General features: G+C 44.1%; 2 protein-coding genes across 2 annotated transcripts; one reads left to right on the top strand and one right to left on the bottom strand.

Moving 5' to 3' along the window:
- Nucleotides 1–16079: 16079 nt before the first annotated feature.
- SLITRK2 (SLIT and NTRK like family member 2) lies at nucleotides 16080–19281 on the top strand. The gene has a single exon (XM_054996683.1). The coding sequence runs from the start codon at nucleotides 16089–16091 to the stop codon at nucleotides 18660–18662; it is 2574 nt and encodes an 857-aa protein (XP_054852658.1). The 5' UTR covers nucleotides 16080–16088; the 3' UTR covers nucleotides 18663–19281.
- A 7043-nt stretch (nucleotides 19282–26324) lies between these two features.
- LOC129340933 (uncharacterized) lies at nucleotides 26325–55266 on the bottom strand. Its single transcript, XM_054995828.1, has 3 exons — nucleotides 54701–55266; nucleotides 50575–51099; nucleotides 26325–26428 (listed from the first exon to the last, which is right to left on the bottom strand). Exons 1-3 carry the CDS (start codon nucleotides 55113–55115, stop codon nucleotides 26325–26327), a joined length of 1044 nt encoding a protein of 347 aa, XP_054851803.1. The 5' UTR covers nucleotides 55116–55266.
- Nucleotides 55267–72089: the final 16823 nt, after the last annotated feature.

Raw genomic sequence — 72089 nt, 5'->3', positions numbered from 1 at the left:
AGGAACAGACAATGGAGCCATGAAGGATTTCTAACGTATCAGTTCTGCACTGGAAATAACGTGATTCAGAACTCCAAAATATGAGGCGAAATTTCGACTCTAATCAACATGCATCAGAGTAAGTGAAAAATGCAATTCCTTACTGTAATAGAGCAACCGAATAGAATACAGTGTGCATTCAGATGTCACGTTAAGCCAGTATGAGACAGTATGGCACAAACCTGACTTGTCCAGCTCACATGTGCACCATGCTCCTTTCTCTGCCTTCTCCCCCTCTTCCTCTCAAGGAAGAAAGGTAAACTTTGCTCACCTGCAGCATGTAAATGGAGGCACTCAGGTTACCTGGAGTAAATTCCATCACCATCACTCTTATTCAGGATTAGATTACACTTTACAAATCTTTGGAGGGGAATAACTTCCATTAACACAACCACCCATATTTACCCATCAGGGTACCACAGTTTGTTTCCAGCCAGGATTCCTTCGCTGTGGCCTATGGGAAAAGGAGGGGGAAGGAAGTAGGAGCACGGTGTAAGTATAAGCCCAGCTACAAACAGTGTCCATGTACAAAATGGGCTTCACGTCACATCTGAAGGCAGCCACAGCCAAGAATGTGAAAGCTGAGTTAACCAATTGTCCCTATTGACTTAAAAAGTGAGTCTGGTGCTAGGACTGCTGAAAAGACCAGGAAGGAAATAGATTTCTGCTCCTTCCTCTTAGGGACCCAGTCCCTTTATTCTCTGGTTTTCCATGCACTTCTGTCTCTTGCCATCCTATCCCCCCAACTAGACTATCCTTTCTTTCTCCTACAATTTTTATTGTTTTCCTTTACAACCCCAACAGTTTTGGTTTTTTTTAATGCTCAGACACCTTGTCTGTGGACAAAATATATGGCTGGGCTATTGACTCATGTACTTCTGTTCCCCCTCCCCATGACTTGAGCACAGTTTGTGAATGAGATGTGAAAATTGTAAAGCACAAAGACTCCACAGAGGCCAGCTGGTCATCATATGAATCTATTATCATAAACACGGCATGCGTTCCTGCTTTTACGTGGACTGGCAAGATTAGGCAAGTTTTGAGGACCTTCTATGATGTGTGGAAATGACTGTGCAATTGGCTTGAGTTCAAGATCCCTTGACTATTAGTTTCCATATATGGAGACAAGGAAGGCTTGTTTTCATGTACCCAGAGCGGCAAGAATCCAAGCACAGTGGGAAAGCCAGCCAGCTATTTATACGCCTGAAACAAGTGTAGGTGAATGACGAGAGCTTGGAACTTATGATTGGCTGGATCTGAAAGGCCTTCAATTGCAGTGCCTTAGGCTATTATTCCTTTTAGTTTCCTAACAAGATGCAGCATCTAAAAATCAAATTCTCATTTAGCCTCATAGTCATGCAGAATGTTGCAACAACCAAGATGTGACTTAAATAAAAATTAACCGTGCAGTGTGCATTAATGTATATTGAGACAGTGCAGAATGCACTGAAAAGCATTTTTATCTGATAACATTTGCATTTGATGTATAAGAACTAGTCTGTTGAATCAGACCAAAAGTTAATCGAGTCCAGCATTCGGTTTCCAATGGCAACCCAATAGATACTTCTAGGAAGTTTACGAGCAAAGCATATAAACTTTCCATGCTGTACATCTCCATTATCCAGTGTATACTGTATCTACCCATGAAGGTTCTGTTTTGCTTTCATGCCCAACTGATTGATTTATTCCCCGTGCTTTTGTACAGCATATGCTAATTTTACTCTCCAAAAGCTCTTCAGATCAAAATTGATAAAGATTGAAAGGTGGTGTTAAAAAACAAAGAAAACTATAAGGTATTAAGTTATAACTTTTTAAGGAAGAAAACTACCCTATTTGTTCTCTTAGAAGACTCTAATTAACTCCTCCAGGTCATTCATATGCTGTGGGGGCTCTTTTTTTTCTTTGATGCATGTGACACAAGGTGATTTTGATGTTTAACAGTCCACACTGCTAAACATCAAACTTTACAGCACTCACTCAAGGTTTTGTTGTTCTTTTCAAAAAAATGTCTTTCATGCTCAGCTTACTAATCAGTAGCTTGGGGAGTCTATTCAGGGTGCTGCATGTAGTTGTTGTTTCTGTGCTCCACAGATCATTCTTATTTGTTTGTTCTATATCCTGCTTTCCAGCCAAAACCTGATTCCCAAACTTACTCACAAGAATCGAGATCTAATGTAAATGATATCGATCGATCCAAAAAGTTCCACCAAGAGTAGATGTTCAACTAGAGTGAGCACATATTAAGGATACCTGTGGCTACTTCCTGTGCTCCTTTAGACAGCCACATCAATGGTCGCTGAAGCGGGAGGAAGGTTCCCCACTGAAGCTGGCCCAGGCCCTGGGGGGGCGAGACCGACTCGGAAGCGTCTAATCCTGTGGGCTCCATTCCAGAGGCTGGGTATCCTGAGAGTTACTGCCTCTTACCCAAGGGCCATTTCTTTCCCATTCTGCATTTTGAAAATGCATTGTGGGAAGCAATCACCAGAGATATAAGATAGATATTGCACCTACCCCAATCATTTTGCTAGTATATATTAAAAGGAAATTTTTTTGGGTCAATTGGGAAACAAAACCATATTAGAAAAAAAACCTGATTCACCACCAAGTTTTTTAAAGAAACAATCGGACAGTAAAAACAATAACTAAACTGACTTATTACAAGAGGAATAAACTTGGTAACAGCTCAAATGCATATATGAAGGAATGATCGATATTCATTATGCACTGGAATGGTAAATTCTCAGGTAATGTAAAACTAGATGCCTTTTTTCATTTCTGTTGCATTTTGTTTTTATTGTCTTTCATTTCATAAACTGTTATCTGCTCTGAGCGTCAAGAGAGGGCCAGAATAAAATGAATCTATCCAAGGAGCTCTTCCCAGGAGTTGTCCAGGGAGACTTGTTGATTTTACTCCTCCCTGCATGTGGAATTATCTACACTGAAGCTTGCATTTAACTTCCTCTCATCTTGGAACATCAGCTTGCTGGCTTCTCATCTTGGAACATCAGATGATTTCTTACACATGGGAAAATTAGAAGCAAAGATGCGGAAGTCCCAAAAACTTTCATGCATATAAACATCACCACTGCTCTTCTTTGAAGAGAGCCTGCCCTCGCCAGCACTCCATTGCTGAGAACAAAACCTGTCTGTAGCTAGGATTCTGCTTCAGCCTAGATCATATCTCAGTCTTGTATAAATTAAACACAAAATGCTTCCTTCAGGGCTATCATAAAAAACAGTGTGTGTATAGAATTCCTGCTCTCGTTGATGGGTGTTTTGGAAGTGCTTTAACAGTGGTTGATTAAATTCAGGTCAGGTTATCCAGAATGTTTGGGTTTTCTTGACTTCTAAACACCTACCTGTTACTATTTTTTGTCTGCCAGAGTTCCCTGCCAGAGGTTGTCTCGGAGTCAACACAGTGTGCCCTTACAATGCCAAGTTCAATAAATCATAACCCATCTTCTGTCCTGGGAACAGGAACTTAGCAATCTAGTTGGCAGGGCTGGGGTGGCCTTGTGCAGAGTTTGGAGCTGCACAAACAAATTAATTCTTCTGAGATGGCTTTTCCAGACCTTCCTGTCTAGGAAGCCAATATTTTCAAGGTGCCAGTTAGTATATTATTTTGCCCTCTGCCCTTGCTACAGGAATGGGAGTGTATTGAACTTGCAACATTTCAGTATCTGTTTATTTATAAATATAAAGCTTGAACCTGTAGGAAGCAAGGAGATAGAGGAGGAATTGCTAGTCCACAGACAGGATCAATTCCAAAGCAACAGCAGAAACTTTAAATCTCTACGATTCTTTCTGTCCATCTCTTAAAAAAATTATTAGGTGGCCACATGCTGCAGACTTAGATTTTACTCCAGCCATGTCCTCCAGTTTGCAGGATCTGAGCAAGTCTGTTAATAATATGATGTTTTGGAGGTCTTTCCTTCATAGGGTCACCATAGGTTGGAGGCGACGTGAAGGCACATAACACACTAGAGATTGAACTGGGTTTATATCCTACCCTGGCTAGTAAGCACTGAACTGGATTTATGGGTTTCGGAAACTCTACAAAGGCATTCTCTGTGCCAAGGCTTTTAATGGGGTACAAGATATCTTTTAGTCAGGAGGTAGTTATTTGGGGTTTTATTTTATTCCATAATTTTAAAATGTGATTTGTAAGCTACCTTGATCAATAGGGAAATACAGAATATAAATATTTTAATTAATAAATGTAGGTAACCAGAACCCCATCTCTCCAGAAGCTGAACACGACACTAAACTAAGAAGCACTCACAATTTAAAACAATACATATACAGCATTTTTTTAAAAGCAGAAAACCTTATCTTTAGCAGCAAAACCCTACAGTAGAAATATTAAAATTTGCAGTCGGTTGATGAAATCAGAAGCATGAAACGATCATAGGCATGAAACACAGGAAAAAAGCCACAACATCATATTAAAATATCAGTAGACAAGAAAATGGGCTGGGAAGGGGGGGTGGAATATAACAGCAATGGGATAAAGGTTAAGCTAAAATCTATCAATCTAATGTCTTAGGGCCAAGCTACACATGACGAATGACACTTGAACAGCAAGTGTATTTCTCCCTGTTCACTTGCCCTCCACTCAATCCACTTGCCGTTCAAGTGTCATTCGTCATGTGTAGCTTGGCCCTTAGTCTGGCACAAAAATTCTAATGACGTAGACAAGAGTGATTTTTATAGAGGAGACCATTCTGTCATCACTGAGAAAGCCCCCACCTCTAGTCACCGCCCATTTCTGTGGGCGGACATGTTCAGAAAAATATGAAATTTGTATAGAATGGCAGTATAATTCAGTGTCACCTCCTCTGACTTTTAATGCAAGATTTCCCAGTACTGGGAATCATAGCTGCTCAGTCAAATACTTTTAGAGCTTCAGTTTTATGATTGTCTGCCACTGAATGGGATGCAGGCAGATGCAGTCAGAGGCTGTAATGGTGCCACTCTGTCTGGCCTGCTGCCTTCTCTAAGCCTCTGAACAAACCTTATGTCTGGCTTTCCATCTACTACCTTGGAAGCCCATCTGACTATTCCATGCTGGGAAGGCAATATTATAAATGCAAAGTCAATGCTATTTTAATAACGTACAAGTTCCATATCTATTGTTTGCTCCTGTAACCCAGGTGAGGGCTGGAGATCTCCTGAAATTACAACTGATCTCTACACTACAGAGTAGGGTTGCCATCTCCGTGTTGGGAACTTCTTGGAGATTTGGGGGGTGAAACCTGGAGATGGCAGGTTTGGGGAGGGAAAGGACCTCAGCAAGGTATAATTCCATAGAATCCACCCTCCAAAGCAGCCATTTTCTCCAGGTGAACTGATCTCTGTGGCCTGGAGATCAGTTGTAATTCTGGGAGGTCTCCACTCTCCAGCCACCACCTGGAGGCTGGCAACCCTACTACAATGATCAGTTCCCTTGAGAAAAATGGTTACTTTGGAGGGTGTACTCCATGGCATCAGATTCCAGCTGAGGCCCCCCTACCCAACCCCATCCTGTCCAGGCTTCACCCCCAAATTGCCAGGTATTTCCCAAGCACGAGTTGGATACACTAGCTCTTGTTCAAACTGTCTCAAGTCAGATGTCCAACCCACGTTACATCACTGAAGTTCTCTCACATTTCTTTTAGTATTGGCATTTGGGTAGCCTGAGTGTTTATTTAAGTAATTATGGAAGTGATAATTAGTTAAAAAGCAAATGCTAATCAATGGAAAAGTCTCAAAAGAGCTGATAAACTATGTATTAGATTTCCATCCCCCAAGAAGCTCAGGGCAGCACCTATACTTCTGTCTTCACAACATCCCTATGAGGTAGGCTAGGTTGTTGTGATTGGTCACCCTGCAAGCTTTATGGTAGAGTGGGGATGTGAACCTAGCTTGATACTCTGCTCCCTGCACTAAACTACACTGCCCCTTTCGCTAACAATCCCTGGTCTGTCTCCATTTTTTGGATGCTTCCCAATCCCACAATGCATTCTCAAAAAGAAATGGCCCTTGGCCAAGAGGCAGCAACTCTCAGAGTAGTCAGCCTCTGGAATGGAGCCCACAGGATCAGATGCTTCCGAGTTGGTATCCTCTCCCCTGGAGCCTCATCCCGGTGAAGCATATACAACCTGCCACGTTACTGCTGAGTGCCAGATGTTGTGACAAAAGCAAGAATGCAGAGGCATCAGCAGGCGACGGGGGCAGCTTGCCAGCTCTCTGCTCCCTTTGCCCTTCACGTCGGCTCTTGCACACCCTTCCCACTTTCCCAGAGGATGTCAGTGACAACAGGGTCCACCTCTTTTTGTTTCCTTTGCGTGTTCACACCATCCCCTTTGCTTCTGTCTGGCACGGAGCTTACTCAGCTCTGTACAATTACACTGCAGGCTGTTTACAGCTAAATGCAGTAACTGTTTATTTTCTTAATAATCGTGGTGGGTGAGAAATAAAAATATCACAATGGCAACGCCAACTACCACAAGGAGAGGGGCACAGAAGCGCCTAGAGATGGTGACAGCAGCCATGTGCAGTCCACACCTTTGAAGCAGGGGAGGAAGCACATCCTCAGCTAGAGAAAGACACAAACCGTAACTATGCATACTGTTGGCATGCATGGACCATTAAAGGGCCAAGCACAACAATACACCCCCTCCACAAAGATAGATTAGGAGGGCAGCCATGTTAATCTCCAGTAGAACAGTAGGATGTGAGTCCAGAGGCACCTTAGAGACCAACAAGATTTTCAATGTGAGCTTCCAAGAGTTTGAAAAAGGGAGCTCTGACTCTCGAAAACTTACACTCTAAAAATCTTATTGATCTCTAAGGTGCCACTGGAATCGAATCCTGCTGCTCTGCCAAGATGCAGATCTTAGGTTTAAGCTCCAAAGGTAATCATGTCTGGATTCCTGGTTATTATTATTGACCATGGTGCTTTAATCAAGTATAATGAGTGACAAGATACAGGTTCCCTGCCCCCAAGGAGCCTGCAATATAAATTTCAATGTAGAGAAGCAACAGAGAGGCAGCACAGTATAGTGCTTAGACCAGAAGTTGTAAGACAAAGTTCAAATCCCTGCTCTGCCAGGGAAGCTTACTGGGTGACCTTGGACCAGTCACTTTCTCAGCTCAACCTACACCACAGGGTTGTTGTTGTGAGGATAAAACGGAAGAGGGGAGAATGATACCATAAACTGCTTTGGCTCCTCATTGGGGAGAAAAGCATGACATAAATATCTAAATAAACTGAGTAAGAGTAGCAAAGGGAGAAATATGGGTATCAGGGAAGGAATCGATACAAATGTGGTTACCACATTTGGATTTCAGGACTAAGGAGTTAAGCCTAAGACATTCTGGGAAAGGTCAATTTGAAGCAAGAAGGAAGCACTGTCCATATAGTTCTTCTGGGAGGGGCTTCCAAGTATAAGGGGCAACAAGGGAGAAAGTTTAGAGATAATAATATCTTGAATAACAAGAAAGAATTCTAGAATGCTTTGGTGAGGGGCTATTGCTCAGTGGTAGAGCATCTGCTTGGCATGCAGAAGGTCCCAGGTTCAATCCCGGGCATCTCCAGTTCAGGATCAGGTAGTAGGTGAGGTGAAAGACTCCAAGACCCTGGAGAGCTACTGCCAGCCTGAGAAGACAATACTGATTTTGATGTACTGGTCTGATTCAGTACAGGGTAGCTTAATGTGTTCTTGGGTGCTTCTGCTGCCAATTAATTGCTAGCTTTCATTGACAATCTGGTCATGGTGCTTCTCTGTGGGTCTATGAACTTGGCAAACCACACAGATAATTAAGAGTCCGGTAGCACCTTTAAGACTAACCAACTTTATTGTAGTGTAAGCTTTTGAGAACCACAGATTTCTTCATCAGATGCATCTGATGAAGAGATCTGTGGTTCTCGAAAGCTTATGCTATAATAAAGTTGGTTGCTAGAGACAGGCACAATCTGGGAAAATTCCAAACCATGTGGTTCATAATTTGTCGCATTTCCCGAACCATGAATTTTCACGAACTTGCCCCAGTTCACAAGCCAGTTCATTTGGTTCGTGAAAACATCACTTCCATGTCCACAGAAGATCTGCAGAGAGCCCATCCCCCCCGCCATTGCCTAGGAAACTGACTGATCAGCACCAGGCCCAGTTCATGATAAACTTCGGTTTGTATTTCAGTTTGTGCCTGCCTCTACTGGTTAGTCTTAAAGATGCTACTGGACTTCTTACTATTTAGTCTTAAAGATGCTACTGGACTCTTTATTATTTTGCAACTACAGACTAACACGGCTAACTCCTCTGGACAGATGATTAAGTTTCTGTCATGATAATGCATCACAGGAGAAAAGCAAAGCGAATGACAAAATAATAGCTGGCCTATTGGAGCATTACAGAACTCAGTGTGATAGCCAGCTGAGCTCCAGAAGCCACATATGGTTTCACAAGCCACATGGAGCACCATATGGGTGGGTTTTGGGTGTAGTCAAGGGACAAGCTCAAAGGGAATTTAAAAGTAGTGTGTATATTGTGAATACTGCTTTGGGCCAGGGAGGAATTTCAAGCTTGGTAACGATACCTAGGTCTCCACTCAAGCTAGAAGGGCCCACGTTCTGAAACTCTTTACTTGCAACCATTGCCCAGGAAATAGGTGAAGTTTTGACATGAAGCATCAAGGTTCCAGAATACGGTCTGAAGGTACATGATCCCCAGCAACCTTGGTAAAGCTCAGGAGGTCACTGCTTAGTCTGTGCTCAGGTAAGAGAACCTGCCAGAAACACTTATATGCCACTATGATGGAAGAGAGCTTGGTTATAAAACGAATTAAATAAATAACCGTAAAGCAATATTTCACCCTAATTCATTATTATGCAGGTGGCAACTTGTGAGCTGCTGTTGGATTAAACAATTTCTGGGTACAAAAGAAGAAAACCCTGCAGGGGGCAGAAAGAGATAGTTAGATAGGAATGTGAGGTCAGCACCTTCTTTCCCGATAAGTGTCGTTCTTTGTCTATCTCCAGATCGCTACTCTTGGGGCAACATGCTCCCTTTTCTTGAAACAGAATAGAACTCTCTCTCAGCTAGCACGGTAACTAGGTCTCTATCTCCTCTCTTTTCTATCAAGTTTGTTAGTTCCAGAATAAAGCTTTCTTTACTCTTTAATCAGTTTGAGTGGTAATTGCTGTGTAATCACTCTGCCAACAGCAGATTCTTAAACATTCAAAGTGGCATGTGGAAATCTGAAATAAAAATCATTCAGATTCTGTAAAGTCAGAGCTGATCAATGCTCACTGGATGCAGAGGTTTGTCTCAGAGCCAAACTACAAGTGACGTCTTACACAGGTTGGACACTAGTCGGCTTCCCTCAAGTTTTGATGGGAAATGTAGGCACCCTGGTTTTACAGCTTGGCTCTCCATTACAGCTGCAAGACCAGGACGCCTACATTTCCCATCAAAACTTGAGGGAAGCCGACTAGTGTCCAACCTGTGTAAGACGTCACTTGTAGTTTGGCTCTCAGTTCCTCAGACAAATGTGGAGCCATGACAGTTCCATAAAAGGGTATATCAGCAGCATCAATCCATTCAGAATAACGATAACAATTGCACATTAAAGTCATACCAGTCTTGGTTCCCTATCTTCTCTGTCTCTTACAAAAGATGGCTGGCAATGCAACAGGATGTAGGACCCTGAAAAAACCTCCAGAACCTGTCAACCACTTAAGCTCCAGAGAGAGAGAGACTGTGGGCCAAGCTACAAGTGACGAATGACACTTGAACGGCAAGTGGATTGAGTGGAGGGCAAGTGAACAGGGAGAAATACACTTGCCGTTCAAGTGTTATTCGTCACTTGTAGCTTGGCCCTGTGAAGTTCTCTATGGTCCAATGAAGCCAGGTACTCACTTCATCCCTGGGTGTTTTAATAGAGAGAACCAGTCACTTCTATTAGACAGTTCAGGCAGGCCAGTGGAGGAGGAGGGAACTCAAATAACTCGCAGTGCAGTATAGGGAGCAACCTGCCTTTCCTCCGTAGAATACATACACAACCTGACAGCTCTGGAGTCTATGTTTTAATACTGCAAGTGCCTTGAAAAGTAGCACCATCTCCAGATTACTTGGGATCCTAGCATTTCTATTTGGGCTTAAAAAAAAGAAAAAGAAATCTTAATACTGCAGTTACAGGGCCAGTGAAAAGTTACAAATATTTGCCTGGCTTGCTGCTGTGACTGAAACTTGGAACAAGCAGACATCCACATTTACACGGTGAAAGAGAATTCTTATTCTCGTGAGTTTAAGAGGACTAAGCAGAGGAGGTTTCTATGCCTTTAACAGAAGAGGGAAATTTTGACAGATGCAGTTTCAACTGCGGTGGTAAATAGAACCACTGTACTTACTGAAATTCTTTTTCTGTTAAAAGCACAGAAGACTTTTCCATTTCTGCAACTGCATATCGCAACATCAAGAGATAGGAATTACCCTTCATAATGGAAAAAGACTGATAACATATAGTTGAGGCTCGGTGAGGGCAGTGGGTAAGGCAGAGTTACATCAATTTGGCTTATCCTTAACCTGAAAACTGTAAACTAACACTAAGGAGCAACCTCCTGGAGCTCTTTACATCCAGACTCCCCAGGTTACATCTTGCCAGTTGTGTGGCATGGTCTTCGGCAAATGACGCATGCCAATTTCCACATGAGTTGTACCAAATTCCACATGACAACCAGCAAGGTGTAGTGGCAGAGTAGTTGGACCTGGGACACCCAGATTCAAATCCTCATTCTTCCATGAAACATGCTTGGTGACCCTGGGCCATTCGCATACCCTCAGCCTTACCTACTTCACAGGGTTATTGTGAGGATAAAAGGAAGGAAATGAACACTGTAAGCTGCACTGGGCCCCATTGGGGAGAAAATTGGGGTATAAATGAAGCAGAATAGAATAGAATAGAATAGAATAGAATAGAATAGAATAGAATAGAATAGAATAGAATAGAATAGAACTACACAGGTTGGATCTGGGGATCTCATCCTGTGACATGTGTAACAATCCCATGTGAGTGCCTCAATTTCTGCAGACTGTAACTGTCACAAGCATGCAGAAGGGCCTTGAGCCATTCCCCGCACCATTTTCCCAACCTGAAACGGCCCATGGAGGGTCCTATTCAGTCCATTGGGGAGATGCACAAGTTTTCGTGTATGGTACCCTCACTGGGTTAAATAGTGCACCCCTTCTCTATGTGCGTCACGATCATCATCCAAATCAGATACCACAAGATGTGAATTGAAGAGCTGTTCCAAAGGGCACCGAGCAAGAACCCCGGATCCAACCTGTGAATTTCATAACGTAGTAAAGGGCTCTTAGCTCTGTCCTAACCTATCTTCACTAAGAGATTAATATTTGCCTTCCACACAGGACCACTGTATAGAATCTTCAGGCATTTTAAGTGTTAACTGTTATAAACGCTAACTATTACCAAGCTGAAGACCCAGTTTTAATTGAAGAATCCTCTTGCTGTTGCTTACCAGAGAAGCATCACTGGATGTGTGTAATGAATTCTATTTCTGTCCTCTCCCTTCTCCGATGTGCTGTTCTTCTAATCTCACAGACATTTTTTTTTTTTTGCTGATGTGCTGCAGTGGCTGCAGAAATCTCATCAAGCTCCACAGGAACTTCCTTTCGAGTAAGCATGCACCGGATTGCATCTGTGGGTTAAACCCTCCAAGCCACTTGCTGTGCAAAGATGTCCCAATCCTCCAAAATACGTCAGGGAAAGTAAAACGGAGTAACACAACTGATGACTAGCTAGAGAACAGGACACTCACTAGGCTGTGGGGGGATTGCTACTCCCTTTAAGAGGATCATAAATCAAGAAAGAGATTGAGAAAAAGTTAACATTTATGGAAATTCCCCAGAATTCCATTGGAATGCAGGGGGTGGGATGTCCTTGCAGATGAAGCTGTCTTATACTGAGTCAGACCATTGGTCCATCCAGCTCAGGATTGTCTGGGGGTGTCAGGCAGAGAAAGACAGGGATGGACTCTCGGACTTTGGCCATTTTCACATGCTTGTAACCCACCACAAAATCATGCGAAACTCACAGCATGACGGCGTCTTCATGGTGCGATGTCCCGTCATGATCCCATTTCGTGGCATGATTTCTAATGTCATCGTGCCACAAAATGGCAGCATGACAGGAAATCGTGCCATGAAGACGGCGTCGTGCCATGAGTTTTGCGTGATTTTGCAGAGGGTTACAAGCGTGTGAAAATGGCCAGTCTGTAGCCACACTTAAGCTGGGCCACAGCCTCTCCCACACTGCCCAGCACGGAACCTGGGACCCACCGCATGCAAAGCACAGGTGTGTGGCTCCTCCCCTTGGCCTCCTTGTGCATTCCAGTATGGGCTTCTCTGGGAGATTCCATGAACATCTACCTACTTGGTGATGGAAAGTACTGTCAAGCCATAGCTGTCTTATCGCGACCCCTGGTGGGATTTTCATGGCAAGAGACTAACAGAGGTGGTTTGCCATTGCCTATCTCTGCAACCTGCTCTTCGTTGGAGGTCTTCCATCCAATACTAACCAAGGCTGAACCTCCTTAGCTTCTGAGATCTGATGAGATTGGGCTTGCCTGGGCTATTCATGTCAGAGAGAGCCTCTACAAATCAAGATGATGGGTGCCATGAGGCTTTGGTATGATTTGGAAGGGATCTGCTTGAATTATAGAGAGGGGCGGGGAAGGGAGCTCTTCATGAAACTGACAAGCCCCACCAATTCCCCCTAGAGTCTTTTAAAAACTTTTGTCCTGGGCATTATGAAAAGTAATGAGGCTGAAATTCAAACGGGACAATCTATTGTATGTTTATCAGGGGAGCCCCCATTTCATGTGTGATGAGCTTGCCATGTGTGATCCAACATCTTAAATATATTCTTTGGACAGAAGTCAACAGAACTAATGCCCAAACAGATTTGTCCAGAATTACTGATGGCAATAATAAGCCATAAGCTGCTCAACAGGAGAAGGGAGACCCACCTGCCATGACGCTCACTCTTTTTGTTAGCTTACCCTACCTCACAGGGTTGTTGTGAGGATAAAACAGAGGAGGGGAGATCCCTGAGAAAAGACAGGTTAAAAAAAGTTAAATGAGCGGGGAAATGGCTTGGCATAACTTGGATGGTCTAAGGCCGTTGTCATGCACTATCCAGTACAAAACTTTTGTGTGTCATTAAGTTAGGGACACATAACATAACCAAGCAGTTCCACCTGAGGACTGCACCTGAATGGGGTCTAAGTGTGCTGTATTAAAATTTGGCCTTTGGGGGGAGTTTTGACTCTCAAAAGCTCATACCTTGGAAATCTAGTAGGACTTTAAGGTGCTGCTGTTCCCGGATCTTACTTTCTAAAACTGAAATGTGTGCCTGGGACTTTCGGGAGACTGCCTTCCAGGACTAAGACAATAATGCCCAGGCAAGCTATGAAATAGAGCCCCGGAGGTCCGTAACGGTGAGGAACAGAGAGGAGGCATAGGTTCTGCTTGAAGGTTTAGCTGGGTCACACAGACATGCGCACGCACACCTGCCACACCACCACGGCCGGATTTTTGCACATTTGGTTTTTTTGAACGACTGGCAGCAGAACGTGCGAACGGCAGCATTTCAGGAAGCAGGCTTCCAAATGAAAGTTTGGGAGCCGGAGAACCGCAACGGCCTATTCGCCCTGGCAAGTCCCTCTCGGACGTGCATGGGGGAACCAATCGACGGAGGGGGAGAGAGCCTGCAAAGGAGAGGGCGACGAGGAGGGCGACCAGAGCCAATCGGATCCAGCGAGGGGAACAAAAGCCGGTCCGGTTCAGGCCTCGGGGAGGGGCCTGACCCCCCACCCCGCTCCCTGTCCACGCGCGAAGGGCTTCAGCCGCCCCCATTACCTTCCTCCTCCGTCGGGGCGGCGGCGGCGGCGGCGATCGGTGGCAAGGAGCCCTCGAAGCCGGCTCCGGCGGGGGGCGCGAGCCCGGAGTCTCCGCCCCGTCTCTGCCCCAGCAGCAGCGGCCCCGCGCGTGACGTCAGCCCCCGCCGGGTCCGAGGCCAGCCTGCCAAAAGGCTGCCCGTTCAAAGCGCTCGGGAAGCCGTCGCAGCCGGAGCGCCAGGCGCGCTGCCCGCCCTTGCCCGCGCCTCGCTGCCCTCGCCTCGGCAGCGGCAGCAGCGGCCGCCTGAGCCCCGCTCGCGGAGCGCCCAACTCCGCGCCCGGGTCGCCCGCCGGGAGGGGCTCCTGAGGCACCGGCGCTCTCCAGCCACGATGCTGCTGAAGTCGGGGCTGCGCGCAGAGGCCGAAGAGGGATGCCGCCGCGCCTCCCGATGAGTGAGTACCGCAGCTCCGCGCGCTCCGGCCAGGACGCCCCCTCTCTCCTGGGACACGCCGGTTTCTTCCCATCGGGAGCTGCCGCGGTCCGCACTCACCCTTCGAGTGGGGGCGAGGCTGTTTCCGACCTTGCCGCCTGGGGAGACCTGGCTGGCTGGGGGAGTCAGCGGGGGAAGGGAGTCTTCCCTGTCGTCTCCGATTGAGTCCCACCACCCATTTCTGACCCGCGGTGTCAGGGAAACGGATGGATTCGGTCGAAAGGGGGTGATGCGCGGGATCCGAGGAGCGCAAAGGAATGGGGGGGGGGGATTTGCAGGGCGAGTAGGCGTTTGGACTTCGGGCCCCACCGATTCCCCACCCCTCCCTCGAGTGGTCTGAGGTTGTTTGAACTGCAGAGCCAGTGTGGGACCGAGGAAGTTTATAACAGGCTTATTCTGCAAGGGGTAGTCTACTTTGAGGAGGGGGAGGGGGAGGATCCAGTGGCTTTAGATCTTTCTCTTCTCCCCCAAAGTATAATTTCCGAGAAACTCTGAATGGATTTAGAAAGTGTGGGGTGAAAGAGAGAGGAAACAGCAGCAGGGAGCATGGGCATTAAATACACGGCATGGGAGGGGGGATATCAGACATCTTAAACCTGCTCTTAAATCATATCGAAGATGTGGAGGTGGGCATGTTGAGAATGGGGGACCTGGATTTTCAGGGTTCCTAGGCTTAAAAAATCAGTAGGGTATTGGGGGGGGGGGTTGGTTTGGTTTGGTTTTTTTTAAAGCAAAGGGGGTTTAATTCCATTACTCTCTGATCCCTCTAACCTCTGCTTTGGTGATAAGGAAATGAGTGGATTCTACAGAAAAGAAAAGTGAAGCGAGAGAGGCCAGGGACTCGTTCCCTTACACACACACACACACACACACCCCGCTTCCCTGGCAGATGACGGTCCCCAACCGAGGCATTGGTTACAGCTCTTGATTACTTGATGGGATCAGGGAGAGAGCGATTGGGGTGAAAATTACGGAGCTGAGCCAGCCACGGTGGTGAAAGCTCTTGATTACTGTGGAAACGTGGGAGGTGGGACGGGGAGGGGGAGAGAAGGATTATTGGGGCAAAGCTCTGATGGGGGGAACGTTGCTCTCGCCTGCCTTTGAGGGGGGTGGTGGCTGGGATGGTTTCCTTAGAGAGTTCCCACAGCAAGGGATGGAGATGAGGGGGGGCATGCTGGAGAGATGCTGAGCTGGCAGGTCAGGAATGACTGTAATAATGCAAGTGGCTGGGGGAGGGATGTTAGCATTAAGTAGGACATGGGCTGTTAGCACGTTGCTCCCCCATTCCCCCTCCCCATCCCATTTGTCTCAGGAGAGCAACGGGCAGAGCTGGTAGCAGACGGGAGAATTCAGCAGAGATGACTGAAAACTGGAGAGAGCAGTTAGAGGCTGTTAAGCCAAAGTGTGATGGGAGAGTGGAGAAAGGAATGCCAGGGAATGTGAAAACAAGGTTCTAGTGGGATATAAAAGCTCTTGGATGCATTCCCGGGCAGCTGGGGGGGGGGGCTGCTGCAAGAAACTTGGACCAAACTTCCTAGCTTTCCCCTTATTTCCGCCCTTTCCCCAACTGGCCATTTTAATTGAGCTTCTGCTTTTTTCCTTCCTTGCCCCCTTCAAGGTTTGACTGTAGGTGCCGAAGCTGGGCTCGCCGGAGCATAAAGATGCTGAAGGGTGTTTGGTTGCTCAGTGTGTTCACAGTGGCTGGGATCTCACAGACGGAGAGCCGCAAACCTGCCAAAGACATTTGCAGCAAGAGCCGCTGCCCTTGTGAGGAGAAGGAGAACGTGCTGAATATTAATTGTGAAAACAAGGGATTTACAACTGTCAGCCTCCTCTTGCCTCCACCCTCCAAGATCTACCAACTCTTCCTCAATGGCAATGCCTTTACTCGCCTCTTCCCCAATGAGTTTGTCAATTATTCCAATGCTGTGACACTGCACCTGGGCAATAACGACATGCTTGAGATCCGAACTGGGGCCTTCATCGGTCTTCGGACCCTTAAGAGGCTACACCTCAACAACAACAAGTTGGAAATCTTAAGAGAGGACACTTTCTTAGGCCTGGAGAGCCTGGAGTACTTACAAGCTGACTACAATTATATCAGTGCTATTGAGGCTGGAGCTTTCAGCAAACTCAACAAGCTGAAAGTGTTGATCCTCAATGACAATCTTCTGTTGTCACTGCCTAGCAATGTGTTCCGTTTTGTCCTGTTGACTCACCTGGACCTCAGAGGGAACAGGTTGAAGATGATGCCATTTACTGGGGTCTTAGAGCACATTGGAGGCATCATGGAGATCCAGCTTGAGGAAAATCCATGGAACTGCACTTGTGACCTTCTCCCTCTCAAAGCTTGGCTGGACACCATCACAGTCTTTGTTGGAGAGATTGTTTGTGAGACTCCTTTCAGATTGCATGGCAAAGATGTCACCCAGCTCACAAGACAAGATCTCTGCCCTCGGAAAAGTGCAGGCGATTCTAACCAGAGGGAGAAGCATCCTTCCCATTCCGACACACACATCCAGAGATTCCCCCCAACAGCTAATTCTGCTGTTGGAGCCACCAGGGCCCCCAAAGCCAGCCGCCCACCCAAAACGAGGAACCGCCCAACACCAAGGGTCACAGTGTCAAAAGACAGGCAAATATTTGGGCCTATCATGGTTTACCAGACCAAGTCCCCCGTGCCACTCACTTGTCCAACGGGCTGTGTCTGCACTTCTCAAAGTTCTGACAATGGGTTGAATGTCAATTGTCAAGAGAAAAAAATAGGCAACATCTCTGATATCCATCCTAGACCCACAAGTCCAAAGAAACTCTACCTTACAAGTAATTACTTGCAAACTATTTACAAAACAGATCTCATGGAATACAGCTCATTGGACCTGTTGCATTTGGGCAACAACAGGATTGCAGTGATCCAAGAAGGTGCCTTCTCAAACCTCACCAGTTTGCGCCGACTGTATCTCAATGGCAATTACCTTGAAATCTTGTACCCTTCCATGTTTGAAGGGCTACACAGCTTGCAGTATCTCTATTTAGAGTATAATGTGATCAAGGATATCCTGCCCCACACCTTCGATGCATTGGGTAATCTTCACTTGTTATTTCTGAACAACAACCTGCTGAGATCTTTGCCTGACAATGTGTTTGGGGGAACTACTCTGACCAGACTCAACTTAAGAAACAACCATTTCTCATATTTGCCAGTGCGAGGGGTCCTTGACCAGCTGTCAGCTCTGATTCAGATTGACCTTCAAGAAAACCCTTGGGATTGTACTTGTGACATCATGGGGCTCAGGAACTGGATAGAACGAGTTACAGAGGAAAACATCCAGCAATCAGGACCCCCTGTTGTTATCAATGAAGTGATCTGCGACTCGCCAGCCAAGCATGCTGGAGAGCATCTAAAGTCCCTGAGCAAGGAGGCCATCTGCCCAGAGAACCCCAATCTCTTAGATTCTTCACACTTGTCACCGATTCTGAACACAGATGCACCACACGCCATCAGTGTCTTTCCCAGCTCCTATCCAGAAATACGCACCGAAGTCCCACTCTCTGTCTTAATTCTGGGCCTGCTGGTTGTGTTTATTTTGTCTGTCTGTTTTGGGGCTGGCCTATTTGTCTTTGTTCTCAAACGCCGGAAGGGCATGCCAAGTGTGCCCAGCAGTGCCAACAACCTAGACGTAAGTTCTTTCCAGTTGCAGTACGGGTGTTACAACAGCGAGACACACGATAAAACCGAAGGGCATGTGTATAATTACATCCCGCCTCCAGTTGGCCAGATGTGCCAGAATCCTATCTACATGCAGAAGGAAGGAGATCCGGTGGCTTACTACAGGAACCTCCACGAGTATAGCTATAGCAATCTTGAACCTAAAAAGGATGATTCAGCCAGCCTAGCATTTACAATCACTGCAGCAGAAATGCTGGAGAAACAGACCTTTTCAAGGGAACCTGAACTGTTATATCAAAACATTGTGGAAAGGGTGAAAGAACTGCCGAGTGGAAGCCTCGTCCATTATAACTTTTGCACCCTGCCCAAACGGCAGTTTGCCCCTTCCTATGAATCAAGGCGACAAAACCAGGACAGGATAAATAAAACGGTTTTGTACGGGACTCCTAGGAAATATTTTGCAGAACAGTCAAAACCCGAGCTTCCTTTACTGCAAGGAAAACTACAGACTGAACCAGACTACCTCGAAGTTCTGGAAAAACAAACAGCTATTAGTCAGCTGTGAAAGAGAAAAGGCCCTGGGCTGGGAGGAGGGAAAATGTTTACTGGGGGTATGGAACATTTACTGGGAGAGAAAAAACCATTTTAAAAAATAACTAACCAGATTCTGAACTTGACACAGAAATATGAAATGTCACATCTTAAGAATTCCCACATCTTAAAATTCTGGAATAATTCTGGGCAGAGGTGTGATGGGTGCTTTTTTCTATGTTACCTTTAAATTATTTCTTACGTTTTCTCCTGTAAGCCCTTTAGGACTTGCTTCTACAGATGAATGTTTCTGCAAGAGAGCTTCTCTAAATATCTTCTTTTCCAGGGGAGAAATGTGGTGGAAGGATATCAGGAAAAGTCTCTCTCTCTCTTTCTCTCTCTCTAGCTCTCTTTCTCCATTCCCGCCCCCCCCCCCATTTAAAAGATGAAAATAATGTATTAAATAGTTGATATCCAAATATTCTCTCTTCCTACCAAGCTAGAACATTTTCCTCTCCCTTTTTGTAAATAATATTGTCAGTGCAGCTCTTTCAATTTCCATGTATAGCCACTGGGCGTCACCTTTTTTGTGTGTGTTAAAGTGCCTTCGCACTTGGAGTACGTTATTACTTAATTGTCGCGCTTAGCTTTGATAAATTTGAATCTATTTTAATGTGTTGTATTTTTTTGAAATTAAAAAAATGTAAACTAGATCAATATGTCAGCTGCATTCAATCAAAAAAAGCCTGTTGCAAAGCTAACAGCAAAATCGGCCCACCTTTAAGTGAATTTAGTTTTTCTAAGACTTTTAATAAACTCAATTGTAATCTTTATAATTTTCTCCTTCCCTTGCCCCAATCCCTCCCCCCTTCAGTTTTCTGACCTTGTTTTACATGAAACATCGGAATCAACTAAGAATTTAGTAATGGACTGGGGTACCTGGCAGCCTCACTTAAGAGTAATAGTTGGTTAAAAAAAGACATTGAATATGAAATCTAAGCAGGCCTTTCCACCAGTCTTCATTGTGCTGCAGCATTTAATGTCATCAGTAATGTTCAATGGTTATCTGGTTACTTACCTAATTAAAAGAACATTACCTGTAATATATATTTTCTGCATTAAAATTTAGATATTTTTATATGCTTAATCACAATAGTTTACATTTCTCATTCTGGGAGTTAAAAGTTTGGCTGTTTTCTATTCAGGTGTAATATGTTGTCTTCTATAAACCTGATGACCAGTAGGGGTTGCCAAATATCTCCTTGAATAAGGAGAACATTTTTTTTAAAAGTCTTTCAGATGCCAGATTAGAGCTTGTACCCCTTTCAGAAAACCAGGCTCTGGCCTTGCATGTAATTCTTTTGTATTATATTTGCTTGCATCAAATTGAGACTCAAACCTCCCTTCTTCCCCCACCCCATAATCCTTTCCAAAATGATAAAGATTTCTTGAGTATCTAAAGATGGTATAAAAAGTGATCGAACTGATTAACCTTTGGATCTATCTTGCATTAGCGTATTGCTAAAGTGAAGCATTTCAAAATCCCATTGATTTGCAGAGGAGAGAGGTAAGGGCAAAGTTAACCCAATGCAGTCGAAGGGATTTAGAAGCAAAAAGATCCAGGTCACCAGCAAGAGTTGGCCCTGGCGCTTAGGTGGCAGAAGAGGGCAGGAAGATGCTTTTCCTGCTGCAGATGCTGTGTTACCATCCTCTCCTCTTACTTCCTTAGTCCTTTCTGCTTACAGCCAGCACCCACTCATTGGCACTCTCCCTAATCTGAAGCTCAGATTTCCAGTTTGGCAAATCCTAGTCAAACATGCTGAGGAGGAAAAAGGAAGGAAGGCGGTAGGACACACAAGCGAGATCCAATTTCCAGATACCTCTCCTCATTTTGGTTCCTAGAAAACCTGACCAATTTTGTCAGATTTTTCCCCACTAACTATAAATGCCTTTATTTCAGTAGAATCATGCTGTACATCAGCAAACAAAACGGGATCATTTTATTTTCCCTATTGGGCCTTGCTTTTCAGTGACTTCAGTTTTCATCATGGCTATCTTAAATGTGTTTCTCGTGGATATGGAAACTGTTTTAAATTAACACAAACTTTATAGATTCTTATTAGCCTGTAAATCACTCCCCTCCCCACCTTAGGTGCAAACATGAGTGTGCAGGGTCCCCTCCCCTTTTACAAATTGTGCTTATTTACAACAAAACCAGTTTTGTTTTGGTCCATTGTAAATCCTTATGCAACTGGAATGGTGCTCAGCATATAAAGTAGGGCAAGCTTTTCAATTCCTGATTAAAGCAATTGATGGCTTCTGAAAGGAGCACACTGTTTCCTTTTCATAAATAGGTTACCGGACATAATAATCCTTTTATCATCATGCAAGGACAGAAGTGGACCCTGTCAAATGGAATTTTCAAGCTTTTTGCAATTCCTGATAATATCTTATCTACAAACGGGAAAAGATCTTAAGCCAGAGAATTTTTTTTTAATTATGAATGTGAGCAGTCAAAGCTGTTTTAATTGGAGGGAGGCCAACAGGAAGTAGCCTTATGTTTTAGAACAAAACGGGAGCCAAATTGGAGGGTGTTATTGAGCCCATGGTCTTCTCATGACTTATGTGACATCTGCATCAATGCTTTCTAACATGTCGATTCTCTGCATTTAGAGCCCATAAAATTCCCCCTTGCTGTTCGTTAGACCAGGGCTAATGCTGAGGATCCAGATGGGAGAATCTACCTTCAAAACCAGTCTTTGCTTCAAGGAGAGAAATTGTATCCTGTTAGTGGAACTGTGGAACACTAGCATCCATCCTTGAGTGAGTTGTCATTTGAGAAATTCAGAAAGCATCTTTTTAGTGATTCTGTCCTTGGATTTAATAGAATTTATTTCTTGCTTAGATTGCATGGGGGAGGGGTGGGAATGGGTAGAGGGTTTTTTTTTAAAGAAAAGAAAAAAAAACAGTTTTATGAGTCAGCTTGTTACAGTCCAAATTTATTCCTATTGTTATCTTATAAGAGAGAGATCCACTCTGGAGTACCTTGGTAAACACCTTATTAGCTCTGTGCGAGAGTGTGTGTGTGTGTGTGTGTGTGTACACACACACACTTATACTGAAAATCCACATCACTCCTTTGAATCTTCATGTTGTATGCCGCAATGTAAACCTGTTGAAGCCAACAGTGAGCAAAAAGAATTAGAGCTGGATGAATTTCTGAAGGATAACTTCTATTATCGTTCTTGAATTTTGGCCCACTGGGAACCAAATGTCCTCCCCCCCCCCAACTACATAAGAGCTGTTATTCTCTTTCCAAACACCCCCCCCCCCCCCGATATCAGGGAAAGCCAACGATGTAGGCAGATAGTAAGAGGTAAGAAATTGCTTCCTGATAGCACGGACAGGAAAGACTTTCACATTGAAGTCTAGTTCACACTACAGCAGATAAAGTGGCAACCTTCTTCCTGTGGTATACTTTTTCAGTCTGTGCTTCAGACTGAAATTAACTACACATTGAAAGCTAGCATATCAGGGAAAAGACTGTGCTAGAACTCCTTGGCACCCAGTTTTCTGGGTTCAGGGAATCATTTATGTGGCGGAACACCCAATTCCCCTTTGCATTCTGGAATGGTACCATAGACAGTTTGGCCCAGTGAGGCAGCCAACAGCTTTGTTTCACATGTGGCATCCCCCTCCCCCCCTTGAGTCTACATTGGTGAGCATTTGTATTGTGGAAGTGTATCTGGAGAGGGGCGGCAATACACTGTTGTACAGTCTCATGTGGAAGAGTGTGAAATTGTTTCTTTTTCCAATGAGGGAAAAATAAGTATTCCTGCCAAGTTCACATGTGAGGCAGTACCAAAGTGTCCATGTATTTTCTACATTCAGGATGGGAAAAGGTCATGTGTGAAGTGTCCTTATTTTGAGTAGTGTCAAGATGTCATTTGGTACAATACTAAATCCCTGGATAGTAATGCCTCACCAAAGTCTTTCTGACATCTTTAAAAGTTAGATGGAAAAAAATTAATGGAGATAAGGAGATTCTTAATGGTTTATATACCATTTCTTATTGTAGAGGAGGGATCATGTGTTTAAATGCTTACCTGTATAAGGTGCTCCCAGCAAATGCAAAATGAGTGTGTAGTGGAGCAGTTTCTAGTCTAGCTTTCTCCCTGGCATGCTAATTCTGTATAGATGATGAGGTAGTCACACAACCAGCATTCAGATTTTGACCACCATGTGCCATCTGAATGTTAAAGACCAGGAAGAAAACCTGCAATCTTTAGATTGTGCATTTCAGCTCTGAAGCTGGGAGGCAAGAGACTAACAGCACCATTCTAAAAAGAGTTACACCTTTTTAAGCCAATTGACCACAGTGGTTTGGATCCAGCCAGCTTTTTCATTGAATCTCACCTAATTACCCTCTTTATTACATCCCCTGTCTTACCTGTCTTTTGTAAATGTAGGTCTCGTGATCTCCGGCATAACATTTGTGAGGATTTAAAGGACAACTTCTATTTGTACTAGCTGAAAAGCTGGTTAGAGCCCACTCTACGTACTTGGAAAGGTGTAACTCTGAGATTGAATTGTAAGAATGGAACAGTTACGGTCTTAGGCCCACTCCCCACAATCTCCAGATTCTTCGGTCGCAGGACTAGGAAGGAGTAGATATTTGCTGCTGTTCAGAAATAGGCAAAAGAAGGCATGATGTGAGCTGTATAAGTTTTTTATGCAGATGTATCCCACGTGTTTAAATCACTGGGTATTTTTTGTACCGTAGTCTCTGCTGCTGAGCTCATTATTGGATCCTGTCCCTGAATTCAGACTGTTTCAGCAGGGTGCAAGTTTCAGGCCAAATATTGAGGGAAATGTTCCAAATTGATAACATTTGATGACAGAACTAAGGTTAGACCTCTACAGGCACAGCTGAGGGTAAAGTTGAGTTAGAGTAGAGTGGAGAGGAATTGCAAGGAAAGATGGTGGGCCAGGAAAGTAGCTTTGTCCCTCCTACTCTTCAAACTGCACAGTCCTTCCTGACATCACCTTGGAGAAAAGAAGCAGTTCTCTCGGTGTCTTATCCAGGGTGGCTGCCAAACACATAAAGGTGAAATGGGGGGCAGGGGGAAACAGGACACAACCAAGCCAAAATTGGCAGCCCTGTTTAGTCCCATTGATTTCTGTGAGAGGGTGAAGCTTGTCTTTAGCTATCTTCCACTGAAATCATCAGAAGGGATTAACTTTGCCTGGAATGTCCTTTCATTTTATTTTACTGTAGGAATCCAGAAACCTAAATGTTGTCTTTCCCTTTCCCATTCCTTACATATACTATACATGTTCTATGTTTTAATCCACTGGTTGATATTAATATCTGTTTCCAAGAAAAAAAGCTGGTGATGTTTAGACTAGGGTTTTTTTGGTATATTACATAGAAAAGCCTACCTACACAGATACTTGGGGAGACAGAGAGAAGGCAACCATCTGGTACTTATTAAACTTTAATTTTACTTCCAGCTTGCAAAGCAATGAGGATTTTTTTTCCTTGTGAATTACCTTATGCTGCTTGTCCTCTGATAGAACCCTAGATGGCTACCAAGAAGTATTGTCTGGAGATTATTTTCCTAAGGGACTTAAATTCTCTATGGAGCTGCAGCATAATAAGCCAATTATTTTTTCTCCTCCTGATTTATTAGCTGTTCTCCAAAATGCAACAGGAGAGACAAGAATCTGCTGAAATATTAGTGATTTTTAAAAAAAGATTATTGCAATGTGCTTCAAATTTTAAAATTGTCATTTTCCTTGAAGATTAGAGGGCATCATCCCTTCCATCACCTACATGCAATAATGTTTGCACACACATTTTTGCAGGTACAGCTTTGCCCAGGTGGCAGAGCTCAGAAAGACTTTTGCTTCAGACCCTAAATAACCAATGTCCATCAAAGTTGATGATAATGGACAATAGGGACGGATGGTCTGTGCTGTATTGTTTGGGAAGGATCACAAGTCACTGATTAAGCACTTATTTAGGGCAAAAAGTCCCAAGTTCAATTCCTGGCCTCTCTAGTGAAAAGACGTCAGGTAGCAGGTGATGGGATTGCTGGTGCCAGACTAGCCATACTGAGTAAACTGGAAAAATGGTGAGGGAACACCTCTATTTCATGGTTCCTTATTTTAAGACAGAAAAGAGATCCCTTTCCCCCTGCATTACCACTTTGATCATATAAACAACATTGGGAATAAAGAAAGACATTTAAAACTATTCCATCACAGGATAGCTATGTGACAGTACAATCCTAAAAAGAGTTAATCTAATCTAAGACCAATACTTTCAATGGGCTCAGACTAGGTTAACTCTGCATAGGATTACATTGTTAATCTATTCATGAATCTCAAAACAAGCCAAGATTTGGTCAACCTTCCCCTTTTCCCATGTATTCATAGTAAGATTTGTGCCCCTTTGAAAGCAAAATTCTGCATGATCTCTACCAGATAGTAGATAAGTAGCAACAAGAGATTTTTTTTTAAGGAAGAAACAAAGAAAAAGAAAATATCCTTTTTCACTAAAAAAGAAAAAAAGATTTCCTTAGGAAGAACTACAGTACATTCTTAGAGCTTCCTTCTTGGCTCATTCTTAAAGGTCAAACTTGTTTTTCGCTTGTCACAGAAGGAATCGTAGGAAAAAAAATCACACACACACACACACACACACACCAGTTCTTTCTCCCTTATTATTCAAGTTTCATATAAAACATGCTCATGTTCTGGGGAGATTCGAAGTCTAATACTTGATAGCAGTTTAAAAAGTACTTTTAAAAATTTTATAGATTCATTCTGTATCCAGAGTTTGAGCAGAGTGGGGCATTCGGAACCACTGACTAGCTCCACAAAGACTTTTTAAAATGAAACAAGATTTTTCATTCATAGCATTCCCCTATAAAGAACAGGAGCTTCCTTACAGAATAGAAAAAAGTTCTACTATGTGGGCAATGGGTGCCTCCTCCCACAAATTAATAGTATACCAACTCAGAATCATAATCCCCTTTATTCCTTCCTTCCTTCTGTCCATCTGTCTGTCCTTCCACATAAGCAGCCTTTTACTCAATCAGATCATTGGTCCATCAAAGTCAGTACTCTCTAATCAGACCGGCAGTGGCTCTCCAGGGTTTCTGGTCGAGGACCTTCACATCATCTATTACTTGAAATTTTTTCAGGAGATGCTGTCGATTGAACCTGTGACCTTCTGTAGGCAAAGCAGATGCTTTCCCACTGAGCCACAGCCCTTCATTCTAGGAACTCATGGTATAGTCCTTCCATGTGATCTCCAATCAGGCACTGACCAGAGTCATTTTTCTTAGTTTCATCAAGCTTGCTGCATGATGTCCCCTCTGCCCATACTTTGAGCATGGTGGGATGCTTAAAAGGAAAGTGTTTACTGCCAATGAACAAAAGCTTCTAAACTAACCTCCTCCCATCTTACTCAGATTTTGTGTTCCAATGTTGGCACTAAAAGATATATAGGCATTTGGTCTGGGTGAAAGGGTAATAGAAGTTTCTCTTGCTTCTGAGGAAATCTCAGTTTTCTCCCCTCAACAATTTCATTGAAGCCCCATGGAGAAATATGGCCCTCTCTCATGAAAAAAGCTAACTACAGAAGATTGGGGAGACCTGGGTTCAAATCCACTCTTAGACATGAAGCTCAGGAGATGACCTTGGAACAGTCGCACTCTTTCAGCGTGACTTGCCTCTCGGGATTGTTGTGAGGATAAAACAAGGGAGAATCATATATGCCATCCAGAGATTCTTGGAGAACAGCAGTGTAAAAAAAAATGCAGTGAATAATTGATCCACTGTTTCTGGAGTTAATTTTTGCAACCTGAGAGAGGGCAATTACTCCAGGTTACGCATGTGACATCACAAGGGCCCTCAGTTATTCATGCAATTCTGTAGTGGGTCAAAATTAATAGAAGTTGAAGGTGTTTATGCCCTTCATAAATATTAGACTCTGTCTTGATTCACCTTTGTCATATTAACTCCAGATTATGCAATCCTGTAAATATAGTAACATGGTTAGTTTTAGGTGGTGGAATTTCAGTTCCAGAAGAATAATTCTACAATAGTTGAATGAACAGGTGAAAGAAAGCTCCTTGGTATATTTGGAACTCATTGGAATTCCTTGCTTTTGGACGCAGCAAGAGATTACTACAAATGCTTCATGCTTTATTTTCATGATAATTACTATGTCTTTGCACCCAAAGTTTCCCTGAAAAAGGTATGCATTGAGGAATGAAGTTAGCCTTCTGCCTCACACTTATAAATGATATGCACTGTACATAGTGTGTGTACAGTGCATCTATGTACTGTATACAAACTCTACAGCTTGCATATATTTTAAACCCCCGTTTATGAAACCAACTGCAAAAAGCAGAGAAATGGACAAAAATATAAACAAATATAAAAAAAGAAAGGAAATAGTTAACATCCGTTCATCACAAACACAAGCTTTCTTACCGTAAAATACAACCTTGGGAAAACATTCAAAGGATTTTTGTTTCTAGTTCTGCAATTTCTCTTTTTCTCCTGTTCCTGATGCAGCATTCCTGCAAGAAAATTGATTTTATTTCTTAGCCCACTTATGCATGTATGCAAGCATCGCTTGATTTCTCTACCCATGATTATTATAACCTGAATGTATGAACTGGCTCCTCTGAAAAGCTCATCATGTTCCTGCTGATATAAAGTTAATTCGAGTTAGGCGTTCACACATGCAAGTCAGCACTTGATGAGCAGGCTCTGTGAATCTGGCCTCCCAAGGTATAAGCTCGCATTTCCCCCAGCGTGATGGGGGGAAGGGGGGAGAAAAGCTTTCCATTATGTGAGATCCACGTGAAGTAGAAGAGCCCAGACACAAGTTGCCTGTTTCTGTGAGAACTCATCCAGTATGAGAACTGAATCAATAGCAAAACAAATTCTTGTTGCAAATAACCCAAATTTCACAAATAAAAGTCTTTAAAGAGAATTGACCTACCATTGGAATACGAACTCTTCATGAGTGAAATGAGATAGTAAAAATGTTAATGAAACGGTTCTTCAGGATAATCATCGATACAGCTTGTGGTTTTTTAAATTACCACTGTGACACATTGCAAATGTCATTTAAAGTTGGGAATGAGGTGGGGGGTGAGAGAAAAATTCTCTTTTGAGTTACCCAGTACACAGAGAAAGAAACACTTCTCAGCATCTTAACATCGTGTATGCACTGGCTCTTTTCCCAAAAATGTCTGGAGGAGACATAGCAAAAGAAATGAATCCTTAGAAACAGGATTTATTCAGTCTGGTTGAATTATTGATCTGCATGTTGTTGTTGTTGTTTTGTGATTGGGCAGCTGGCCAGATTTTTAAAAAAATTAATCCTAGCTAATGAGAAAGGTGGATTAATGATTGTGTGCTCTTTTTTTAAACAACAGGTGATTAATACACTTGGAATGCAAAGAATAAATTACCCTGTCTAGTGAGAATTATAGAGACGCAATCTGAGTTTTAAATGAAAAGGTTGAGACTGCAGGACATTACTGATACCATTTCTATTATGGAAATTATTAACCAATTGTTTGTTTCAAAGACAGTGGCAGCATTTATGGTTAAGATCTGGAACAGTGTTTAGAACTACTTGTGGAGGTCCATACACAGTGCATGCATTGTGTTCCTACCATCCTGGTTTTAATCTCTACCATCTTAAGAAAAAAAGGATATGAACTATGAGAGGTGAAAAAGTCTTTTACTTGAAGTGACACAGAGAGAAAACATTGGACAAAGCAGTCTCATAAAGTATAATGTTTCTCCAGGTTCAGTCCCCAGCATCTTAATTAAAAGTATCACGAGTGTCCTGAGTCTGGCCATGAGAAGTGTCTGTTTAAGACTTTGGAGAGCTCACCAACAACTAGAATGAATAGTTTAACTCACAACAATGGAGGCTGCGTAGTAGTCACACCACTAGACATGGGCACGAACAGAAAAAAACTGAACATGGTGTTCATTGTTCGTTGCCATCCACGAACAACGAACAACAAACATTGACGAACATGTTCATTATTCATTGTTCGTGGGGGCCAGCAGGCTCTCCTCCAGCCATCAAGATCCCTACCACACCACTCCCAGAAACCTTACCTGAGCAGGCAGCAGGAAATGTACAAATAATAAATAATAGCTTGGCCCGGAGCCTGGAAGCAGTCCTGGAACTTGAAGAGGTAGATCCCTATCCCACCACACACAAAGAAAATTCAAGCTCCAATGCACTCTGCCTGTCTCTCTTTCAAAATGCCAACAGCAACTGTCTCTCCTTCACTGTCTGCAAAACCAGAGCTGCGAACCCCCCTCCCCCCTGCTCTTTGCTTCCTTGTAACAAATTTGGAGCTCCACACTTGAAAGGAAGACCTGCCTATCAAGCTAAATTGGACTTAGATTGGGGTTTCCAGGGCAACAGCAGGAGTTCAAACAGAGCTCAGGCAGTCCCTGCCTCCGGTTGCCAAGGGAATTGATTGCAGGTGCCCGCTTGCCTGGCTTGACGAACAGCAATGAACAGCAACAAATGAGGCTTGCAACGACCACCTGTTCATTTAGAATGGGGCCTCATGAACAGCTTATTTGCGAACAGCTGATTGGGCTGTTCGTGTCTTTTTTTAGTTCGTATTGCTGTTCATGCCCATCTCTAGTCACCACTTGATGAGTTCAGCATCACATCTTGACTTACATGTGTAAATGATCCGACTCCAACAAAGTAGTAAAGGAAGGTCTTTGACTGCTTCATTAGCAGTACTAAAACATCCCCCGGACAGTTCCATTTTCTTCTTCCCCCCCATCCTCAGCTCTGTCCCACAGCTTTCTATGGAAAACACAAAAACAAAAAAATGGTGAACTGATCCTTGGTAAAGGTATGATTTGCTTGTAGTGATTCCTGTTTCTATAGATGAATATTTTTTCTCACTCTTTGATCCTGCTAATGCCCCTTGAGAGACTATACGAATCCATAACACTCTAGTTGACCTTGAAAGCAGAAGTCTTCAGCATAAACCGGTGTTGCCATTTTAGACGACTAAGATTAATTGCTGTTGTCTTTACTAGAAATTGCCTTTAAAAAGCAATTATGAAATGTTTTTACTGCCCGGGGCACATTGCACTTTTACTGCTGAGAAAAAGGCATGTCTTTGCCGCTTTGCAGCAACCTTGTCCACTCTCTCTGGGTTTTGCCTTCATCTTCATTCCTCTGGGTTGAGAAGTGCTGGATCCTAATTATAGTCTATAGTCTTTTTTAGAGAAGCTCCTTTTCCCTTTCCTTTCTTTATAGGAAAAAGGGATTTTTATAGACTTCCAGTGGGTATTATTTGCAGAATGTCTTTGTTTCTAAAGAAAGGAGCTAATAATCCACCCCCTTGTTTTGTTATACTGATGCTACATCATTGTTTCCAAAAGATCTGACAGCCAAGACATATTTTTTTTCTTTTTCCTAAACTAAAATTTGAGCTAAACTTTATTCTTATCCACCCACCCCTACAAAACCCTTGTTTATTTAAAAAATTCCCACCCTTGGATCTTAGTTGCCTCCTGGCAAGTCTAGAGCAGTGACACACAGAGATCAAAAGCCAGCCTCCTCTGGAAGTAAGAAACTGAGCCACATCCCTGCAGTAAAGTAACTGAAGTTACAGAATGATTCCAGCTGTGCATATAGCTGCAGAGTACAAGAAGGCAAAAATTGACCATAGAATCATCCAGAGATGCAGTGGACAGCCTCTATTTAGCATTTTAGGTTAGAGTCCCTTTTATTATGTAATTAATCTCTTCCTACATATTTGCAGTTGCCTCAAGGTACACTAGTGTAATCCCCAACTAATTCTAGAATTACTGTAGTCACTATTTTTTAGGGAGATTGTTCTAAGCATGTTTCCAGAGCAGCTGTTGTGGCCTGAGAAAAAATGGACTTACACTAGTCATGTTGTTGCTGTTTTCTTTCTGCTCAAGTTAGTGAGTTTAAGAGACCATGATGACTGTGCTCTCTCCAAGTGTTGGCTAAATTAAAACAACAACAACGTTGCAATCCTCTTCACACAGTCCATTTTACTCCCCGCCCCCCATCCCATATATATATTTCTTCATTTAAAACATTCCTGTACTGCAGCATAGCAATGAGGCTCATGAGCTGATGTGTAGACTAAAAATAAAATCTTTAAAACTTGGATAAAGCCAACATTTAAAAAAACAAAAAACCTAAAATACTAAAAGAAACAATAAATGTTATACATGTGTATCATGCAGCAGAGCGGGCCACAAGATAACAAATGACACCCGTTTGAGCAGCAGATAAAAGCCGTCAAATGAAAAAGCCAGTGTGGTAAACAGGGCCAGCTCCAGCGTCGCCGGCTTAACGGCTGCTTCTGTGCACACGCCGGACTGCGTGATGGATGTCACTGCATGTGACGTCATCACGCAGGGCTGGTGCACACATGGGGGGGGCCTTCCAGCCCTCCCATTCAGTTCCTCTGTGGGCTCACCACTGGCTGTGCCTGGCCCGCAGAGCAACTGAACAGGAGGCTGCCCACTCAGCTGCCCCACACTGCCGCCGCCAGCACGTGTTCCTGGTCAGTGGTGGCGGCAGCTCCGTGGTGCGTGTCCCTGCCCCCAGGCCAGAGCCCCTCCGGCGCCTTGGCGCCCTGAGGCAGCTGCCAGGCTGGCCTCAATGGGTGGGCTGGGCCTGGTGGTAAAGGGGTTAGAGTGGTGGCCTATAACAAACAGAATCCAGGGTTCAAATCCTTGCTTGGTGTGGAATTCACTGCATGGAGTTGAGTCTGTCTCAGTATAATCTACCTCACAGGATAAAATGGGATAAGGGGGGTTCTACACATTGCCCTAAGCTCTTTGGAGGAAGTGGTGTGCTAGAAATGTCCATCAGTTTGACCAAGAAATAGAAGTCAGCCAGGGAAGAAATTAAATGCTCGGGTAAATAAAAATGTTTTGTTCTGACACCTAAAAGCTTAGCAGAGAATACTCCAGGTTGGTATGGGTTGGGAAAAAGTTCCCAACCCCAACTGCCCCACTATGGAAAAGACCATACGATCCTTTACAGCCTGTCTTACCTCTCTGAAAGAGGACACGTGTAACAAGAACTCTGAAGTAGATCTTAAAAACTCATTTAGGAGTTGTTACTCAACCTGGAGGACTGATTTGATTTACGCAATCCATCCTAGACAAAGATGTTTGGGGCATGAATAGGATATTAGGAGAAATTCTCTTAATTCCTCTTAATGCAGTTTCTTCCGGAAATCCAAAAATCCTTTCTGATCCACTTTTTTAGGAATTTGGAGTCAGATGTACAACAACAAGAACAATAATAATATCCAATTTATATACTGTTGTTCAGGACAACTTAATGCCCACTCAGAGCTGTTTATAAAGTATGTTATTATTATCCCCACAACAATCACCCTGTGAGGTGGGTGAGACTGAGAGAGCTCTGGAAGAGCTGTAACTGACCCAAGGTCACCCAGCTGACTTCAAGCGGAGGAGTGGGGCATCAAACCCATTTTTTCCAGATTAGAGTCCTGCCACTCTTAACCACTACAACAAACTGCAATCAATTCCTTTTTGATCAAAGAGAAATTTAAAAAAAAGAGAAGCAGGAAGGGAAGTTCTGCAAAATTTCAGAATGTAGATTCTCAGAAGCAGGCCTTCTCTGTTCCCTGGGGCTTTGTCATTGGAAGTACTAAAGTATCCCACCAGGAGAAAAATGGTTTTTCCATTTCAGATAGTAAAGCAAGCCAAGAGGAGCAGTCATCTCTCCTTTCCCCCCAACCCCTCTCATATCCCCCCACCTCACCACTTCTTTTCTGGAATCAGAAAAACCTAAATCAGATCTTGGTGTTGCCAGTTCTAATAGTGCCAGACACAGTGACTGAACAAGACCCTTAAATTTATTCATTTTTTAAAAAAATGTTACTGTTAAGTCAAGTGCCATCTTGTGAAATTCTTCATTCTTATTAGCATTGGAAATTTCATTTTGCTACCTTTGGGTAAATCTTCAGATGGAGCAGTGGTTTCATGTTGACAGATTCATTGAGAAGCGATCCTCAAGGGTTTGTAGTTAGCTGGTGATGGGTTCTGTTTGTTTCACCTTTTAAATTTCCAAGTGTTCCTCTGCTTCTTGGAAGCCCAACAGGGTTTTTCTTGGAGCTCTGTTTTTGCTTCTTGGGAGGTTTGGTTCATTAATCTTTCCTCGATTATTTTTGAGCTGTGCAAATCAGATCCCACATTGGGGGTTTTATTCCCCTGTTGTTTCATTTGGTGGTTTAATTTGAGTGCAAATGGAGTGTATCCAGAGGAAATCCCTCTGAGCCCTTTCTTGAGATTCTGTGAAACTGGACTTCAGTTTCCTTCATTATGCAAAACGCAGAACTCATGCTTCACAAAAATATCAGAGAACCTTACTTTGCCGAGCTGAGTTTTAATTCTAGCCATACACAATCATTGTGTGCTTGTATATATAATAAAAACATTCATAATTTCACTCCAGTTGTCTCTGTTTGCTATTTTATTTATTTTATATTTATTAATGTCAGTTATAGCCCAGCTTTCTCACTGAGACTTAAGGCAGGTCACACAGCATGAGACAATTTAAGTCAACAGGGATTTGACATCCAAGGAACAACGCACTCGGGTCTGGATTGCAGACATTTGAAAACAGGCAGAAATCTTAAACAGAGCTGTCTAGGGACATCCATAAACTCGAGTGCTGATGGACTCTAACAACTAATCTGTTACTGTCTACATCCTCCTTATAATCACTTATCCAGAACAGAAGTGGAGTTCTATAATACATTTGACCTGATTCATCTAGAGATTTTTTTAAAAGATTTTTTACTGCTAGTTTGTTAACACACACTGTTCCAAAAACCAGTGCTGGGCAGGTGAGTCATTAAATACTGTACAAAATATGAGGAAAAACCTTTTGCAGCAAACAGTGGAGGATGTGGGAGTCGAGCTCAAGCACTGATCTGTGGAGCGAGAACAGGGTTGTTCCAAGAATGCAAGGAATTCCTTTTTTCATCTACAAAAAGCAAAAGAACCGCAGTTTCAGCTAGAGATGAGGAAGTATACCCTATTCTGTTCATTTTTATATCTGTATATCATTTTGATAAGGTGTGTGTGTTGTCTGCTTTTCGTTCGTAGTTTTGTATACTCAGTTACATTGTGTACACATGATTCTTCTGCACAATTTATACCGTATTTTTATGTCTAATACTGATTTATTGGTGAATAAATAACACTGGGAAAAGTGTATATTTTATGTCAAAAATTAAGTACAAGGTAACAAAAACTGGTGAGAAAAACTAAGAATCGTAAATTGACTAGGACTAGGGAGGCACAGGTTTAAATCCCCACTCAACCATGGAACTCAGGTGAGTCACATTTTCTGAGGACACAGACCAGTAGCCCCCAAAGATCCGCCTCTACCTGGAAGAAGAAGCAGAGGCAGCGGGGACATACTGAGGTAGCTAAGAGGAGATGCAGTGCTAAGTTAGCAGACCAGGCACCAGGTCTGGAACCAGATTTAGTTCACTACAGGATTCTGGCTCAATTAAGACCTCAGGAGGTGAGTTCCAGAAACTGCCTCTAGAGTAGCTGGGACTAGAGACAGGCACAAATCGAAAAACAACCCAAAGTTTGTGACAAACCAGGCTGTTTCGTGGTTCATGAACTGGCAGTTCGTCAGAGCCCATTTCTGATGAACTGCCACGAACTTTAGGCTGGTTTGTTTGGTTCATTTTTGGGTTCATCACTGCAGACAGCCTGGCGCCAATCAATCAGTTTCCTAGGCAACAGGGGATGGACTTCATGCAGACCTTCTGCTGAGCCGGAAGTGGCCTTCTGCTGGCCCAGAAGTGACGATTTGCTGACCTGGGTGTGACATTTTCACCAACCGAACGAACCAGTTTGTGAACTGGGGCAGGTTTATGAAAGTTCGTGACTGGTGAAATGCGATGAACTGTGAACTGCACGGTTCATTTTTTTTTGGTCTGTGCCCATCTCTAGTGGGGACTACTTTTCCTCAGTCTATTTAAGATGAGGGAAAGGAAGGGCACTTTGCTGCAATCCCTGGGGGTCCGATCCCATTTCAGAACTTGCAGGATAAATCCTGAGTCTCGGGGAAACCAGTAGGCAAAAAAGCCTGAGGCCAGAACAGCTTCTTGGAGGAAGGGTGAGATAAAGACACAACAGTTTCACTCAAGGAAGAATTGAAATCCGAATGGCCATTCTCTGACTGAAACTGTGGGGATGGAAATTTTGGAATTACCCCTACTTTTACCTCCTTTTCACATTGCCTCCATGAACAAGCGTCGCTTGGCAGACCCATTCATGAATTTATAGGGAAGTTTCCTGAGCTGGAATGCTGGCAATTGAAATCTGTTTCTTTCATTCATTCTCCTTCTTTTCAAAAGGAGGAATGCAGCAGGGGGAGAAAATGTCCTTTTTTCCCCCCGTTCTGGGATTATGCAAGTGCAAGTCAGGAGTAATTGCAAATAGTTTTGATCATCCTTTGAAATCCTAGATTGAGCAGTTTTGCCACAGTCAAAGACTTCCTTTGGAACCTTTTGATTTTATTTGGCATTTGCTTAGAAAGCTTCTTTTCTTCTTTGCCTTATAGGCTTTTAACTGTGCCAGTGGATGTTTGTTCTCTGAGATGCATTTCCATGAATGAAAGACTGAATCTTTCCACATCTCTCTTCCCGTGACCAACATCTACTCAGTAAACACGGCGGATGGGCTGTGGCTAGGGCTGTGATCATTGCAATGAATATATTAATTTAGCATTTGTGAGGCATCTCTGCATGCTGTGAGAGTTTTGAAATGTGAAAGTGGAAACATTGGATTGGATCCAAAAAGTTGCATTCTCACTCATAGAAGGAATGTTCCCTGAATAGGAGGGCACCTTTGGATCCAATGCTATGGATTGGATCCAACCTATTTTAAGTAGGATACAAAAGATCACTGATGGGCTATGAATATATACATTTAGTATTTGTGGTGAAATCTCTAGATTCTGGGAATGTTTAGAAATGAGCAAAGACAAGCCCATTACAGTCAGAATGCAAACAACAGCAGGCTAACATTGGAGATGTTTCTTTCTTAGGGGGGTCATAAAAACAAACTTCATGTTGCTAAAAAAATTAAAATCCTATGCCAAGGCAATCCAAAGCATGCCTGAATCTCAATCTGACAGTCTCTATAAATGAGTAAAACCAGGACATTTTAAAACAAATTTTGAATAATGGAAAAACAACAATATATGGAAGTGGCATTGCCTGGATTTCAGGGATTTTGTTGGTACATCACTACAGTCCACCTTACAATGGCTTGGCTAATGCTAACTGTTGAATGGATCTTCTTAAGAAGTCTTTCCCTTTTGCAGATTTCCAGCGCAAACTATTACTGGCATTGAACTGCTTTTTCTGTTGGGGGATAAAGTGGGAATTCTGCTAGTTTGCTGGCCACCCATTTCACTACAGGAAACTCTTTCTGAGCTAGCAGAAGCAATCTTGGACTTAGTGCAGGAGATACCTTGATTAATTGTTTTGGGGAACTTTGACATCCATGCTGAGGGTTCCTTGCTGAGGCCAGCTTAGCAGTTTGTAGCTTCTTTTGCTGCCATGGGCCTCTCTCAAGTCATAACAGGCCCAACAAAAGACAAAAGTCTCTCCTTGCACTTCAGCATTTACACTGAGCTTTTGAGGAAAGGTCGGATTTCAGAATTGGAGGTTTAGCCTGACCACTGTCTCATCAAGGCAAGGGTGAATGTGGTCTTGGGTTAGTCACAGCTCTTCCAGAGCTCTCTTAGCTCCACCCACTTCACAGGGTGATTGTTGTGGGGATGATAATAATATACTTTGTAAACTGCTCTGAGTGTTGTTGTTGTTGTTATCAGTTACCAGGTTCAATTCAGCAGGAGGAGGAGCTGCAGGAGTTTCTGTATCCTGGGTAAGGTAATTGAGAGGGTGGTAGTGGAACAGCTGCAGGTATACCTGGATGATGCCTCTATCCTGGATCCATTCCAGTCTGGCTTCAGGCCTGGCCATGGTACAGAGATAGCTCTGGTCACCCTCACAGATGATCTGCGGTGACACCTGGACTAGGGCGGGTTGGCACTGCTGATACTTTTAGATCTTACAGCAGCGTTCGACACAGTCGATCATAATCTTCTGACCCACCGCCTTGCCGATGTGGGGATTCATGGAACAACCCTGCAGTGGCTGAACTCCTTCCTTTCCAACTGGGGACAGAGGGTGGCACTCGAGGAACAGATGTCCGGCTCTCACCATTCTTTGATATGTGGCGTCCCTTGGGGGCGATTCTTTCCCTGATGCTATTTAACACCTATATGCGCCCCCTCGCCCGGTTAGCCCGCAGCTTTGGGCTGGGTTGTCACCAGTATGCGGATGACTCTCAGCTCTTCTGCTGATGGACGGCCAGTCTGATCTCGGTCTGGATTCCTTGGCCAGGGGTCTTGAGGCTGTGATGGCATGGTTACATCAGAGTCGCCTGAAATTGAATCCCCTGAAGACGGAGTTTCTGTGTCTGGGTCGTGGGGCAATCGAGCTGGGGACCCACTCCCAGACCTTGACTAGGTACAATTAAAACCTTTGCTGATGGTGAGGAGCCTGGGTGTGACCTTGGATGCCACACTTTCAATGGAGGCCCAGGTCATGACCGTTGCCAGGTCTGCCTTTTTTCATCTTCGACAGGCCAGGCAACTGGCACCCTATCTTTTGCTCCGGGACCTGGCCACAGTAATCCATGCAATGGTCACCTCCAGGCTGCAACTCACTCTACGCTGGGCTGCCCTTGGGCCTGACCCGGAAGTTACAGCTGGTCCAGAATGCAGCGGCACACGTTCATACCGGAACACCAATCCAAGCGCACATTCATCCTGTGCTGTGCCAGCTGCACTGGCTCCCAGTGGAGTTCTGGATCCGGTTCAAGGTGTTAACCTTGGTGTTTAAAGCCCTTCACAGACTGGGACCTGCATACCTGCGGGACCACCTCTTCCATTACGTTACCTGCAGGGTGTTGCGCTCTGCAGACAAGCAACTCCTGGTGGTCCCCAGCCCAAAGGACATCCATCTGGCCTCAACCAGGGCCAGGGTTTTTTCTGCCCTGGCCCCAGCCTGGTGGAACGCTCTCCCGCTGGAGATCCGGGCCCTGTAGGACCTGTTACAGTTTCACAGGGCCTGTAAAATGGAGATGTTCCGCCGGGCCTTTGGCTGAGTGCCAGCAGGTGTCCTTCTTCTTCCATCTAAGACCACCACTTCTTCTGAGGCTGTCCTCGGCCATCTGCTATGCCCGTATACGGACTCCCAATATTTGTTTAAATAGCCTGCTCCTGGACTATTTTAATGGCTTTTAAAAACTTATTATTGATTTTATGGTTTTGTGATTTTAATGTATTTTTTTAATGTTGTTAGCCACCCTGAGCCCATCTGTGGGGAGGGTGGGGTATAAATCAAATCAAATAAGTAAATAATAATAAATAATAAGGTGCTTCTGGAATGGCCTGCCTGAGGTGGTCAGGAAGTCTCTCATGCTTCTGTCATTCCACAAACTATGTAAAACAGAACTGTTCAGGAAGGCATTTTTTTAATTTGATTGTATAGTCAGCTGTGTCTTTTTGTATGTTTTACCAATGCATGTATGTGCATCAGGAAAGCATCTCACAAAATGGTCTTGATCAGGGATGCCCAATTACCCACTGGATCACATCATACTCACTAGTGGTATTCACAGGATCTGAATGTCTTATGGAGTGTTTGATTGCACCCAAAGTGTGTCTAATAGCAGGAAAATGACACATACCCATGTGTGATTGCATGCTGATTTCTCACAGCTACCAACCCCCCTCCCCATTTTGTCTCATGCCACTGCCAACTCCAATTTAAATGGCACTCTGATAAAAAGAAAAACTTGTTTTGTATTTAAACTTACTCCTTTGGTGGCTCTGTGTGCCTTATTATAACACAGTAATTCACTGAATGTTAATGACTGCTGAGTTGTCTAGATCCAGATCTAGACAACTCAGCAGTCCAGATCCAGTTCTAGACAATTCAGATGCATACTCTCACATACCTTCATGGGAGTTGTAATGTATGCCCTCTCCCTTTAAAACTACTGAAAGCAATGCATCTTGGGGATTGTTGCAATGTAGTGCACCTGGTGCCTGGTAATCATGTGGACAACAAAAGCAGGTGCAAGCTGTGAAACAGAAGTAGATGAAATAAGACTTATCTAACATGGTGTGACCAAACCATGAGCCCGTACCCGTACTGTGCTTAGTACAAAGTTGCTTGGTATAGCGCTCAAAGCAGGTATCTGGTTGCAATATTGAGATGTTTTGGTGAGGGAGCTCAACTCACATGTAAGCAAGATGTTCTATATGGCAATTATAACATGTGATCACACTTGCATTAAAACTCTCAGCATCTTTGGTCTCAATGCAATCATATGTATGATCCCAGCTTACTTTTAATTGTTTTTCCATGGTTTACAGAGCTTGTGATGTGTGGGAAGGGATGCTAATGAATGGAAATGCTAATGCTCCTACATAACCACACGCATGATCCATATTTGGATTTTAGGAGGAGTGGGATGCAGAAAGAGATTCTAAAAAACAAAAAGCAACAGGTCAGGAAAAAAATGACTCATCATCCCTACTTGCTTTGGGCCTCATAATTGGGGTGGGGGGGGGTAAAGGTAAAGGTAAAGCAGCGATTCATTGCTGACTCATGGGGGGTACGTCACATCACAATGTCTTCTTGGCAGACTTTTTGTTATGGGGTGGTTTACCATTGCCTTCCCCAGTCATTTATACTTTACCCCAAGGAAACTGGGTACTCATTTTACCGACCTCAGAAGGATGGAAGGATGGAGGAGGCAAAAGTATTTAAGTACATACATTAGTGCTCATTAATGGCCAGATTTTCAGTTGAATTCTGGTTCTTAGGCTGCACATATAGATAGTTGGATGAATGGTCTGCAGGGAAAGAGCTAATAAACTCTAAAGGAGATGGGTAATAAGAATCTATGATTAGTTTTTCACTCAATTTTATTTATTGCTTTTGTTTGTTTTTGTTTTTAAAAAGTCTAGTGTGACTATTTTGCATTTCTTGGGGGAGGGGAATCCATTAGCAGCAAACACAGAAAAGAGTTATTGATACAATAAAGCAGAGTTTCTTTTGAAACAAATGATAAGGAAAATAATATTAGCATATACATGCACCTAAGATAATTATACTAATTTATGAGATAAGGGAAGTTCTATCAAAGAATAAACGGGAGGCAGTAGGAGACAAGAAGCGATAAGAGACAACATACTCATGAGAAGATCAGAAAGACTGTTGGGCTAACTTGGAATTCTTCTAGGAAAAGACATTTGAGAGAACTGCATAGCAACTCCCCCCTCCCCCATTTAAGGATTCTTACACAAGGATAGGGGCACATGGATGGATATAGCCCTTTCTCCCCAGCTTCCCAACTAGCGCACATGGCTGTTTAAATGCACATGAACACACATGAAGTTGCTTTATACTTAATCAAATCATTGGTCCATCAAGGTCAGTATTATCTACTCATACTGACAGCGGCTTTTCAGGGTACGGGTCTTTCACATCACCTACTGCCTGGTCTTTTTAACTGGAGATCCTGGGTATTGAACTGGGGACTTTTTGCATCCAATGCAGAAGCCCTTCCACTGAGCCACAGCCTCTCCTTTAATGCCCACTGGTTCTACTAATATTCTGCTCACTGGGTACAAGAAGTGAGCCAATTGTTCATCGAGCAGTTCAGTTGTTTGTGACCTGCTCAAGCCTGTTCTTTCCTTTGAGTATTCAGACAGTACAATATAGGAAATAGCAACATTTCAAGCACATGTTCCCTCTCCCATAGACCTATTGTTGTTCCCATTAAAATAAAGAGTGAGTAACCAGTCAGCCGGTGATTATACTTAAATGACTTAAAAAAAAAATGATGTTCAACTAAAACCATCTAATCAATGTTATTTCATGCACATGTGTTTTTGCACAGCCTTATGTGAGGCATAGTTCCCTCCATCATCTTTTTAATAACTAGACTGACCATCTGTGACTTGGGGGAGACTTTATTTTATTTACTGCATAGATTTATAAGGAACCACAAGGAAAAAGGAATGAAATTTCATCTCCACATCTATTGCACGGAAGCTGATTTCAGCAGCTGTTTGGCAGCTGCTGAAATCAGATGGTGGTGAGGCAAAGAGGTCTAAGGCTCAACTCACAAGTGCCCATGGTTGTCAAAAACAGTAAGTTAATTTGCTGTATGTGTTCACTGTGAAGTCTACAGAACCTCTGCATATAAGAGAAAATCTTATGTGAGCAACTCTCCAGAAAAGTAGCATTAGACTGGGACAACTGTTTTGATGCAATTTAGGGCTCTTTTGTGCAAGCAAACATTGAAATACTTTTATCTAAATCTGAATGATATCACAAGCTAGCTATTTCTGCATCCAGGGTAGGCCCCCTTTTCAACACCACACTGAAATTGACACAGGAAAGTGTTACGAATGGTTATAGAACTGAAAGGGTACCATGGCTGAAATGCAAATCTCTGTTCTGCAGGAACAATATGCTGGCTGCTGAGGTTCAATATCACGCATCTTAAACTTTGTCCCCTATCATGTCTTCAGAATCAGAATGTGATTTACTGAGTTAGGCTGTAGAAGCAGCCACAGAGCCACTCTGTCTAATTGGCTGCCCTCACTAAGCCTGATGTTTTACTTTAACTTCTAATCTTAATTTTTGTGCTTAATTCTTCTACATTGAACAGCTTAAACCCTCTTCAAATGCAAAATGGGCACCTGAGATCCTAAGTTACATTTATTAACATAATATATCACACAATCTTTGGTAACATACTATAGTTACATAATATATCACATGATAACTATTTTGTGTTCCTGTACAATTTGCATGCTGCACAGATGTCTGTACCAACCTACCCTTGTTACACTACTATTAGAAAGTGTTGCTTGAGTTGACATAAAGGGATATGAACGTTCTATCATTAATAACTGATCCTGGAATCACAGAAGCAAACTGTCATTTGTTGTTAGGGGCAACAAGCAATGAACGTGCATGTAGGAAACAACTATCACCCATCCATTATGGTAAGCAATTTCACTTAGTTTCTTTCCTCTTTCCCTGTTCATTGTCATCTCCTTTGTTTGCCAAAATATATAAACAGATCCTCTGTCAACTATCAATTGTGTGCAAGTGTGGAGCTCCATTTTAAAGCTCTCCCTGTACATTTTTAAAAATCTCATCCAGAGACAAAATCACTTCCAAGAAAGTACTATTGACTTTTGCACAAAGGGTCCGTAAACAAAGTAGCTGAGAAAGCGCAAAAAAAAAAAAGCCCCCCCCCACCCCCTCAGTCTTAAATATCCCACTGGTTATGCCTCTCATTTAAAGAGCCTTTCATTTGCCAGAGAATCCTCCTCCCCCTCAAGGTCAAGAGCATTCTACTTCGTGATGAATAATGGGAGCATCATGGAGGAATGTTGATTTGCATCCCTTTTGTTTTATCAACCTGCTAACAGTTTTTATGTTGCTTATCTATGGTAAATTATACCAAATCACTAGAAGCGGTAGCAGTGATGCATGTGAGAGATTTGATAGCAAATAAGCCCAAGAAACAGAGAAGCCAGTTACAACAATTCAGTTCTTGCTAAGTTTGAAAGAATGAATAGAGATGCCGCAAACTTCACAGCAAATATGTTCAGTAGGTGAACATTACCTGTTTGATAGACACAATCTGTAGGATGAATCTCCAGTCTGTTCACTTACCCACCTTCTGAACTGAAAGGATGTTAGACAACTATGCAATAGCTGTGATGGTTGAGTTTCATCCCTTTGTCTTTTGGGGGCTTTTGCATTGGCACGGCTGGTGAGATGATGGTACCCCTGGTCATGGATGTTCAGGTCAGGTAGTTAAATTATGCAAAAGGGAGCTATGCCTGTGAAAAAATGTGCATGCATGAAATAATGTCAACAGCACAGACTTAAATGAACTCAGAATGGTAAGACTTTAAAAACTACAGTGTTTCTTTATAAACACTGTCTGATTGAGTTGCTCACTTTTATTTATATGATTGGCTGCTAAGCAGTATATAGTGACAACAGGTCTGTGAGGAAGGGGGAAAGTGGGATTTCCCATTGGGCTGTCTGAGAAAGTGCATGCACAAAACACTGCTGATTGCATTATACTGTACTGTTTAAACACATCAAAAGTAAACCAACAGGTTCAAAATGTTTGTGAACAGCTGAACTGATGGATGAAAAATTGGCTCATATTTCATAATGGGAGAATAGACCAAACCAATGGGTATTAAAGCTTCCCTAAGAACAAAAGCAATTGGTGTGCTCTCATTCTTCCATCATGGATTATTTTGGACACAGAAATGATTTTGTCATTGACAGTCATTAAAATATCTACATATCAACAGTGCCTTGCTCAAAGCCATCTCACCAGGGTGATCCTCTCTTAATCAACATTTCTTAAAAATGGGTTTTTTGAACCACTCCATGTGACTCAAAGAACAGCTGATATGACGTTTGCTGGGTGACATTAAGGTAATCATTGAAACACCTTTACCTCAGCATTGTTGTGAACAGGGAAGAGTCATTGATGCTTTCCTGAATGCTGTGGAGGAAGTTTGGCCACCGTGTTTGTTCACAGGAGAAGTGAGATTTGCACGAGGCATATCTGAGTTCACCACATGGTCTCTTAGCTACTATGCCACTACTGATGCCCTTCATACTGGTGTGATAGCACCTGCTTAAGCATTTTTTTAAAAAATCCTCAGATATGTGGCACTATTTTTTTAATAAAGTATTTATAGTCCACCTTTCTCACTGAGACTCATGTCGAGTTACACAGTGTAATTCAATGTGATCAAAAAGCATGAGACATCTAATAAGCAATGCAATAGTTCTAGGAATACAAAAATCAGAAACAATGCAACCCCCCCCCCCCATTAGACATGGTATGTCAAACAATGCAGACAATGTTATTATAAAAGTAGAAAACAATGCAGTAAGAGCAGGATAATGCATTCAAGGGATGGACATTGGAAAACTATGGTTGGATCAGTAATCTCTTTAAATTTCCATTGGCTGCGGTGTGGGAGTGGGCAAAGTGAACCTGTGGTTCAGAATCAGAACTGAAGAAAGGGATTTACTCTTTTTACCCATCCCCCATTTTCCTTCTATAAGGACAGAGAAAACATAGAGGGGTAATAACCAAAGACCAACGGAATGAACATGTGCAAAAAGGGCTCAGTGCATGTTTTTAATTATGTGAGATAGTCCGTGCAGGCCTCCCTTGAAGGGTATTAGGAAGAAAGTCATTCCAGAGTGCAGTTAGTTACACTGAAGCACCCATAAAGTGTTGCTGAACACATCTCTTGTCCAGTTTATTGTTTTATGCTAGGTAGATAATTCCTGTAGTTAGCCATGTGTAAATATATTGCTCCAGGACTGGTGTGGTTTGGCTGTCAAATGAGTGTTTCAGTTCTTGGATGATCCCTTTAAACTATTTTATCAACAGCAAATAGACTGAGTCACAGGCTCATAAATATTTTGGCAGCATCAAAAATACCCTTCCTTTTGTGCGTGGGGTTGGACTTTTTTGGTAGAGGGATTACTTCAAAAAAGTTCACCTTCTAAACTAATTTTGGCTTTTATGAAATCAGTACATAGTCAGATCTGATTAGCTACATAGTGTCATGAAGTCATTGTGAGGCTTCTCCTTCACTAGCGCCCCCATCCGTCCATCTGCCAAGACGGTTTCCTCAGGTCTCAGATGGGCAGGGAAGGGAGTTGGACAACATTGTTCCTTCTCTTGCCAAGGAAGTGTTAGCAATCCCCAGCTGCCATTCCATGTGCTTCCTCGATGGTCCTCACAGGAACCTGCTTTTAAAGGATTCTGCTTTTCCCATTTCCCTGATTTTCCTACCAAATTGCCACCCAGCCTCCCTAAGTGGCACTTCTCCCAGCCTATTCAATGGACCTGGGAATGTTGCCTGATGCTGCAAGGCTGGAGTGGAGGCAGAAAGGAGGATGGTTTTGCCCAACAGTCATCATATTTATTATGAGACCCCTGATTGGCAAGGTTCATCTATAGACCAATGCAAGATGGCACACCCGGCTGCACGTGAAACATGCTTAGGCTGGGTGCCACTTTTTGCCTCACTGCACGGAGAGAGAGACAGCCTTACATTCCTGTCCATCCAGGCTTTGGGAGGTGGGGCCTGGCCCTATAAAGGGCGGCTCCACCTCTGTAGGGCTCAGTCAGCTTTGAAAGCTCGGCCCACCCACCGCACTCTATGGCAGTACAGGATTAGCTGGTTGCTGGTTACCAGGGCCAGGTAGGAATTTTTTCTCCTTTTCCCAAATTGGCACAGGGAAGAGGTGTTTTTTGCCTACCTTGTACTGTCTTCTAGGAGTGGTATTTGGAGTGGTGGAACTGTAACCTAGGTCCCTGGCAGGTTAGATTTGGGTAGACAGAGTAGGCCAGTGAGCACCAGGTGGCACCTCCCCATTGGTGGGGAATAGGGGTCTGTCAGGGATTGGCTGGTGGGCTGTATGGCTGCCAGCTGAGAGGGCAGACTGCCTGTGGGACCCCCTGTAGAAGTCCTTCTCTCGGGCTTCACGGCTGGGGTGTATGGAGCTTTAAGGGGGGAACCATTCACCTGGCTGGCTGGGTTACAGCCATTCACATGGATGCCTCGCACCTGGGGCAGGGGGTGCTCGCCCAAGCAGGTTGAAGAGTAGGTCCAATTGACCCCTTCTCTCAACCGGTACTGCTAGTTATACCCTTGCCATTATTAAGTTTAATGTTGGTCAATACATGGCCCAAATTTATACCCAAGCCTTGTATCTGGCTCTTCATTTTGAATTGGGGGGGGGGGGAAACTCTCCATTGGCTTTCCTCTTTGATTGATTATATAGTATTGTAACATTGTCAGGTTTGCCGGTATTGGTTATAAGTGGTTTGGGAAAGAGAACTAAGGCCTAAGGAGGGGCAGTAGAGGAACATACTGAATTGCCAGAGATAAGAAATAATAATACTAAATGAAAAAAGGGAAATGTTCTCACTGCTGGAATGTCTTTTCAGAATGATTCCTCTCCCTTCCCAGTAGCTAATTTCTGAACAAAAATCAAAAGAATGTTCAGCACAGTTTCACCCTGACTAATGCACAGTTGAATCCCTGACTGTTGGTACAGCCCAGTAGGCTTGCATCGCCAATGCTCTTTTATGCTGTGTTCAGTAAAGTTGTGGCTAGTTTTCATTCCAGCTAAGGTGTGGGTCTGAATTTGTCTCCTTGCCTCCTCCCTACCTTGCCCTTAGCCCTAGGCTGCAAAATCTCTTTATCTATAACATTCATTAACAAACTCTGTCTTCTTGAGGATTGAATGTTTTCCTTTAAAGCAAATGGTGCAGTCATACAAACTGAACTAATTATCCCCCACACACACACACACACCCCAATACTATGATAAAATCCCATATAGTGAATACAAAAATATGACCATTTTTCAATGAAAACTTATCTAAGAGTCCTGATCCGGATGAACTAGGATAGTCTAGTTTTGTCAGTTCTCAGAAGCTAACCATGTCTAGACTGGGTTAGCACTTGGATGAGAGACCACCAAAGAAGTCCACGGTCAATATACAGAGGCAGGCAATGGTAAGCTACCTCTTTTTGTCTCTTACCTTGAAAACATTTTGTGGTCGCCGTAAGTCAGCTGTGACTTGACAAAACTTTACACATACACACAACTTATGCATGTAATACATTTCAACCTCACTCTGATGAATGAACAAAAAAAATGGCATGAGACGCACAGGAGTAGTAAAATTTCTCTCTGTACTTAAGCTGTTATATACAAAGACTGCAGGCCAGCATTTTCAAGTTATAAATAACTTCACATGGAGTGCATGCAACCACTTAGTAAATCTGTCTGGTGACACCTGAAAATGTATGGCTATTAAATATCATGACCCTAAGAACAACAACTTTTTTTCTCCTTCCTCGAGAAGTTCTAAACTGTCAAGGGTTTGCTTGAGTAGACAGATCTGAGAGGTAAATTGACTTCTGCTGAGAAGAAGATTATTTGAATTGGCACAGAGGCCAGGATACAGTCATGTTGTTGGCAGGTAAGAGGCTAGACAGATGGCATGTGTTTCAAAAAGCATAACAGAAAGATGGGAAAAGAGCATTTCCCTGAATGTACAGGGACCACTGCAAGGAAATATAAACATGACAAACTATCCTTTATCTTCTCCTTTGAATTAATAACTCTTCTACATTGGATGGGTAATATGAAGTCATTGATTTTTGTTTGGAAGGCCAGGAAGGAAACTTGGCACCCCGTTAAACTTTTACAAGCAAGGTTTGTGTCAGCTTTTACTAATGAGAGAAAATACTGAGGAGTGTCTCTTTTAAAAATAAATACAGGTTATTTTAGAGAGAAGACATTAGGAATTTTCTGATCAGCTTTCATAGTAATAAAGAGACTTCTCTGAGAGGAGTCATGGTTCAGAGATAGTTTGGATTTTAAAAAAAGAAGAGGAAATAAGACTCACTGTGCAGACTTAAAATTACCTCAAACATTTGCAAAGAGATCTGCTTTAAGACTTCAAAGGTAGGGAACTAATCAGAAGCAGAACCAACCAAAATTGAAGTGTGTGCCCATTTTATTCAGTTTGTTAAATCACTTTTGTCATAAATTCCCATGACCTTTTTTTTAAAAAACCATGGAAACTGATATCTCTCCAAAACTAAACTTAAATTAAAGCAACCCAAATGCAATACATTTATAAAACAAGGGATTCCTAGAATGACCATTTTTCTTTGCCCTGCACAAGAAGATGTACCTCCAGAATTTTTTCTTTCCTTAACCACTATTAAAAGAACCTGGTCTTTCCAACGCTTCATTTTATTTATCCTGATTAGTGCAAATATATGTAGTGTGACATATTTATGTTATGTGTCCCAAGAGTTAAGGTGGTCTACGCACGCGTGCGCGCGCACACACACACACCACCTCACATACTCTTTGTGGACCATGAGTGACAATGCATTGTTCCCTACAGATAGTGTGCAATTTTGAGTATGTTTAGTATATTTACAGTGCAATCCTATGCAGAATTACTCCAGTCTAAGCTAATTGAAATCAATTGATTTCAATCGGCTCAGGTTAGGATTGCACTGTTAGTGTAATCACATTCACAGGTTTAGTGAATAGTGGAGAACAAACAGTGAACAAAAATGTAAGCAATAGGCAAAGGAAACAAAATAATGAATGCTCACTTAATTTTGGATAAATATCGGTATGCATAAATATCTGACAACTAAATATGTGAATTATTACAGTTTGGTGGTTTTGAAAAAAGAGAGAAATACTTCCATAAATGAAAGGGTGTTGCTTTCAAAAAAAAGGAAACTGTCTTTTTTAATGAAGTATAGCTAAACATTGTGACTACCCCATGAGGTGGTAACCTGAATCAGTCAGCGAGATCTCCCTTTTATTGGTTGATTGAAAGATCCTCAGTTGAGGTCCTGTAAAATGTGCCAGTTTTGTCCATCTTATTTTTTACAAAGATGACAAAAAATCTGGTGAGAGGAAAAGTTTTTGCTGCAAACATTTCAGATCTAGACTGACATGCAAGGATATTTCAATAAGTTTTTCTGTTAGTACCATGCACAGATTGCCTCTGGGTAGAAAGAGACAAAACCAGGAATATGAAATACAAAAAAAAAAGGATTAATATACATGGAAAGTTGGTATTATTATTTGAATTTGATCTGATCTGTCCCTGAACATATTTGAATGTTCCAACTGTCCCTATGTACTAGGGACTTCCCCTATTTGTGTGCATGTGAGAGCATATACATGCATTCCTGTGCATGCACATTGCTACTGCTGTGTAAATTTTGTCTCTATTTTTGCTTTGGGAGATGTTTTGTTAAAATTGGGTTATTGCAGTACCACCATCCAGAAAAGGAGATTAGATTGTGTGTGCTACTGCTGAACAGTTATGGGGACATCCCACAATACAACGGCAACTCTCCAGTGTTTTCTACTCTGCATGCTGGCCTTGGTACAGGAGAAAACTTGTTTGGACTAGTTCCCATAGACGCATGCAACCAGTTCTACTTGCCTTGGCTTTTGTACAGCAGCCCAATCTCCTCTTCATTCAACCTGCAAATGGACTGGTTGCTAGCTCTAGGCTGGAAAATACCTGGAGATTTTAGGAGTGGATCCTGGAGATGGGGAGGGGGGGTTGGGAGGCTCAACAGGATATAGTGCTATAGAGTTCATCCTCCAAAACAGCCATTTTCTTCAAGGGAATTGATGTCTGTAACTTAGAGATCAGTTGTAATTCCTGTAGGTCCCCAGCCATCTCCAGATCTGGGAGACAGCCATTTATGGTTGGTGTACATTATAGGTTGGCAGATCATACAAGTTGTGCTGGCTTGACTTAGGTTATCCTTTGCCCACATATTCGGAAAGAAGAGACGGACACAAGGCTTGGGTGAAACAGGGCCTTTTATTGACCAATTCAACCTGAACACTTGAACTAGGACTTAACTAACGGCAAGGGTGAAACTAGCGGTACAGTTCGAGCAAGGGGGTCACTGTGACCAGCTCCTCGTACTGCATGGGCGAGCACCCCCTGCCCTAGGCGCAAGCCATCCACTGCATGGCTATAACCCAGCCGACCAGGCTAATGGTTCCCCCCTTTAAAGCGCCATACACCCCAGCCGTAAGGCCCGAGGTAATGCCTTTTCCGGGGGGTCCCAAGGGCAGTCTGCCCTCTCAGCTGGCAACCGTAAGGCCCGCCAGCCGATCCGAGACAGACCCCCATTCCCCACCAATGGGGATGTGCCACCGGGTGCTCACCAGCCCGCTCTGCCTACCCCAGCTAACCTGCCAACAACAAAACCTACACCCAAACCCAGGCAGTACAAGGTAGGCGAAAAACACCCCCCACAAACTGCCAATCCAGTGAGGGGTGAAAAAATTCCTACCTGGCCCCAAAACGGCGACCGGCTGTACCTGTACTGCCAATCCAAGGGTGAGGAGGGTGGGACGAGCCAGCCAGCAACTGCACGGAGGGGGAAGGCGGGCAGAGCCAATAACGGCTCTGAAACCACGCCCACGTCAGGCTCCCGGATGCCCGGGAAAGCCAGCCGCTCTCCCTCCGTGCATGAGGGCAAAGCCAGGCACCCGGGTAAGCGCGCGCGCGCACGCGCACCGGGAGTGCCTATTTGCCCACATATTCGGAAAGAAGAGACGGACACAAGGCTTGGGTGAAACAGGGCCTTTTATTGACCAATTCAACCTGAACACTTGAACTAGGACTTAACTAACGGCAAGGGTGAAACTAGCGGTACAGTTCGAGCAAGGGGGTCACTGTGACCAGCTCCTCGTACTGCATGGGCGAGCACCCCCTGCCCTAGGCGCAAGCCATCCACTGCATGGCTATAACCCAGCCGACCAGGCTAATGGTTCCCCCCTTTAAAGCGCCATACACCCCAGCCGTAAGGCCCGAGGTAATGCCTTTTCCGGGGGGTCCCAAGGGCAGTCTGCCCTCTCAGCTGGCAACCGTAAGGCCCGCCAGCCGATCCGAGACAGACCCCCATTCCCCACCAATGGGGATGTGCCACCGGGTGCTCACCAGCCCGCTCTGCCTACCCCAGCTAACCTGCCACCGTTAGGGCCAAGCCTCTGCTTAGGCCCTAACGCCCCACATCTCCTGCAGGGCCAACCTCAACCCTTGCCGCAAATCCGTAAGAAAGATCTCATTACCTTTAAAGGACAGGTGAACACCATCCCCCCTAAAGAGGTCGGCATACGTGTCCCTAATTTGAGGATGGGGTAAATAAACCCCCAGGCCCTCACCCAAAGCCTTAAACATGGCCTTATTGGCCTTACGCCTAGTCCGTTCGACAGCATCATGATCCAAAGCCTCCTTCCATACACGCCGGGGGAGGATGGCCGAATAGATAATAAGAACGCCCGGCCACCGGCTCAAAATAAACCGAAGGTCAGCTTGCGCTTGCAGCGTAAGAGCCTTCCCCTTGACCCAACCTAAGTCATTACCCCCTAAATGTATAACTAAAAAATGAGGCGGAGGGGCAGACCTTCCCTCAAACAGGAGAGGCAACAGGCCCGGCCAACGCAGGCCCCGACGGCCCTGCCACTCGATCTGGGCCCAACGGCTGAGGCCAAGCTGGGATCCGAGGTGGGTCCTCTTGGCCTGATGGGCGGCCCAGAAGACCATGCTGTGCCCGCAGATGAGGATCCGACACCTCCCACGGCGAACCACAGCACCTAAAAGAAAGAACAGTCAACACAGCTCACTTCGGGGCAGGCAGAGGGCGGACATACCCCCGGTAAGCCGCCGAACGCCACCGCCCAACCCTGCGAATAGCCGCATCAGTGTATCCCATGGCAGCGGCGGTAGAAGCCGCCCCAATTCTGAAAGAATGGGTACCAAACTTGAAGCCCTCCAGGCCCAACTTAGCCAAGGCCCGCCCAGTGACAGACCAGAACTGATACCTGGTGAGAGGGGACTCATCGCAATGGCGAAAGAGAAGACCCTCGCCATCTCCCCTCTTCTCGAGATACGCCCGCAAGCCCCTAACCGGGCACAACTCGGCGTCAGCGCAAGAGCCCAACCAAACAGTCGACCCTTTACGATGCTGGTCAGTCTTGGACGACCGGATCCTTAAAGAGACTTTCTCTCCCACAAACCGAACATCCTGAAGTAGCAACGCCCGCTGAGAGAGGTCCAAGCGAGACTGAGCCACCAACTCACCAACCCTGAGAGCCCCAAAGAAGGCCGTAAGCGCCGCCGCGTGGAAGAGCGCCGCTTCATAGCCCGATAGGCAAACCGACTGCCAGGCGCCCACCAATCCTTTCAGTATGGCTGGCGAAATAGGTTGCCTAGCATCCTGCCACGCGCCAGCCTCCCGGGACCAACCCTCAAGCATCTTACGAATCCTGAAGTCGCCGGTCATCTCCGGAACTCCCCTAGCCTTGCTAATAAAGGCCAGGGCAGCCAAGAGCCCCCGAATGGACTTAACGGATAGGCCGCCAGCCCTTCTCGCAACACAGAATTGCATAAGGTGCTCAGCCGGAATGGGCCAGCACTGCTCCAAACCAGCCTCAATACGGAAGCTCATGAACTGCCGCACAGCGCGATCATACGCTCTCCTCGTGCTGGGTGCGATGGCTAGACGGATGGCTCTGTGCACTTCGTCCCTCCAAGACTCCACAACTCCACAGGCATCAGAGATGGCGAGGGGTCTGCGCCGGGTGCAAGCAGGCGAAAGCGCTCCATCTGCTGGCGAGACAGAGCGTCCGCCACCCCATTGTCAATACCAGGGACGTGCCTAGCCCTGAACAAAATGTTCAGGCGAAGGCAGCGGAGCGTAAATGGCCTGACCAACCCCATGACCCTGGGAGATCTGGCAGAGAGGGAATTGATCACGTGCACCACTGCCATGTTGTCGCACCAAAAGTGGACAACATGGTTAGCGAGCTCATCCCCCCACAACCAAAGCGCAACCAGGATTGGAAAAAATTCCAAAAACGTGAGATCCCTAGTGACGCCTGTAGTGCGCCAACCAGCTGGCCAAGGCTCCGCGCACCAGTGTCCCCGAAAAAAGACACCGAAGCCCCAAGCCCCGGAAGCGTCTGAAGCCACCCGCAATTCAGCCTCCAGGAGCAATTCCTCCCGCCATAAAGTCACTCCATTGAATGAGGCAAGAAAGTCCTCCCACACCTGAAGGTCCTCCCTAACACCTACAGACAACCTAACCTTATGATGGGGCAAACGCAAGCCTGCCATAACCTCACACAGGCGTCGCAAAAAGGCGCGCCCAGGTGCCACAGCCTTGCAAGCGAAATTCAGGTGACCCACGAGCTGTTGCAGCTCACGTAGCGTAACCTTGTGTTTACCACGCATGGCAATCAACCGCTCACGCAAATCGGCCACTTTGGCTGCTGGGAGACGAAATGTCTGCGCCACCGTATCAATCTCGATCCCTAGGTACGTCAACACCTGCGTGGGCCCCTCGGTCTTCTCATGCGCCAGCGGAACACCGAGTTCCTCCGCCAACGCCATAAAACCCACCAACAGGCGGGCACATTGTCCAGACCCCCGGGGACCACAAAAAATAAAATCATCAAGGTAGTGGGCGGAGTCACGGCTTCGCAGCCTCTGACGCAAGGCCCACTCCAAAAAGGAACTAAACTTCTCAAAGGCCGCACAGGACACAGAGCAACCCATTGGGAGCGCCCTGTCCATGTAAATCCGGCCCTCAAAGGAGAACCCCAACAACTCAAAGTCCCCCGGGTGCACAGGGAGAAGGCGAAATGCTGACTTTATGTCGCATTTCGCCATTTCCGCACCCCAACCATTCCTCTTAACCATACTAACCGCCTCGTCAAATGACGTATACCTGACGGAACACAAATGCTCCGGAATGGCGTCATTAACGGAATCCCCCTTGGGGAAAGACAAGTGATGTATCAGCCGATACTCACCCGCTGCCTTCTTAGGCACAACTCCCAGGGGGGAAACCCTCAAATTGGGCACCGGAGGGGCTGCAAATGGGCCCAAGACACGCCCTTCAGCACATTCCTTGTCTATCTTACGCCTAACTACGTCCTCCAAACCCTTAACTGAACGCAAATTTTGGGACATGAAAGGGGCCCGAGGGCCCTGAAACGGAATTTTAAAACCATAAGTGAAGCCGTCTAACAAAAACCGTGCAGAAACTCTGTCAGGATAAGTCCGCAAGGCCTCAGCCAGAACCCTCAGCTTTATGGGAGAAGGACCCTTTGTCAGGAGCAACTTGTCCGGAGCCGCCTCCTGGGCGCCTATACCCGCCACCCCGAGGCTTGGGGCGGGGGCAGGCCGGAAATGAATGGGGGCCCTTACATCGTGGGCACTCATGCTTAAACCCGCACCCTTTTCTGGAACACACGCCCTGATAGGCAAAGTCCCAACAAAGCAGCCGGGGCTGAACCGGCTGCCCCGCTGAGGCGCGGGTACCAGAGGTGGAGGCAGGCCTATGCAACAAATGCCCACTGTCAGCCCTATCGCCCAAATTGGGTTTGGCGGGGGCCATCAACTGCAGCCAAAGCTGCTGATGTATACGGTCCCACGGCAAGGTAGGATCAGAAGCTGCACGCATACGGAACTCTTCGTCGTACTGCATCCAAGCAGCACCAACGAAATCCGTATATCCCCTGTATATAATATCAATATATTGAAACAGGGGGGCAGCCCTGTGAGGCTGCGCGCGGGCAAGAACCCCGGCATAGATCAACATACCCGGCAGCCAATTGGACCAGGAACGATCCACCTTACGCCTCTTCATCCTCTCCTTATCGCGTTCATCCATGTCCTCTTTATCCTTCTTTTCCAGTTCCCGGAAAAGAAGAGCAAAGACGTCGACGAACTCACCACGCAATATCTTGTCCCTGGTGGCAGGGGTCAGGTGGTCTCCCAAAGGGAGGGCCGCGTCACCAAACGGCATGGCCCGGTAGGGCAACGACCCCAAGGCGGTGGGCTGATAATAAAGACCCCCTAGATAGGGAGGCCAGAAAGCTGCCGGTTGCCCAAACGGTTGTGGGCTACCCCCCGCAGTGGCTGAAGAAGCAGGTGCAGCGGGTATGGAACCAGGCGTAACAGGGACCGGACCCAGTCCCCCCAGCCCTTGCTGAGCCGGGACAGGCGCCTGACCCCAAGGCTGCCATGGCCCAACACCTACAGGTTGCAGCTGCCCTGGAATACCTGGCCAAGCCGGATGACTAGAATAGGAAGAATGTGGCAACTGAGATCCCCAGCTAGTGGGACCACATGATGACCCTATAGGCCCCCATGGCCATGTCTGAGATGTCTGTGTCAAAGCGGACTTACCCTCGGGCTCCACTTGATCCACTGCCACCGCTACTGGAGGAACCTCCGACACCTCGGCTGTGTCATCCTCTGCCCGTGCCGAAGGCCCAGCTCGGTCCAGATCTTCCTGAAGCACGCCCGCACCGCTCATCTCACCACCTGTATAACTTTCCAGAACAGAAAGACGCGTGAGGACATCGCGCTGAAAAGTGGCCCGGGAAACCTTCTTAGAAGCCCTACCAGCCCTGCCGGGAACTACCTGACCAGAAGAAACCCCCTTTGCCCGTTCCAATAAGGCCAACTTGGCCAAAATTTCCTGCCGGAGCGACCCTGAATCCTCCTCATCAGAGGACGAATCAGGGGGAGGCCCACTGACTTTGGGGCGCTTAGCAGGCTGCTTGCCTTTGCTGTTGCCTACCCCTTTTTTTGGAGGCATGATGACAAGGGGAGGGGGGCAGATGCCAACCGACACACCAGGCACTAGGCCCTCACCAGCAACACAAATAATACCAGGGCCAGTAATGCAAATCGTGCCCTAAGGTCACGGCCGGATAAAATTCCCAGCGTATGCTACTAGATACAGCCGATTAAAACCTCCTCCCAACCTAGCCTCTCCCCCACACTCTCCCCCACACTCTCAGTCTCCCTCCCTCTCTCTCTCTCTCTCTCTCTCTCTCTCTCTTTTTTTTTTTAAATACTATATTGGAGAGAAGAAAAGGCAAAGGCCACCCTAGGGCCACCAGAGGGAAAGGGGTGGGGGTGGGGCAAGAGGTAGGGTGCCAACAAGACCACCCCAGAGGGCGGCCACCCTGTAGGGCGAGGAGCCGCTGTTCTCAACTGCAGCGGCGCGGAAACGGCGCCGCAAAAACAGAACCAGGTAAGGGGGGGGGAACAACCACCCCCACCGCCCCCAACCCGCCCAGAACCCGGAGCCCTGGGAGAAAAAACGGGGGGGGGGAGGGGGCTAGAGCAACGAACGCTCAGTCCCCGCGACCGGATTCACAGCCGACAGCCCTCTCCCTCAAAGGAAAGCCGCGGCAAAGCCTCCTCGGCCGAAGTCCGTCCCGGCGTGCGGCCTCAGCGCAGCGCAGCAGACGCGGCCGCACGTCCTCTCCCCCACGAGCCAGCCAGCAACTGCACGGAGGGGGAAGGCGGGCAGAGCCAATAACGGCTCTGAAACCACGCCCACGTCAGGCTCCCGGATGCCCGGGAAAGCCAGCCGCTCTCCCTCCGTGCATGAGGGCAAAGCCAGGCACCCGGGTAAGCGCGCGCGCGCACGCGCACCGGGAGTGCCTATTTCAATCCATCTAGTATCAAGGTTAATTAAATTAATATCTCAGCTGATGGAGGCAGTATCATATTGTATTTGAATTATCATGCCTTGAAACCCTTCCTTGCCATGAAGTTGGGACTGAAAACCGATGTGTTAGTCACCATCTTTCTGCAGGGAAAGAATGGGAAAAGGTTCAGAGGGAGAAGAGGAGAGATTGAACATTCATGTATCTGTGAAATATCACCAACCTTTGCTAATTACCATGAATTCCCAGGGAGGATATTTTACCACAGTATCACATTTAAAAAATCCTCTCTTCCTCAGAGTCAGGTATTCAGGCAGGTAAGGCTGCCTCAAATCCGCCACCCATCTTGTATACTAATAGCCAAATAGCAAAGATTTGAGGATACTTAAAACTGAAGATTGGAGCCATGGACAGATAAGACATATCTTCCTACGCATCTAAAAATGTCCCAGGTTTGCAGAAAAATCTGAAAATTAAAAGAAAGAAAGAAAGAAAGAAAGAAAGAAAGAAAGAAAGAAAGAAAGAAAGAAAGAAAGAAAGAAAGAAAAAGAAAGGGGGCTTAAAAACCCCAAAATGATCAAAGGAGCACCAATAGTTTTAACCATATACCCTCAGTAGTTGTTGCTAGATAACCATAGCAGTTCAGTCAGTATTCCAGGCTTGGTTTTGGTCAGTAAAGGCAGGAAGAAGGGACCTTTCCAGGGCTCTTTTGGCCTTTGATGGAGGACTCATTGAGGCAGGCCCAAAAGTAACCACCAAGTGACTTTGTACCACATAACTTGCATGACTCAGGCCTGGATGCTTACTACTGTTCAACAGCAGCACCCCGCCCCAAACAAAAGCCTGTGTAGTGTTGTGTTTAGAGTTTCAGAGTAGGATCTGGGAGACAAAGGTTTGACTCACCACTCTGCTGTGGAAGCTCACTGGATGACATTGATTCCAGTCACTCGCTCTCAGCCTAACCTATCTCTCAGGATTATTCAGAAGATAATATGCAGGCAAGGAGAATGATGGGTCCCCACTGTGGAGAATTGCAGCATATAAATGAAGTAAATTAAGAAATATAGATGAAGATGCAGGAGGGGAGGGGATAAAAGGTAAGCTGTTTGTTGGATTTGAAGGAGAGAAGGACATAGGGAAAGGTGAGCATGTGGAGGCTACCAGAAGGAGGAAAAGATGAATTAATGTGAGGAAAGGGGATACAGGGAAAGTGAAGTACCCCCTGCAAGTTATTGCAGGTTCCTCACCATACAATTGAGCCCAGCTCAGCTGACACCATGCAGTTTGGCCATAGGAGAAAGATGCCTGCATAGAAAGAAGGTGGAAAGGTGAAGACAGGTGAGCAGACAAAGGTGAGTGGGAAGGAAAGAAGGAAGCAAGAAAAAGGAGAGATGCTATGGGGGACAGGGAATGGAAAGAAGACATGGTGGAAGAGGGAAAAATAAAATGCCCCCTTAAGTCCTTGTGAGTCCCCACTTTTCTAGTCTCTATTTATCAGTTAGAGAGCCCTGATTCTACTACGCACAGTGTCCCCTCTCTCTTCTTTCCAACAGGGAAGTCACTTTCCTAAATTTGGCATCCCTCACCCAGCTACTCTCCAGGGCTACTGGAGCAAGGGAACTCAATATTTATTTCTCTTAAACACTGCCACAATTTAGTTAATTAGATAGATCAGTTATGACCAGAAATAATTGTGTGTGGGCGGTATTGTTTTCCTTGAGCCAACATGAATCCATCTAGGTTTAAACAGAGGAAAAGATTTTTTTTTAATTTACAACTTTAAAAACAAAGGAGTAAAGCACAGGGATATATTACTCCTATCGTGAACTCATATTGCCGCCCTAGTCGGAATGAAGAGGCAGACACCAAGTTGGATCTAAGGGCCACTTTATTAACTAATATACATATAACAACAACAGCGGCAAGGGCCTAAAGTGGTACAGGTCAAGCCACGGGGTCCCTGCGAACCACCGCCTTGACCTGTCTGGGCGAGCCCCGAAGCCCCGGGTGCGACCCATCCATCGTATGGCGCGGACCCGGCCAGCCAGGCAACGTGGTCACCCCCCTCTTAAGCTCCTAGCACCTCAGCCGTATAGCAGTGAGGGAAGGACTCGCAAGCTGGGGTTCCCAAAGGCGGCCTGCTCTGCCACTGGCAGCCGTCAAAGTAGTACCAGTCCCTCAGGCAGGCCCCTCTTCCCACTAAGGGGAAGCACCAAGGGTGCTCACCGGCCTGCACCCTATCTAACCCCAAACTTGCCATGACACACTAACCAGCACCACTCTACGCCAATACCTCAATCCCAAGCATTGGTGCAAGGTAGGCGAAAAACACCCCTTTCCAGTTCCCAAATAGGAAAAGGAGGAAAAAATTCCTACCTGGCTCTTAAACAGCAGCCGGCTAATCCTGCACCAATACAGGGAGAGGAGGGTGGGCCGAGCAACTGCGACTGGGCCAGGGCAGCGCAGCCGTTAAGGCTCCTGCTCTGCCCCGCCCAGCCAGGCCAAACTTGGAAGGAGGGCGGAGTTGGTGCTGCCTCCCTCCTTCCAGTGCGGCAATAATGGCACCCGGCCTAGCAGCGCTACTGCCTGCCGGGTAAGTGCCGCAATCCCAAACTCTTGTAACAATAGATGGTTACAATCTAGCAGTTCACCGAAGCCAGCTATCACACAGGCAGCTTCTGTCATCCACCCTAAATCCTTCCCTTCTCCTTAGCTGTTCTAATCTATCTCAGCTGACAGCCTGGCCCCAACATTCCATCAGCTTCCATTGACTGCATTGGATCTGCCCTTCATAGTAGGCTATACATTAAGGGGAATAAATACAGTTGCTGCATCATACCAGACAGTGGCATTTTTTTTAATATTAAGGATTATCATAAAAACACACGTGTACACCATAACATGCGCAAATGAAACCAAGCTCCCTCTACCATGTCAATGGTCATCAAATGATACAATTATTTCCTTTAAAATAACTATAAGTGTTCAGTGCTGGAAGCCATCTGACTCGGCAGCTCTGCTTTTGATGCAGATTTTAAAGATTGGTTGTTTGAGAGCAAGGGGAAAGTACTTTGCTCAGAGCCACTTCATGTATTTATTGTTGGTTGCTACTGGGAGTATCTCCTCCTTCTCCAACATGAAGAATGATAAAGTGAATGAATGGGGGTCACGGAGTTCCAGAGTTACATTCCTGACCTGTTTTTTCAATCTGAGGCTGTTTTAAGGATATGAAAGAGGAATTCCTAAATCTATCCTATTTTTGGCTTGCTTGTACATTGTGGCTGCTATTTTGAAATAAACTGTGTCATGAGCTTGAAGGTAGAAAGGTGACCAAAATGCAGTTTGTCAAATCATCTTGCAGTCAAAGTGTGAAACACATGTGCATCAAAATTCAGGCTGCTGTGCCTTGTAGAAATCTATTACCAGTTTTGCTATCCCTGACTTGTAATCAAAGTATGTTGGGCCATGTGTACAGCATCCATCAGTTTCTAATGTGATGTGGAAATATATACAGTGTGTGTGTGTGTGTGTGTGTGTGGAGGGGAGTCCATTGCATATTTTATCCTACCCAATCTATTTGGGTCAGGCTTAGTCCATGTGAAAAGAAAGGAAAAAAATCATAGCAAAAGGGGAAAGGAAAAGAAAGCACTTGCGGTGTTGCTTTGCCACCTGATCCTGCTAAAGAGACAGGCATTATAAACTGACAGTGAATGTCCCTGTAGATTGTCACTTACTCTGGGAAACCTTGTAATGAGACTGTAAGTGCCTGTTCTCTTTTCTACTGATTCAATTAGATGGAAACAGCAAGCAAGGTGAGGAAAATGGCTGCCTCCTTCCCAAGTAACTGGTTGTTTATCCATGGCACGATACAGAACATCTTTAGTAGGAGCTGTGAGAGGAAAGTTATTGTTCAGAGGTCACGCAAAGCTTTCTGGCATGAAAAAAAACTATGTTTAAATTTTTTTCGTAATTAGATTTTCTCCTTTCCCCATTCCTGGTAATATATTCTGTTGGTTCAAAGTTTTAAGCATAAGTAGGGTTACACATACTGAATGGCAGGAGGGAAGATGGCATGGTATATATCATGATCTCTCAGATCTCAGAAGCTAAGCATGGTCAATACTTGGATGGGAGACCACCATGGAAGACTCTGCAGAGGAAAGCAATGGCAAACTACCTCTGCTTCTGACTTACCTTGAAAGCCCCAGCAGGGGTCACCATAAGTCAGTTGTGACTTGACAGCACTTTACACACTCACACACAAATACATAAACACAACCCGTAACGGGCTTTATTATAGCTATATGATAGAATGACCCTGGACCAGCACAGGAGTTGAAGTTGAAGTTGTGCTGTACATGTTTTTTCAACAACAATATTCCATTTATATACCACCCTTCAGGATGACTTAACTCAGAGCGGTTTACAAAGTATGTCATTATTATCCCTAGAGGATCATTATTATCCCCAAGAGAGGAAATTCTGTTTAACTAAAACTAAGAAGAAACTTGATTCTTGTCCAGCAGGTTATTGTTCAGTAAAAGAAATACGCTTTACATTAAGAATTTATTTGTGGCTTTTGATGAAGCTATGAGCCTTGCGAAACAGGACAATTTAGCCAGGCAAACCCGTTGCCAATCTCCCGCTGGGAGCAGCCGGAGAGTGTGGGTGCTCCCCTGTCTTTTTTATTTGACCCTCGGCATTTGTGAATAAAGCTTTGGATTGCAGCAGCGGTCTTTTGGTGTGTCCTTAGTGTGCCTTTGCCTTGGATTATTATCCCCACAACAAAACACCCTGTGAGGTGGGTGGGGCTGAGAGAGCTCTGGAAGAGCTGTGATTGACCCAAGGTCACCCAGCTGGCTTCAAGTCCTTTGTCTAAATTACATTTTTTTTCATTTCTTTGTGTGCTGCTTTGAGTCACCAGTGGGGAGAAAACTCAGGTAGAAACACCTAAACAAACAAGTGTTATATGTATAAATATTGTCTCAACTGCAGGTGTACACTGTAGATCTTAATTTACAAAAACAACTATGAAGAGCAAACAACTGAAATGGTGGACAAAAATTAACATCATATAAAAAGAAACAACATAGGACTATATTTTAATCCTTAGTGGCCAGCCAGATGCCTCAGGAAGGTTTACACATGTGGCATAGAAGGAGCAGCCCTCCACTGTTCTCTGTTGTCCAGTATTCCAGTCAACTCTTATAACGAATAGCTAATTGAATTGTCCTTCATAAAATCATCTTATCTTTTTAAAAGCCAGCCACCAATGCAAGTAGCTATCTTGCGGCCCTGATGATTTCCATGAGTTGTATGCAGAAGTCCATACTCTCTGCCTGCCCTGACCTTATGTAGGCTTGACTTCTTATTTCTCGCATTATTCAGCAGCAGTCCTGAAAACTAGATGTAAACACTTGGAAAAGTTGGGTTTTAGTACTCAATAGGAATGTTTTCTATTTGGCTCTGACAACAGAAGCCCAGAGAGTTTTCTAAAATGTGCAAAAAAAGTTTCTCAGCAATAGGATGAAGTCAATGTCAGAGCTAGGATTTGGCTTTAGGTGTTTACTTGCAAATAGACAATCCATCATAGAGCCAGGAGGGGAATTGCTGCCGGTTTGTGTGTCATACTTCTGCAATGTGAAATGCCACACTGTGACATGACTTTCCTGTAGACCTCATTGTAAGAAGAGTGAAGCCAAAGGAAGAAAGCAGCACAACCAGGAGATTTGTTGTTTCCAAGTTTTCTTCTGATGCTTGAGGGGGAAAGTATTCAAATACTCAAGCGGCTGGTGTTTGTCAGAATAGATCAGCAGCACAGCATTGCCAACCAAAGAGGATGAAAAGTTCCTTTCAGTAATTCACAGAGATTGTTATGTACACCAGAAGGGGTGAAAGGGATTAAAATGGGGGACGATTACCATGCCACAGAAAACAGAAATGACAAACCCAAAATGTAAAAAAAATCTTCCATAATATGTAGCCACAAGTGCACAAACCTGTCCATTGTATTTACAAACAACAACAAAAACAACAAAAGCAATAATTATGAAAATATTTCCTGGCTAGATACTTCCTGAGTTCTTTACAAGATTTTTTTCAAAGGGTGGTAGTTTCCAGAAAAAAAGTCCCTGTGAGCAAAACTGCTTGGAATGACTGGAGAGTTGATTACTGGTGTAGTGTAGGCAGAGTGTAATAGTGGTTAGAGTGGTGAGCTAGGATCTGGAAGACGCAACTTCAGATTCCTATTCTGCCATGGAAACTTGCTGGGTGAACTTGGGACAGTCACACACTCTCAGCCTAACCTATCTGACAGGGTTAACATAATAATAATAACAGCGTTCAGTTTATATACTGTGCTTCAGGACAACTTAATGCCCACTCAGAATGGCTTACAGTGTTTTATTATTATCCTCACAATAATCACCCTGTGAGGTGGGTGGGGCTCAAAGGGCTCTGAGAAAGCTGTGAATGATCCAAGGTCACCCAGCTGGCTTCAAGTGGAGGAGTGGGGAATCAAACCCGGTTCACCAGATTAGAGCCCTGCTGCTGTTAAACATTACATCAAACTGGCTCTCAATAAAATGGAGGGATACAATGGAGGAGAGGAGAATTATATAAACCACCTTGGTTTCCCACTAGATAGAAAGGTGGGGTATAAATAAAGTAAATAAAAAGTACAACTCCTTTTGTTTTCTGTGCCTTAGAATAGTGCGGCCATTTTTTTCTGATAGGATGAATAATAAGAAAATAAGGTTTATTATTTTACATATAAAATACAATAATCTACAGGCTCTTCATCTTCTATTTCCTTATGCCATGATGCTGGGCCAGTCATACTAATGTGCCTCACAGGGTAGTTTTGAAGAAAAAATAGAGTCATCTTTTGGAATTTGTCTTTTAAAAAGTAAATCTTAGTCAATGAATCATAATAATGGTTCCTTGATTAATGAATTTGCTTGTTCAATTGGCATATAGAAAGAAAAAAATAATAATTCTGAAGCAGGTTTTCAAACGATGCACGCAAGAGCACTGAAGGCAATATCTTACAAGGGACATTTCTCTCTTCTCTCAAACATATGCCTCATGTAAAATGATGGTACAACTTATGGTTTGTTTTGAATACCTAAATCCCTTTCTTAAATAATCAGAGCTGCATGTGTCATTTGAAAAGGTGTTTGCATAATCAAAATGATTAATCAATTACATAATGTACCTATTTAAAATCAAAAGAAATGGTGGATCTGTCTGTTAGTAACAATACAGTTCTACATAGAAAGACTAAATACTTTGAAGTCAATGAGCACAGAAGGGGTGTAACTCTATTTAGGATTGCACTACAAAAATTGCAATGATCGCCTAATGACCTATATTTATGTAGCTGAAGCCAGCAATTTAACTCTGCTAAATATGACAAAATGGGAAAATCTTTCCTCTGAAATTCCCAGAGGAGTGGGGTCTAGACAAAGTCATGTCGAAGAGTAGCAGGTTCCTGTAGAGGTCTGGTGTTGCTAATTTCTCTTTTGGCTCCTATGATGAGTTGTTCATTTGCAAACAAAGCCCTTGAGTCAAAGCACTAGCCCTGAGTTTGCTGTAACTTATTGCTCAGAAGAGTAACTGTAACGGCCACCTCAATGGATGTGGCACGAGAATCTGATGCAATTTGTCACTAGATAATTTAATTTGTGAGTGCTTAATATTCACACAGACTAGAGCCCAGCAAATTAAATCACATTTCAAGATGCTCCAATTCTATTAGCCTTTCTCTTTATTAATAGAGGTTGTTATCCAGAAAGCCAAGCCATGTGACATGGTCATAGAGACTTGCCACCTGATGTGAAAAAGATATGACTGTCCAGATATTACAGCCATCCTGCTAATAACAAGCCTTCTAAGACAAGGGTATTTGTTTGAAGTATTAACTGTAAAAAAGACTGCACTGATTAATTTTTCCCAGCCAACCAGTAACTAAAATAAAGAATAACCCAGTCTAGTTCTGATTGTCACACTTAGTGTCACACATAAGCGATCTTTAGCTGGAGAGGTGTCAACTTGCATAAGTGTGAACTCTATCTTTCTTTTTCTTCGGATCCCCTTTCCCCCCCTGGTCAATCTTCCATTTTTTTGTATGTTGTCTCCCCCTCTCCCCTTTTGTTCTTTCTCGTACTTTCTCTGACATGTCTGAGAAAAATGTAACAGTGGTGTAAAGCCCAGCAATAAGAGCTCCCTTGCCTGGACAAGAGAAAGGATGTGGTCTTGCAAGCTTTTGGAGGGAGCAGCTGCCTTAGGTCCTTTCTGAGTTACCACAAGGTAATAGTAGTGATGCCATTCCCCCATCTTATTGGATTCTATGACCCACACCAACTGATATACAATCAACACTATAAGAACTACATGGATGTTTGCACAGGACTTAATTGTATTTCATTTTGTGTGGTTGTAAATTGCCAGTGTTTTATATCATACAGGCTAAACTTTCCTTAACAAGTATCATGGCACAATTCAGGAGGAGGTGAATTAAACAACCACCTTCCGCAAATGCCCTCCCAGTCAATTGTCTCTTCTCTTATGAGCAGCCAACATTGGGATTTGCATAGCTAAGTAAGAGGCTGTGATGGCATCCTGGTCAAAGAAACATTCAGTAGGGGAAATCACCATTGGGGTGACCCTCTAGGATTCCACTGAAACTCTATGATAAATAATAGAGTTTCAGTGGAAATCTAGAATGCCAGCCCGATGCAATGTTATGACTTTGGCTCAGCATCAGTAATGACATTGTGCCATTGAAACTATGGTGATTTTCATTTCTCTGCCCTCGCAAGCCTCTCTCCGGTTGCTGGCACTCAGCTGGAACCTTAAATAACCCTGAGGCAGCTAACAATGAAAAAAGGTATCCTTGGCCAGTCTTTCGTGGGTTTATGAAGCCACAGGGCTGAGTTGAGGAGGGGACACTCTTGGTGTTGAGCAGCATTCGTTGACCCATTAGCTGCTTAAACAGCAAGGTGGGAGGAGAAGAGGCTTAAAAGCTCTTAGCACAGTTTTATGTTCAAAACAGGATAAGGAAACCTGATGTCAGTGCTGGATGAGTTTGAAGCCAGGGTGGGAGACAAGTCTGTCAAAGGCTATTGGTTAAAGAGACATTCTTATGCTTCTTATAATAGATGGCTTTAATGGAATATTAGAAGAATTCATAGAGGATATATCCATTAATGGTTCCACATCCAGAAGCAAAAGCTCCATATCCAGAAGTACATCAGGAAGAAGTTTTGGTCTCTACTGGTTTGAATCTCACTACTGCGTGGCCTTGGGTAAGCCACTCCTCTCAGCCCCATCTCCCCAGCGGTACTGTGGGGACACTAACTTGTTCACTAACACTAACTTGTTCATCGCTCCGGGTGAAGCACTAATCTGTCTAGAAGAGCGGTATATAAGCAAAGTTACTACTACTACTACTACTACTAGATGATCTGATCCAGTGAACCAGTAAGCAGGGGAGGGCAACTACTGACTTTGTGACTTCATGGTAGGTTTCTTGGAGTCTTCTAGCCAATCACTGTGGGAAACTAGGTACTATGGCCTGATTCAGCAATATTTACATTCTTTCTTTTTAAAAAATAAATTATATATTGTATTTCTTCTATAAAATAACTGTGATTATGAGAGTAGATTCCCATGAGCCTTGGGAGATAAAGCAAAAATATTCCAATTAAAGCACTTGTTTATTTTGGACAGCATAATTCATATTTGTTCATTTCCCTGTGTGGTGCTTATTAGCAGATCACTCTGGCTTGTTTTATTATATGCTACCAAGTTGGCACACAGTTTCCCTTGATTAAAATATATTAAGATCTATTGAAGCACACAGGAGCCAGAAGGAAGACTGAAAAAGTCCCTCTTCTCCTTTCTAATAACCTAATCTACCTTGCAAAGCTTTTAAGGACCAAGAGCACCGTGAAATGTTTCAGTAAATCGCTTTTTTGTTCCATTTATTCAAGTCTTTCATCTGTCATTTATTGCTGAATGTTGAAAGATCATATATGTTTCATTGTCCTTTTGCTTTAATATTTCCCCCTTTCAATCCATAATGCACTCTTGGGGAATTATTAATGGTATGCTATATCTCCTATACACCAGAAATACAGGCTGATTTCTTTCCTCATCTGATAAAAGTAGATAGCTTAAGGCAGACTTCCGCATCCAAATTCTGCAAGAGGAAATTTGTTGTGATGTTGTGATCTTTGCAAATAATGAGATTGAAAGTCCCCTTTGACATGTTCACAATGCCTTTTCTCTTTTGCTTTGAGAAACAGATATGCTTGTATTGATATGTTTGTAATTTAAAATCAGTATTTGAAAGGGTTCTGCATTTATGCAATTGGTAGGTAGTAGAGGTGGGCACAGTCCACAAAATGGACCTAAATTTGACACGGTCCAGCCTGGTTTATGGTTCACGAACATGCGGTTCGCGGGACGCACATTTTTCATGAACTTTGGGCTGGTCAGTCGGTTTGCAGTCCATGAGTTCAGACATCCTGGCGCTGATCTATCAATTCCCTAGGCAATGGAATGGATGTTTGCAGACCTTTTGCAGCCCTTGGAACACAACAATCCTAGCCCTAAAAACCCTGATAGACAGTTCTGGCTGCCAACCAGAGAGCTCCCATTCTTCTCTATGAAAGCAAGGAGCAAGAATTAATTCCCTAGGCAATGGCTGGAAAGGTGTTTGTATGGTGAGTGAGGGGCTCTTCCCCCACCCTTTTCTGTTTGATTTTGCTTCACTGCAAGTTTTTGGTGCTGCAAGCCAATGCAAGCCATTTGGCATTTGCGACTCATGGTATCTACTGGTAGTTTCCTGGCGGTGGCTGCTTTGGGGGTGGTCTGTAACTTGGACGTCCAAAATGCAATCTTGGCCAAACTTGGAGGGTGGCTGGAGGAGAGCCTGCTGAAGCTTTGCTGCGAGATTGGCATCTCTTAGTTCAAAGGGGGTGGCCCTAGGGCCCCTGGAAATGACAAACCCAGAAATGAATGGGGCAGATCCATGAAAAGTTTTGTGGTCCGTGGTCCATGAAATGTGACGGACCATGAGCTGATGGTCCATGGGGTTTTCCCGGTACATGCTCACTTCTATTAGGAAGCATTCAGCATGGCAGCTGGCTGGGGAGTCACTGTTGGTACATGTCAAAATGTTTTCGGATTGCTGGGACAGTGTATGCTCAAGAGTCATCACATGTAGGTGACTTTAAATTTAAAATGAATGACATTTAGACTGTACGTGTTGCTTTTGTGGGGTCAGAGGCATTTATCATGTTGGTGAATGCTCAGAATTTACTGGATTGAACTATAAGATTTGTTACCTGAAGTAGTCTCCTTGCATAAATATGATTTATGTGGGGAATTAGCTAGCAAGGAAGATGGCTATACGAGAGGCGGTAACTGGAATTGAATCACCTTTGTCTATGGGGTCCCAATCCCAATAAGCCAAGCGAGTCTGGTGCTTCAAATCAATCAATAACTTTTATTAAAGAACAGAACTTTATGCACATACACACCAATTACTGGGGGGAAATAATCACGCGCACACACACACACACACACACACACACACACACAGAGTCCTAGGAAATACAGCTAGAGGCGTGGGAATAGAGCACGATGGAGTAATTATATCTACCTATCCTGGAGAAGGGGTCCAGTCCATGGGAGAGAAGCTTCAAACGTCCCACATCGTCAGCCCAGAGAGAGAGAGATGTTGAACAGCGGTTGTGGATCCAGGAAAGCAAGCAAGCGTGAACAGAGAAAGACTCGGGGAAGTGACCCTAAGGGGGAAGCCAGGAAGCTTGCATGATTTGAATGGGGCCTTTATAGGTAAAATGTGCCCTGAGGTGGAGGAGAGTCCTCCTGGTAGTTAGGACAAAGAGTCCAATGGTCAGTTCCTGGGTGTAACAAAGGAATCGAGTACTTTGATTAATGGCTGCCAGGGTGTGTGAAAGCAGATGCAAAACTAGTTCCAGTGCTGCGCAAAAGGGACAGTTTTCCTGATGAAGTGCACCAGAGCTAGGTTAAGTGTTTTTAGGGAGGGGATACAATGGTCCAGGAACGACTGTACATGCTTATGAATGCTACTTGATTAACTCCTTGATCATGGACAGGGATCTCACGGGAGGAGGGACAGGAATGTGCTAAGTGGGGGTGACTCAGTAAGACCTTTATTGCTCTGGGCCTTCTGGAGCTTGGGTGGATAGCGAGGCCAGTCGCATCACAATACCTCTGCATTCCAATGTGGCATTCCTTACATGCTTGGTTCTCCAGGGCAGGATCTGGCAATGACAGGGGCTCTCTGGTGGCTGTGCTGCAACCTTTTTAAACTCCAAAGGCTTGCACACTTTTAATATCATGAGCAGTCATATAAAAACTGCTATTAAAATGGCAGAGGCCAGGCTGACTGCTCACAGATTGAGTCCAGTGGCACTGTAGAGATCAACAAGCATTTTAGAATATAAGCTTTCGAGAGTCTAAGCTTCAGATCCAAAGCTCTCTCTCTTGAAAACGTATACCTTAAAAATCTTGTGGTCTCTAAGGTGCCACTGGACTCAAATCTGAAAAAGGAAGCTTTGACTCTTGAAATCTAATACTTGAAAATCTTGGTCACTCAGGTTCCACTGGACTCAAATCCCGCTGTTCTATTGCAGACCAATATGGCTACCTACCTGAAATTATCTGGACTGAACATTAAAAATACTTGAGATCCAGTTCAGAACACTTGGTTTTCAGGCAGGCATAAGACAATCCTGAGAAAACAAAACTTTGCATATGCAAAATATTTGCAATACAATTTAGACCAACTCCAAGTGCTTAAGAAAAGGCATTTTTAATTGCTCAAGGGTGCTGATAATTGAAACTGTGATGCAAGCAGTGGAGAGATCAGATATCAATAAAAATGTTCAGGTGCCAGAATGTTGCTCTACAGATATCTCCTTGCTGAATTGGGCTTAATATGTCCAAGAGTATGTGGCAGTAGAGTGTCAGCTGAGCCCTGTTTCCAGCTACTGGGGTTGTTCATGTGGTTCCCACTACTGGATCAGGAACTGGGCATGGTACCTAACAGATTCAGTACAGATCTTGAATCAGGAACAATTAGGGAAGAATGCTTCCCCCTCCTTGATACTTGCCTAGTGTCTACTTTACTGTCTTTTAGGCATGAAGTTGAAACATTTCTTTTTACCAAGACATTTAACTAAGGAGTTTTATATTTTTTAAAAGCTGTCTTATGGTTTGTTTCTAGTCTGGATTTTTATGGATTTTTTTTTAGGCTGCTCAAGATTTATTTTATGTTGGCTTTTCCCCTGTCTTGTTTTTAACAGTTTGTTTTTAATATTGATAATGTATGTTGTTTTTATGATTTGGTATGATATAGTATATGATTTTATGGTATAGCAAATATCTGGAAAGGTAAAATATAAATTTTATGAATAAAAATAAGTATGAGAAACCAGATTTTATAATTCTCCATAGCTGTAGAAAATTTTAGGTCTCGCTCCATTCCGCATTTCTTTTAGATAAGCTTATTCATCACAGTTTTGTTTTGCCTAACAGACTGGAAATAGCACCATAAATATGACAGAGCCAAGTGATTGATCATGTGATTCATGTGGTCAGCTGACCTACAAGAATGTCATGTAAATCAGCCCTATACAGAATTGCCAAAATTCCTGGAGAAAAATCTCCTTTGCTACAATAGACTAAGGGCCCACATACACATGACAAAGTCTCTGTGTTCGTTGAGGATCAAAACAAGGACTTTGAATCACATGTGTTATGTGTAGAGGTGGGTATGAACTGGAAAGATGGAAATTTGTTGCAGTTTGTGGTTCGTCATGTTTCACGAATCACGAACCACGAACTGGCATGAAATTGCCCGGTTCACAAACCGATTCATTTGGTTTGTGGTTCATCACTTAAGGGGCAGCAGAAGGTCTGCAGAAAGCTCCATGTGCATGTGCCCCAGAGCTAGCATGGTGATGTCACTTCCACAAGTGACATCACCACACTGGCACATGAGCTGGTGTGATGACATCATTCTGGAAATGATATTGCCACACTGGCCCGTGAGCCAGCAAGATGACATCACTTCCAGAAGAGACATCACCATGTCGGCACATGAGCTGGCATGATGATATCACTTCCAGAAGTGACATCACCATGCCAGCATGCAAGTCAGCATGGCAACGTCACTTCCGGAAGTGACATTGCCACATCCATTGGGAACACGCATAGGGCAACTGGTGGGCAAGGGGGCAAATCCCACTGATGAAACAAAAAACGAACCTCCCTAAAAGTTGTTGCAGTTCATAAAAAATGCATCCCAATGAACCGCCAGTTCATGAACCCCAAACCAGCCCAGTTCACGATGAACTTTGATTCGTATTTCAGTTTGTGCCCATCTTTAGTTATAAGAGTGTTGTGCCTCCCAAATGCACACCATTTCTTTTCTGCTTGTTACCACAGTAGTCAGGATGAAGCCAGTTGTAGCTTCCCGTCCTGCTGGTTTTTTTTTCTCAAACTGCTGTTGGCTCAGTTGCAAAACCTACATATACAGTGTGTGAGAGAGGTTATAGCTGCTTCTCCCTGAGTGCTATGAGTTCAAACAGAAAGGAGCCAGTGTAAGCATGGAAAGCACAAGACTCCCATTGTACATATGATACAAAGTCCTCATGCTCCTCAACAAACACAAGGACTTTGCAATGTGTAGATGGAGCCCAATGTGGTTTATTCCCAGGCTTCACCCCTTCTTCAGACAAATTGGCAATCTTCATCAGACCTCCCCTCCCCCCCAAAAGTCACTGAAGAGTGTTGAGACATCCTAAGTATTTTACTATCATTAGTCCTTTGCTGGGGGTGGGAGTGGGCGAACTATTTCGCTTAGACATTTGCTTATTATAGAAGTCCATCAATAGATTTTGTCTTTAAATGTTCCCTTATATTGCAAAGCAAATACTACTGAATAAATTATTTTGCTCTCTCTTCTAATCAACGGCTTCCCAGAAGGGCAACAGAATTCTTCTTTAAAGTTTAAGAATTATCTGGTGTTTTGTGTACTGCGCAGGTCTGTGTGCAATGCTTCATTTTGAAGTCCCTCTACAGTTTCTAAGCCAAGGCTGTGTATAGTTTAATTGCTTGAAACTGCTGATATAGTTGTTAATTAGCTCCCCCGCCCCTCCTTTCAGGTTAACTTGAGGATTTTTTTTTTTGGCACATTAAGCCTGGGGAAGTGTGTTAAGCATAAAATTAGTGATGTTCATTGAAAGTTGCTATCTCACTGCATGAGACAATAGCAGATAGGCCTAGCATTTGATGCAAAAAAAAAAAAAGCCGAATACTCCCAGCAATTATTAGCACCATAGTTGGAGGCTGAATTTACTAACATAAGTTTCATTGTTTGGAGAAAAGAATGGAAATTGGAAAACCTGATTGTGCTTATATACCATATCTATTTATAGCGTTTTTGAGATGATTATGATGTGGGAAGACTGGTTTTTTAGATGATAGACACCTAACACAAGGAATGATTTGTATTGAGATGTAGCATTGGAGAAACTTAATTTGCATTCCATTTGCATTAATCATTGACAGGATTGACCCCAAATTTACAAACTTCTATTTCAATATGATACAGAAACAGAACAAGTTACAACCTGTATGCTAAAATGGATGCAAAATAACATTTCAACGGTGGGAAAATTTATGAACTAAGGGCATAAAACTTACCGCAAGCCAAACACTGAGAGAAAACTGGTACAAGATGTTTTTTAAGATGATACATCACACCAAATGATATTGAAAAAATGGATAAGAAATATGTAGGGGCATGTTGGAAATGTAATGAAGCATACAGTTCCTTTATTCATATGTGGTGGACATGTAAAAAAAGTAAAAAAAAAAATGAAAAGATATGCATGCTGAGATTCAGAAGATTTTAAAGACTGATTTGGCCATGATACCTCAGACTATGTTGTTGAGAATAATACCAGATAATGTTGATAGAACACCACATGAACTATTTAAGTATTTGTTGACAGTGGTAAGAATGGTAATGGCAAGCAAATGGAAAGAAG

This window comes from Eublepharis macularius, chromosome 13 (genome assembly GCF_028583425.1).
Source record: "Eublepharis macularius isolate TG4126 chromosome 13, MPM_Emac_v1.0, whole genome shotgun sequence".
Classification (NCBI taxonomy): domain Eukaryota; kingdom Metazoa; phylum Chordata; class Lepidosauria; order Squamata; family Eublepharidae; genus Eublepharis; species Eublepharis macularius.
The sequence above is the reverse complement of the archived record's forward strand: the minus strand, read 5'-3'. Positions and strand labels throughout refer to the sequence as shown.

Coding starts and splice junctions, on each gene's coding strand:
- LOC129340933 (XM_054995828.1), bottom strand. CDS start 55,115: ATGCCTCCAAAAAAAGGGGTAGGCAACAGCAAAGGCAAGCAGCCTGCT. Junction 51,100..54,700: donor GGATCAAGTGGAGCCCGAGG/GTAAGTCCGCTT, acceptor TCTTTCTTTTAG/GTGCTGTGGTTCGCCGTGGG. Junction 26,429..50,574: donor TGTTCACCTGTCCTTTAAAG/GTAATGAGATCT, acceptor CTGTTCTCCAAG/AATCTCTGGATGGCATATAT.
- SLITRK2 (XM_054996683.1), top strand. CDS start 16,089: ATGCTGAAGGGTGTTTGGTTGCTCAGTGTGTTCACAGTGGCTGGGATC.